The sequence below is a fragment of the Thamnophis elegans genome, chromosome 16, assembly GCF_009769535.1.
Source record: "Thamnophis elegans isolate rThaEle1 chromosome 16, rThaEle1.pri, whole genome shotgun sequence".
In the NCBI taxonomy this organism is placed as follows: domain Eukaryota; kingdom Metazoa; phylum Chordata; class Lepidosauria; order Squamata; family Colubridae; genus Thamnophis; species Thamnophis elegans.
Genome location: NC_045556.1, coordinates 14865348 through 14937436, shown reverse-complemented (window position 1 = coordinate 14937436; position 72089 = coordinate 14865348).

Here is a 72089-nt window from a genome sequence, read left to right as displayed (position 1 = left end):
ACAGACACACACACACACACATACAAAAACATACACAAACACACACACACTGCCATGCTTCACCTTAGAGAATCTCCAAGAATCTCTGCAAATCTCTTCTCTTCTGAAAAACTTTCAAAAATCAATTCTCTTTCATCACAACGAATAAGAACCGGCAGAAAAAGGAAAACTGTACTACTTCAGTTAAAAAAAAAAGAGATTTTATTTAGTGACATTGAGCTGTTGAGAGTGTTGTACGGGTTAATCCTTTACAGAAGCTGTTGGGAAATGGACTCCCACAGTTCTGTTCCTCCGCTTGAAGGCAGGAAAGTTTATTTAATCAATATAATTAATTCATAATTAATTTAATTTTGGCTTGCATTTTTTGCCTTGGTCTTTAGCCAGGAAGACTCCCAGAGCAAATTCCGGAATGTGTTAAAAGGCAATACTGTTCCCATTTTAAGGCTAGGAAGATGTAGCATACAAGGGAAAGAGGTGAGTGGGCATAGAACAAGAATGAGATGAAAAATGGTTAGGAGACACTTTTCCAAATTTTTCATGGACCGTAGTGGTAGCATATAGCAACTCCCCCCCCCATGTTTTATTTATTTTATTTATATTACTTTTCACTTCCACCGAACAGTGTGAGATCTGGGTTTTAAACAATCAAAATCCACATATTTGTTATATTATTCATCACACTACTATTAATAATACCACTATATCAATACAATTACAATAGTGCATAACATCTTCGTCATCAAATTCTCTCCACATTAACATTTCCTCTTTTTTATACCTCCTCTTTTCTAACTTCTGTTTCTATTGTCTAGCCCAGTGGTAGTCAACCTGGTCCCTACTGGCCACTAGTGGGCATTCCAGTTTTCATGGTGGGCGGTAGGGGTTTTGTCCGATACTGAAGCACTTTCCTTTTTAAAAAAATTTAATTGACTTTTTAAAAAAATGTCATAGCATTATTTAAAAATTTTCATTAGGTTTTCATAAAATCACCATTACTGTGGAACCGGTGGGCGATTAGAAAATTTTACTACTAACAGAGATACAAAAGTGGGTGGTAGGTATAAAAAGGTTGACTACCCCTGGTCTAGCCATTGGTAGAATACATTCCACGCCAAGAAATATACAGCATATTTTTGGGGTCTTGTTTCATTTTGCCCTCTTGACAACCTTGATTGGTGTTTTGCCTCTTTCATACAACTACCACCAAGAGCTGTGATGGCACAGTGGTTAGAATGCAGGATTGCAGGCTAACTCTGCTTACTGCCAAAAGTTCGATTCCTTTGATTCTGACCGGCTCAAGAATGACTCAATGTTCAACCATCAGCAAAAGGAGACCCCAGATTGTTGGGGGCAATATGCTGACTCTGTAAACTGATTAAAGAGGACTGTAAAACACTATGAAGCGGTGTATAAGTCTAAGGGCTATTGCTATTGCTATTACCATTTTGTAGCCTTGGATCTGGGTGTGCATGGCAGTCATTAGATGAAAAAAGATGTTTCCATAAGAAATGGCAACTAACTGATTCTTCTTCGTCCATGTCTAGATGAAAATTTAGACTGAGAACGAAGCCATCTTCTTGACTTTATTGTTAACCAAAAATAAGTCATTTTTGGTTCATGTTTCTGGTTATTGTTAGTTGCAAAGTTGTGTCCCACCCATCGCGACCCCATGGACAACTTTCCTCCAGGCCTTCCTGTCCTCTACCATCCTCTGGAGTCCATTGAAGCTCACACTAACTGCTTCGGTGACATCCAGCCACCTCAATCTCTGTCGTCCTCTTCTTCTTTTGCCCTCAATCATTCCCAGCATTATGCTCTTCTCCAGTGAGTCCTTCCTTGTCATTAGGTGGCCAAAGTACTTGAGTTTCACTTTCAGGATCTGGCCTTCTAAAGAGCAGTCAGGGTTGATCTCCTCTAGGACTGACCAGTTTGATCGCCTTGCAGTCCAAGGGACTCGCAGGAGTCTTCTCCAGCACCAGAGTTCAAAGGCCAAGGTTCACATGTTTATGGTAGTAGTCATCTTAGCAGATGGGGTGGGCTCTGTGTCTCTCCACATTCACACAGCGTGTTGTTATCCCTAATAGCCTCCACTTGAGCATATCGGTTTTACACTTAAGCACGCCAACTCTCAACCTACTCAGAATCCTCCAAAAAGGACTTAAAACTAGTTGATCCCAAAAGAACACATTGAACAGTGTTCAAGCAATCTGTGAATTGATTGATCTTAACAACAGTATCAACAAAAAGCACTAGTAAAACCAGTAGCAAGATCATATTACTAGATGTATCTGATATTTGCAACACGGATTGCATTCATGTCCTATCCTCCTTCTTCTTTTGTTGGCTTTGTACGGCTGGTACAAATGGCCAAGATTCAATTCACACATGGTGCTCTAATTAGACAATGTCTTTGTACAATAATGTAAGAGTCAAGATGACCTCAAAGGCCATTTCTCTATTACTGGAACATATTGGATCTGTTCTTCAGCAACTGTGGAGGAGCATTTGTTATTTAATGGACCTTTATAAATTACCACAGCCATCTAAAGAATCTTCCCATTATTCTGGGAACTTTTCTTTATCTTTTTTATTTTATGGGGAGTGGGTGGATGAATATGTATTTCTTTCAAGTTGCCGAAAAAGGTTACTTTTGAAACATTCTTCACTCAGTGATGACAGCAGATTGAGGACACAACTGTCATCACTTATATTTTAGGGTTAGAATCAACCTCTTTGCTTATTTTTCTTCTTTCTGGGATCAACAAATCTTGTCTTCCCATTATGCTCAGAACAATTGTCTCCCTGGAGACACAGAAATACAAGTACTAGAACCTATGAATTCTCCGGATTGTTAGTAGCTCAGATTTTTGTAGAGAGCTTTAAGTTTGCAATAAATCTTTATACTTATTTGACCTGCCTGAACCTCCTGATTTTACTGGTGCTTGACAAGGGTGACTAATTTGTCTATAAACATGCAGAAATTGTTCAGTTAATATATTAGTCTCAGCCATACGACGTGGTCCAGATAGGAAGAACACCCAAATGATCTAATTCTCATTCTATTGCAATGTTAAATTAACAGAATCTTGCAAGTTTGAAAGTACATTTCTCCCCTGTTGCTTTTAACAGCCCAAAAAACTAGGGACAGTCCCTTTTGAAACTTTGACATACCCACATTCCTGCTATGGGCTAAGTTACCTCTTATTTTACCATTTCCATGGGTGCAACTCTTTCCCCCACTTCAGCTTATTCAGACATAACAACTGATCACAATCAGAATTTAGGAATTTAAGAACAGCTTCAAAGTAATGAGAAAATGTCAGTAATGACAAAATGTCAATAATGGTGTGATTTTTGCTTCAGAACTGAATATTCTTACAATAGTCACCAGATATCTCCCCACCATTATTTATTTCTTTTTTCTCCCTATTTCATTGGAAATAGGAAAGAGCATGACTGAAACAGTTGGGATAATTCATAAAACTGTTTGGTCAACAATAGTAACCACAGACGGGGAGCTGAACGGAAGGAGGTGATAAGTTTGTGGAACTTGTGAACCATTCAGAGTTGCTTAACATGAGGGGGGGGGCTTGTATAAATATTTTAAATATTTAAATTGGTATGAAAGAATCCAGAGTAAATGCCTGAAACCCTACTTTTCATGAGATGGAAAAGCAAATTTCACTAGAAAACAAATATTTCAGAAAAGCAACTAAATGCACATGCTGTACAAATCTTGGCTCTTCGGCAAAGTTTCAGAATGTTGCAATTCTGAAACAGATGAAATTCTGATTATTAAAGGAAAGTACCAAATATAATGTCTATTAGCTCAGTGGGATAGATTAGAATGTATTAAATCTCAGCAGTTAATAACCCGACTCTCTTCATCTTGCTGTTTTCATTTCAAAGACTTATAATGATTACAAATGACACCCCAGATATATCAGCGACTGCTTCTTTGATGAACAATATGTTAGTAAGGCTAGTCCATGCCTTCACACCTCACTTAATAGAGGCTTAATAAAATTATGAATCATGTGGAATGGGCGGGGGGGGGGAAGAAAGATTTTTCTCATCCCCATCATTAACAATAAAACTAGGCAGCCTGAAAAGTTTAATAAAGAGGAGGCACATAAAGAAAAACAAACAAATCATATCTGCAATTGTTTTTTTTTAACCTGCTGGATGTATTTGGGAGAATGGGTGTGCTTCAGTTCCCCTAAATTACACATTGTCATTTTGTTGGACTAAGGGAACAGGCCTTCTCTGTCACTACCCCACCTTCTGGAACAGCTGCCTCTCAGAAATACTGTATGTGTCAAGCACAGGAAATCAGGAATCCAGGTAGTACAAATGAATATAGGTTTATTGTCTGCTAATGTTCTCTACAAGAATTTGAACTACAAAGGTTTAAAGGAAATTGGGGGTAGATAAGAGTCAACAGAATTCAAGGTGGACTGGACTTAGATCTCCTCTGGGCGCAAAGGGACTCGAGACTGATGATGTGTTTGACTCCTCCCTTATACTCACTCTGGTCAACTTCTAAAATAAGGATGGTGACCATTCTTGTGGCAAAAGATCTTGGCAGAGTTTGTTGCAGAAAATCACTTCCAGAAAGCACACACAGATAACTGGTTCAGCTGGATTCATTAACTTCTTTATATACATAAGAATAGATGAATAAATGTATAATACCAACAGGTGGTTCTTCCAAGTAAACACAAGGCAGGAGAGTTACAGGCAAACACAAGCAGTTTCATTTAGTTAGTTGGTTTCATTTCAGCAGACAAGCCCAGACAGACTCTAGTTTACTTCTCAGAGCAGCAGACTGCTTAAGTTTCTGTTTCAATTCTCTGCACATTCAGATCTGTTTAAGCTCCCATTGGCTGACTTAGTTGCTATGCCTATTCATTAACTGACTTGTTCCCATGTCTCTCCCAGTCATGAATATTTTAACAAATCTGACTCTCTTTTCAGGCCTGGGCTTAATTTGTTTATGGAGCCCTTTGGGTATTTATAGTTATAGTTATTCTAGTCTGGGTTACTTTAGATTTCATGTTTTAAAGTGTTGTTTGAATTGTTTATTTGGATATTGCAAACCACCCACCAGCCAGTCTATTGGAGTCGACAGCCATAATAAATTTAATAGGAAAAATAAATAAATAAAATAATAATTTGCATAAATATAAATCAGTCGATTAACAGCAAACATGTTTATTATTGACAGAAGATGGCAAACTGGTAGCCTTCCAGATGTTCTGAAGTACAAATCTTAAGATCTCCCGATGCCAGGGACCATATGGATTGATCTCAGCATTTTGCTACATCTGCAGAGCCATAGAGTAACCCCCATACCTTGATAACAAAAGACCGGAGGTTGATCTCATAATATTCATGATCTGCACTGATGGATTCATTGATTATGTGCCATCAATTCATTTTCAGCTTGTAGCAACCACATGGATTTTCTCCGTGGTGATCTATCCTTAGCCTTGCCTTTCAAGTCTTATAATAGTGCACTCATCACCACTTTAATTGAGTCTATCCACCTCTTAAGGCTTTCAATTGTTGAATGTAGCCATACAGGTTTCAACTATGCACTTGAGGGCTGAATCAGAGCGGTGGTACTCTGCTTTCCTTGGGAAAAGTATATTTCTGATAGCTTATTCAATGTTCGAAATACATTGAAGACCTTTTCTTAATCATTATGTCAAAAGTCTTTTGTCCCAGAATGCACCATACAAACAAAGAACTGTCTAAAACCCCAACTCAGATGTAATAATATCACAGTGCTTCTTCGGGGGTAGCTAGCAAAACTTATATTTCCTGACTTAATTGACTCCCAGGTGCTTCCATATCCACTTTCAACTAGAAAATATATGAAAAATGTTCCTTTGCAGCTTTAACTACATGTGTAGACCATGTGCCTTCAAGGCAGCCTTGACTTCTGGTTGCTGGATTGGAGAAGGGTCCTGTTCTGACCTAGGCTTCCCCAGCAGCACAAAGCTGGGCCCTCGTCCTTGTTATTTAATTTACAGTGAATTCCTCTCCAGCAAAGTCCCAGCCCACAGACTTTCAAGATAGTCCACAATGACCTGGCTTGGACAGTGGCCAGGCCGATATCTTTCAGGTGACACAATACTTGGCAAGAATGCAGGAAGGAACTAATTGTCTCCTGCAAACACTCCTCCCCTTTTGCTCCTCTTTTATTTCCTATGGGAGGGGCCATTCACCATCCACCTGTGGCTTTACTCCCAAGTCAACCCTTGCTCCTTAGCTGTTTCCTTCGTCTGACAACTCTGCACATGCGCACACTGGGAACAGGCTCCAGCTGTTCATCTGCCTCACTGATGTCTGACTCCAAAGGCAGCTGATAACTGTCAGGACGGTTCTGGCTCCATCTCTGCCTCCGAGCCCTCGTTAGAGCCTTCCCCAGACTCCAGGACTGCTCCATGTCCATCCCCCCACAAACCTCTTCACTGTCTGAATCTGCTACCAGTTCTGCTGGCCACTAGTGGGCAACAACAACTCGTGAGAATACCACAGACAGGCAAGAAAACTAACAAAGGATCAGAGAACAAATCAAGCCAGAATTCTCACTCCAGGCACAAATGACCAGGTTTAAATTATCTTACTTTTGAGCCCATTATGCATCATTCTCTCTTTTAAGAGACACAATTCTTACATTTCTGTAAATCTGTTTACAAATGTATGGAACTTGGCATCCCTTCTCTGTGGCTTGCCCAGTCATTAGCATTCTTGAGTTTAGTGTGATAAAACACATAAAATGATAATATAAATGCAAAAAGGTATAGATGTTAAGTCGCATGGATTTCCACTTAAAGAAATTTATATGTTTGATTAACTCACATTAAAATTAATGGGACTTTAAAATGTTTAGCTTTCTCTCTTTCCCACTGTCCCCAAAGAAAGGGTCTTGAGAAGGGGGAGGGGCACTTTGAAAGAAGTACAATTTAAAGTTAATATTCATTAGCAAAGCTGCTAGTTCTGGGTAATTGATTCTCAGCTCCAGATGTTCCCATTTTAACTAAACGCTATAGAGAAATGTTTAATTTATTGGTATCTTGATCATTTAAAAAATGTTTTGTCCTATGATCATAAAATCCAAAACAGACAAGCGGAAAGGATTTTCTCTGATTTCCATGCTAACTTTATTTTACTGCTCTTTTCAAAATAAATTTTAAAGAAGTCTACCTTCAGCAAAGGGGCATTCATGGGGAACTTTTAATTCTCTAATGTCGCTTTTTCACTACATGTAGGCGATATTTAAACAACGTTACAGTCATTGGCTAAAATACATGCTCCTACTTCTTGGACCCATTTAAAGGTATACGTCAAACGATTTAGCTGCTTAGGGAATATTCTTTGGAAAGATGAATCTATATACCAGAAGGATACAGGATGCAATTTAGAGCAGACTGGAATTCAACAAGTACCTTATTGCATGTCTGTAACTTCATTGAAGGGACTTGGTGGCTCAGTGGCTAAGACACTGAGCTTGTCAATCAGAAAGGTCAGCAGTTCAGCGGTTCGAATCCCTTGCGCTGCGTAACAGAGTGAGCTCCCATTACTTGTCCCAACCTAGCAGTTTAAAAGCATGCAAAAATGCAAGTAGAAAAATAGGGATCACCTTTGGTGGGAAGATAACAGTTTTCCATGAGCCTTCGGCTTTAATGTCATGCTGGCCACATGACCACTGAGATGTCTTCAGACAGCGCTGGCTCTTTGGCTTTGAAATGGAGATGAGCACCGTTCCCCAGAGTTGGAAACAACTAGCACATATGAGCAAGGGGAACTTTTATCTTTATCTTTAACTTCATTGTTTCTCACCATTTTCTAGTCAGTTCTTGTTGGAATATTTCAATTGTGGTCTGTATTTCTGGTCAATTTTTATCATTTAAAAAATTGAAATTAAGCTGTAGTCCAGGACAAAATTAGTTAAATTTGGATTTTAAGAGAATTGAACTGCAGATCCTTCTGGAAGACAAATTGAGATGTTTGTGGTTAAATCCATAGTAGGTGTGAATGATACCCAAGACTAAGGTCAGCTATTGTTTATGAGGAGATATTTGTGCTGGGAACAAAGGAAGATAGCCATCACATTGTAAAACAAATTGTGATAAAGCCAACTGATTTATTTTATCTTTCTTTAGATGTTTAGATCTGGGTACTTCTGACCATATCTTTCTGTTACTGTGCCCAAAGTATATCCCCCTTAGGAAAAGGATACGGCCAGTCTTGAAAACTGTCAAAATCTGGCCAGAGGGAGCACTCTGTCAGTTGCAGGACTGCTTTGAGACTACCGAGTGGAGTATATTTGAACATTTGGAGCTGCAAGAATTCACTGACACTGTACTCTCATACATTAAAACAAGCACAGACAATGTAACAATGAATAAGGACATCAGAGTTTACAGTAATTGTAAACCCTGGATGCCAGCAGAGGTACAATCACTTCTGAGAGCCCGAAACTCCACCTTCAGGGCAGGAAATGAAGACAAATACAATGAAGCCAGGGCAAACTTGAGAAGAGGCATTAAGGCAGCTAAACAGAAATACAAACAAAAGATCGAGAAGTACCCTGTTTCCCCGAAAATAAGACCTCCCCGGATAATAAGCCCAATCAGGCTTTTGAATGCATGCACTAAAGGAAGTCATCCCCCCCCAAAAAAAATAAGCCCTCCACTAAAATATTTAAATGCATGCACAGCCAGTCCCCACCATTTCTTGGGGGGAAAGGTGGGGACATACCCCATGCACCCTACATGCACCTGCCATCCACGCGGAATGGCCTTGCAGAGGCTGCTCCTGCAAACCCTAGCTACTGCATCCCTTCTCTTAGTGGCGGTCGCAAAAAGAGCAGCAGCTCAGCGACACTAAGGCTGGCAAGAGTGTGCCAGAAACAGAGACAGAACTTCCGCCCCTCTCTGGATCAGCTGATCTGTGGGCCACAGGCTGAGGTTAAGGGGCCTCCTGCACCTCAAAAATAATAAGACCTGCCTGAAAATAAAGCCAAGCGCTTATTTCAGGGGTCAAAAGAAAACAAGACCCTGTCTTATTTGGGGGGTAACATGGTATCTGGAAGATAATAACTCAAGACAGGTGTGGCAGGGGATACAACACCTAACCAACTATAAGGGCCATTTGGAAAAAATAGCCAATGCTAATGCCCTGCTAGTAGAGGAGCTAAATAGCTTCTTCACCCGCTTTGAGGTCAAAAGATCAGTCTTTGTGGCTCTAGCCCAAAGGCTCTCTAACCTCCAGCCACTCACCCTGGATGAACATCAAGTGAGAGCTGAGCTGAAGGCTGTAAATCCCAACAAAGCTGCAGGTCCAGATGGGATGCTGGGGAAAGTGGTTAAAAACCTGTGCTGACCAATTAACAAGGGTCCTGACAAGGATTTTTAACCTCTCCCTGCAACAGGCTAGAGTCCCATCATGCTTGAAAACAGCCACAATTATCCCAGTTCCGAAGAAAACAGCCATAAATAGCCTGAATGACTATAGACCCATTGCACTGACCTCTAGAGTAAGGAAGTGCTTTGAGAGACTGGTCCTACAACACCTCAGGTCCTGTCTTCCACCAAATTTTGATCACCACCAGTTTGCTTATAGAAGCAACAGATCGACAGGGAACGCCATCGCCACTGCTCTACATATTGCACTGAGCCACCTTGAGAAATCTGGGAATTATGTCAGAATGCTTTTTATAGACTATAGCTCGGCCTTTAACACCATCTTACCAGGCATTCTCATTGAAAAGTTGACTGACCTGAATTCCCACCCCCACTTGTTAATGGATCAAAGACTTCCTGATGGATCATCCACAAACAGTAATGGTTGGGTCCTTTACATCTTCCACGCTGAAGCTCAGCACAGGCTCCCCTCAAGGCTGTTGCTCAGCCCATACCTGTACTCTCTGTATACATACGACTGCATATCCTCTGATCCATCCAATATCAGAATAAAGTTTGCAGATGACACAACAGTGCTGGGTCTCATAAATGGAGGGGATGAATCAGCATACAGGGAAGAAGTCCAGAAGGTATCCGCATGGTGCTCAAGAAACAACTTATAACTAAATACTAGTAAAACAAAGGAGATGGTGCTAGATTTCTGGAAGCACAGAGGGGAGCCTGCCCCATTGTATATCGAGGGAGGCTGTGAGTGGGTTTCCTCTTTTAACTTCTTGGGAGTTCTTATTAGTCAAGATCTCCTGTGGAAAAACAACATGCCCCTGGTGATTGGAAAGGCCCAACAGAGGCTTCATTTCCTTAGAGTCCTGCGAAAAAATCAGGTGGAACAACGGCTGATGACCACTTTCTATTGGTCCACCATAGAAAGTGTCCTCACATATTGCATTACAGCATGGTATGCTGGTTTAACAGCTGCGGACAGGGAGGCCCTACAGAGAGTGATCAATTCGGCACAAGAAACCATTGGTTGCCCTCTGACACCACTGGATGACATCTCCAGATCTTGCTGCTTTAGCAGAGTAAGGAAGATACTCAGAGATGATTCACACCTTGGTCAGTGTCTCTTTGCACTTCTACAATCGGGCAGAAGACATCAAAGTATAGCCAGCCGAACAAATAGGTTTAAAGACAGTTTCTATCCTTGGGTTGTCAGACAGTTAAATACAACCACAATCACTCCATGCACAAGCTAGTTTCTTTTTCTTTTTCTTTCTTTTTTCGTTTCTGCTATAATTTTGCACCAGTGAGGTTAAAACCAATTTTGTTGTATTTAAGGACAATGACAATAAAGATTATACTTCTGTTATTTGGAGCATGCTGATTTTTTTAAAGGTTGGATTATTTTCCCAACATTTCTTGGAATAACTGAATGTGCTTGCATGGTCACATAATCATTTCAGGAAGTACTAAGAAAAAAAGTCTATAATCTTTTAAAAGCCCCAGTGGGGTGTAAGCTTGCTGAATCTCTTCAAAAAGTAAAGGTATAGAACAAATCTTCTTCCCTCTCTCCCTCCCTCCCTCCCTTCCTTCCTGTCCTCTCCTTCCTTCCTGACTTCTCCTTCCTTCCTGCACTCTCCTTCCTTCCTTCCTTCCTTCCTTCCTTCCTTCCCTCCCTCCCTCCCTCCCTCCCTCCCTCCCTCCCTCTCCTTCCTTCCTCCCCTTTCCTTCTTTACTTCCATCTCCTTCCTTCCTTCCTTCCCTCCTCTCTCCCTCTCTTCCTCATACACATCCTACAACAGGTTGATCATTCATGCTTGGGAAAATCAAAGAGATCTTCACTTAGTGTTGGAAGACTACGGCGTATATAGCAATAAGTCCCTCTAGGAAAAACATTCCTCAATTGGGTGAAGGCTACCACTGATGAAGCCCTTTCCTTGTCAGATCTCCATGGCCTCCTTTTGGAGACACACGTGGATAAGGTCCTTAGATGAAGCATTGAAGATCTGGAGCATGTAAATGTAGGGAAAGAAATTCCTTCATGAAAGACGAGCTCCGAGTTGTTTTAAAGGTTGATATTGTCGCTGCAGAAATGAACTAATGCTGGAAGACAAATCGTAGCATGCAATCACACTGGTTAATACCAATAAAGTCGTGCAGCTGTCTTATTTGCAATCACCCTGATATATCTTTGGGGCCTGAGCTGTTATAATCCTGCTTCAGACTTCTGTCATAAAACAAGGCTGGAGAAAAGCTCCGCTTTGCAGGGGAACAGCAATGTTCTGCTCCGATAAGCATTGACTGTAGCGAGGTAGAAGCTCCCTCCAGTGCGCATTCTTCATAGGTTCCAGGCAGTCCAAGAAGCATCATCTGCCGGCATATGTTCCAAGAATAACTAATTGTTCAATGTGACAGCAGGTTCCTTATTACAGAAATTGATTTCACAGTTTGGTTACGGTGCTGCGCGTGTGCGTATGCCCCCCACCAACATCCATGGAGATGTTTCATCTTTGTTTAACCAAACAGAAGCCTATTTAGTTTGCCTTGTCAAATGCTGGAACATAAGCTTGGAGGAGGAGGATGGGGGGGGGGGGGGGCTCGCCTGTGGCAAAACATTTTATTGTTCTGCAAATATATACAGGAGGAGCTGTTCCCGCTAGTCCTTGAAGAAATGTTGAGCTTGACGTGCCGGATTTCTAATTTCCTGGTTCAGAAGGAAATCACAGGTAGGCATAAGGGAGGGTTTTTTTTAAAAAAATTGAGTTCATTTTTTTTAAAGCTTAATTTGAACTTCCTGGAATAATACGTAGATGGGGGAAGAATTCATCTTTTGAAGGCCTCCCCCGCCCCCCATAACTTTGTGATATAACTGACAATGTAAAAATTGTATATAAAGAGAAACTTGCATGCAGAAACAATATAATAGAAGAAACTCTGTACAAAATATGTCTTAGGGAATGCAAAAATATTTGCGTGCATTTTGTAAAAAAAAAAAAAAGGCAGATTGATGTGGAAATTGCTCATGTCTCTTCATGTGAATATGAATACAGATCAAAGGGATACGGTGCCCTAGAAATAAATTCATTTATCCATTATTTTTGCTTTCTCCAGTCTACAACTAGATCTCCACATATTGGGCCAATTGACCAACCCTACATACTAAATACAAAGAAGAAGGAGTCAAGCTATTCTTCAAAGCACCTGAGGGCAAGAGAAAAAGCAATGGGTGGAAACTAATCAAGGAGAGAAGCAACTTAGAACTAAGGAGAAATTTCCTGACAGTTAGAACAATTAATCAGTGGAACAACTTGCCTCCATTTGTCTGAAATGGTGTAGGGTTTCCTGCCCAAGCAAGCAAGCAATGGTTAGACTTCTATACCGCTTCATAGGGCTTTCAACCCTCTCTAAGCGGTTTACAGAGTCAGCATATCGCCCCCAACAACAATCTGGGTCCTCATTTTACCCACCTCGGAAGGATGGAAGGCTGAGTCAACCTTGAGCCTAGTGGGATTTGAACAGCCGAACTGCTGAACTGCAGTCAGCTGAAGTAGCCTGCAGTGCTGCATTTAACCACTGCGCCACCTCGGCTCCTGCTCCAAGCAGGAGGTTGGACTAGAAGACCTTTAAGATCCCTTCCAACTCTGCTATTCTATTCTTTTCTATTCTACTTGGGATTTTCACTTGTGCTAACTTTCCCCCCAATTTAATTACATGTGTTTTGCTTCCTTCAACATCCATGTTTTTCTCACACAGGGCATGCTAACTTTGGACTCATCTTCAGTCAATTAAGCAGTGCCCGATCCAGTTAGTATTTAAAAGGGGCTCTCACAGTTGTGGTTTAGAATGAGAAGTTGGAAAAATATCCCAGAATGCAATCTTCTGACAACTTGACCTGAATGGTTGAGAATCTTCACCAACATATTGCGACACATATTGTGAAGAAACACCGGAGGTTGGTTTGGGAGGGATTGATATGTTCCAATGACTCCATACCTAACTAACTTGCTCTAACTGATGTAGCTGCTTGGATGAGCAGCAAAATGTCTCAAACTAATAAAGTCATGGTTAAGATTCCCCTCACACATTTGAGCTAGTCATCCCCAACTCTAGAGGGCAGTGCTCAGCTCCGTTTCAAAGCCAAAGAGCCAGCGCTGTCCGAAGATATCTCCGTGGTCATGTGGCCAGCATGACTAAATGCTGAAGGCACACGGAACGCTGTTACCTTCCCACCAAAGGCCCCTATTTTTCTACTTGCATTTTTATGTGCTTTTGAACTGCTAGGTTGGCAGAATCTGGGACAAGTAATGGGAGTTCACACTGTTACGCAGCGCTAGGGATTTGAACCACTGAACTGCCGACCTTTCTGGATGACAAGCTCAGCATCTTAGCCACTGAGCCACTGAGTCCCTCTAACTAACTAACCGCTTAGAGAGGGCTGAAAGCCCTATGAAGTGGTATATAAGTCTAACTGCTATTGCTATTGCTAACTAACTAACGAACAAGACCATAAGTCCCATTGCCATGACTCAACTTTCAGACAGCTTCCCTTGGTTGACTGAGAATCTTCATCTAATAACCCAGAGTGCAGTGACCTACCATGTTGATATCATTAATAGGAAAACACCATAGACAAATATGTCCATGTAGCCACTAGGTTTCAACTTGAGAGAGGCTGAAAATGGGATGCTGACCAGCAGTTAAACGTACAGCAGATTTCAGTATCATCATTATTTCCAGTAATGTATCCAGGCCCCCAAATAAATAATAGTAATAGAAGTGCCTGCAATGCTGGATTTTATTTAGAAATGTGAACTTCTGCAACTTCCATAGTATTGGACCAAAATGATGGAAGCACCACCATGCTCTGCCTCTTTCTGGCATGCATGCAATAACATGATGCATGTGGAAAAAAAGGGGTTGGACTTGTAATTTGATGCTGCGTTGGTCAGAGTCATCTATTTACAGAATAACAAGAGTTGGAAGGGACCTTGAAGGATTTCTAGGACTTCCTGCTCAGGCAGGAAACCCTATACCATTTCAGACAAATGGTTGTCCAATCTCTTCTTAAAAACCTCCAGTGTTGGAACATCCACAACTTCTGGAGGCAAATTGGTCCCATTGATTAATTTTTCTAATTTGACCTGCCCTGTGGATGCCACTCTTTGGAAGAGCATCCAAGGAAAAAGATAGTGGGAAGATGAGGTAGATGAGAGCATCCTGTTGGTAGCCACATTAGTTTGGTCTTCTCATACAAGGCAACATTGGAGTAGCCAGGGACTGCCGAAGAGGTAAGCTTTACCCAAGACAAGCATTGCTTCCATCTTGCCCACAAGGATTAACTCTCCCTTGTACACAAGATTTGATGAATTAGAACGGAGGTGCCTGAATAATGGCAAGGAATAGTGTGATTTCCCTGCCAAGAAAAGAAGCAAACCCAAAATCTGGGCTGAAATGTCGCACTTTTGGAATGCAAACAAGGTCTCTGTGATGCCTCATGCAAACCAAGTGGCTTTCTCTTTCTGTTATGGCTGGTTGTTTGTATTTATTGAGCAGTATTTTAATGAGAAGACAACATCTGAGCAAGATGCTGATAGCTTTTTCCCCCCCTCTCCCGCCTCCCCTTTTTCTCCCTTCCCTCCCCCTGAGGTCTTGCTTTGCAGAACACAGCTTGGCATTATTTACATCATTGTGGAGGCCGATTAAATTTCATCACCTTTACAAAAAAAAAATTTAAAAAAGATGCAGATGGTGAACACTTTAGATTATCATTGAAGCGGCCCTTAATTATGCTGAGATAGTCCATCGTCTGCCTCCATTAAGGCTAATGGGATATGAATCAAGTTGAAGACATTGTGCACTGCTATAGCACATGAGATGCCAAAAGCCACACGTCTATGCACAGGGAGGTGTGTGTGTGTGTGTGTGTGTGTGTTGTGTGGTGCGTTGACGAAAAAGAGGAATGTATAAACGTTCTCGTCCTTCCAGGCTCCAGATTTTCAGTGTTTTGCTCTGCTGTTAGGTGGAGGCTTGGGGGATGTGAATGATGTGCGTTTTGGCAACAACCTAGGAGGGCTGAGGCCAAAAGATTTTCCAGGGACATCTTGGAGTTTTTTTCTCCTTCTTGTTGTTTTAATTCAGAAAATGCATCAAGTGGCCTTCTACTCTAATGATATCATCACTGGAGAAGAGTTGCATTCATTATAAGCAGGCGTGGTGCTTGCCAGCCATCTATCTTGGGGTCTGTAAACTGAAGATTTTATGGGGTGAATATGCAGCCATCTGCTCTAAAAGGCACACTGAACTATAGTGCCTTTACAAAGCTGGTACCTGGGCAGTCTAGCTGTGTCCAGAAGACAATTTTCTTGATTAGCTTAGCCTGATTTTTCTTAGCCTGGAATTGGGTTTGGCTAATGTAGGACTAGGGGTAACATGATAGCAGTGTTCAGTGGTGGGTTTCAAAAAAATTTAGAATCTACTCTGTGGGTGTGGCCTCCTTTGTGGGAGTGGCTTGCCAGCCATGTGACCTGGTGGGAGTGGCTTGCCGGCCATGTGTTTCTCTCTCTCTCTCTCTCTCTCTCTCTCTCTCTCTCTCTCTCTCTCTCTCTCTCTCTCTCTCTCTCCTTCCTTTTGTCTCTCTGTCCCTTTTTCCTTTCTTTCTTTCATCTCTCTCTTACTTTTTCTTTCTTTTTTCTTTCTTTTTTCTTTCTTTCTTTCTTTCTTTCTTCCTTTCTTTCTCTTTTTCTCTCTGTGTGAGTGTATGTGTGTGTGTGTGTGTGTGTGTGTGAGTGAGTGAGTGGTAGGTTTCAAAAAATTTTGGAACCTCTTCTGTAGGTGTGGCCTGCTTTCCGGGTCCACTGGTGGAACCTCTTCTAACCGGTTCGGTAGATTTGACAAACCGGTTCTACCGAATAGGTGCGAACTGGCAGGAACCCACCTCTGGCAGTGTTCCAGTATTTGAGAGGCTGCCACAAAAATGAGGTCCCTTCCAGCTCTATTTTGATTGATTGATTGATTGATTGATTGATACCAAATCTATTCTTTAAATCAAATCTCACCAGGCTCAAGGTTGACTCAGTCTTCCATCCTTCCGAGGTGGGTAAAATGAGGACCCAGATTGTTGGGGGGCAAGATGTTGACTCTGTAAGAGAGGGCTGCAAAAGCATTGTAAAGTGATATATAAATCTAAGTGCTATTGCTATTATGTACAAAATAATGTATGACAGATTTAGAAAGAAATCCCACCGGGGTGATATTACTGAATTCTGAGGTGGAACATTATCTACATAAATCAACAGTTTTGATTGATTGATTATGTCCTTAATAGAAGAAGCTACACCCTGTTTTTTTTCTCTCCTACCATGCTCCAGCACTGGTGGTTTTAGAATGAACAACCATAGTGCCATCATTTCATAGTTCATGTCCTCTATATGCTCCTTAGATTATGCAATTATATTTTTCCAGCACAAAGATGTACACTATATGGAAATATGAACACTCACTAATCTTGTAGGATGTAGACAATCGTGTACAGGAGTCTATTCTGAATTCTTGGAAAGACACTATTATTGTCAGGTAGTTTAATGGCAAAAAAAGCCCATTTGGAAGGGTGGATGTGGACTTATGACCGTGTGATTCATTTAACAACTGCCATAAAATGGTCAAAAAGGTTGGGTCTGGTCATGTGGTGCTTTGACTTATGACAGCAATGATTCATGGGTAGAATTCTGGACACAACTCTGGTTGTAAATTGAAGATTGCCTGCAATGTCAATAGCTTACCTGAGCTGCTCTCTTACCTTTAACTTAGAAGGCACAGAGAGAGAGAGAGAGAGAGAGAAAGAGAGAGAGAGAGAGGGAATGCTTTCAAAAAGAAGGATGATGGAGTTTGCTCTTCCCCACAGAGCTCAGCTTGTCCTCAAGATGAAATGCTCTGCAAGAGGCACCAGCATGAATTGTTACTGAGTCATCCACCTTGTGGAGAGAAACACTCTACTTCACTGTGATTTATTTTATAAGCATTATTTAAACTGCCCCCCCTCCCGATCCTCTTCCTTCAATATCATCACCTTTATTTCCATGAAAGCAGTGATTTGATACAGATAGGGAAAAAGAAAAAAAGGGGAGGGGATAAAGACCTCCATAAAACAGATTAGAAAAATAAGAGCCTTTCCTGTGTATGATCACTCCCGTTACGAAGAAATATGGATGCATTTTCTTCCCCTTGAAAAAAAACATCTCTGTTTTTTAAAAAAAAAAAAGTTTTGTGGAGTTGTTGCATGAGTTCTGTGGATGATATATAGCAATAGCAGTAGACTTATATACCGCTTCATTAGGCCTTCAGGCCTCTCTAAGCGGGTTTACAGAGAGTCAGCATATTGCCCCCAACAATCTGGGTCCTCATTTTAACCCCCTCGGGAAGGATGGAGGCTGAGTCAACCCTGAGCCGGTGAGATTGAACCGCTGACCTGCTGATCTAGCAGTAGCCTGCAGTGCTGCATTGTAACCCTGCGCCCCTTGGCTCTCCATGGTATATATTAACCATTTATTGTTATAGGTTGTTCTCAGCTGCTTTCTGTTGCATTTTACCAAGATATCAGTCACATTTCACACCCTGCAAGAGTGTAAGACTTTGATGAAATAAACAAGGAGAAAAATTCTTGTCACTCAGTTGTCACTGCCGTTTAACATAGGGAGAAGAATGCTGTACACTTCCACCAATCTGAGACCATGAAAAATATTATTTGGGAATGTGGCTTGTACAAACTACAGACCTTTCCACTTCGTTCGTTGCTTCAATTCACAGCCATGGTCTTCAATCCAAAGAAGAGGTAAGTCCATCATTGCTTGACTCAATGTTTAATGGATGATGTAAAGGATAGAAAGATAGAAGAAGAGAGAGAGAAAAATGACAGATAGAGGGAGGGAGGGAGGGAGAGGGAGAGGGAGGGAGAGGGGAGGGATAGGGGAGAGGGGGGGAGAGGAAGGGAGGGGAGGGAGAGAGGATGACATAGATTTAGGTAGAAGATAGATAGATAAATAGATAGATAGGATAGATTATAGAAAGAAGAAAGAAGTTGAAAGAAAGAAAGAAAGAAAGAAAGAAAGAAGAAAGAAAGAAAGAAAAGAAGAAAGAAGATGGGTGGGTGGGTGGGTGGGTGGGTGGGTAGGGTGGGTAGGTAGTAGGTAGGTAGGTAGGTAGTAGAGTAGAGTTTTCTATTATTCGTTAGAAACCATGCCTATTTAGATCAAAGCTCTGTACCCAATTGTTCCTTATTGAAATATTGACCAGTCCTCATTTGACCAGCTGATGGGAAGCGGTGATTACACAGTGATAATAGGTCTCTAGCCCTAACATCTCACTTGCTAAAAGAAGCAAAGTCATATTTAGTAAAAATGGCAGTTTGAAGCCTAATCAATGGCTCACATTCCCTCTGGCCCTCAGACAGAATACATTTAAAACGGAACGAGAGAAATGCATGTGGTAATTTATGACGGTGACTTGAGAATGTTGCTCTTTATCTAACATTCAATCCACAGTTAAAGAAATGAATTCTTGTGTGCTTGAAGGACGCTCCTTGTTATAATGAAAATGGTTCAGGAAGTCCCAAATACTCTGTGACCATGTTATGGATAAGCTTTATTGGTTTAAACCCCATTCCGTAAGTGAATTATTTTATCCATCACTGCCCCCTACCACAGAAAATGCTCTTTGTGACCAAAATAAATCACCAGAGGCCATTCTATTTGGGTGACAGCTGTCCCAAATTTAATGTAACTATGACTCATACACAGTGGCTCAGTGACTAAGACAATGAGCTTGTCGATCAGAAAGGTCAGCAATTCAGCAGTTCGAATCCGTAGCGCTGTGTAATGGAGCGAGCTCCAGTTACTTGTCCCAGCTTCTGCCAAGACAATGAGCTTGTCAATCAGAAAGGTCAGCAATTCAGCAGTTCAAATCCCTAGTGCCATGTAATGGAGTGAGCTCCAGTAACTTGTCCCAGCTTCTGCCAACCTAGCAGTTCGAAAGCATGTAAAAATGTAAGTAGAAAAATAGGAGCCACCTTCGGTGGGAAGGTAACAGCGTTCCGTGCACCTTCCACATTTAGTCATGCTGGCCACATGACCACAGAGACGGTCTTCGAACAGCGCTGGGTCTTCAGCTTTGAAATGGAGATGAGCACCGCCCCCTAGAATCGAGAATGACTAGCACATATGTGCGAGGGCAACCTTTACCTTTACTTATGACTCAATGCCCCAAACTAAACTATAGTGGTGACATTCAGAAGAAACTAAAATGGCACTTGGGTCACTGATTAGAATTCTTGCTTGGGGTATTTCTCCAAGGGCAAGAATGGTAGATCTCATCAAAGCAAGAAGAAATAGAAATTCTAGGTTGCTTCTCTCCTTGATTAATTTCCATCCATTGCTTCTTGTGCTACCGTTCAGCAGAGTGGTGCAGTGACCAATAGGTGGAGCTCCCACCTCACAATCAAGAGGTGTGAGTTCGATCCTAGGTAGAGGCAGATATTTATCTCTCTGGGCACAGTGGAAATATATCTGCTGAACAAAAGCTCTGCACCCAGAAGTCCTCACCTTTACAATCCAAGAACAGAAAAGGATAACAGAATTGGATTGTGGACATTGGGAGTCTTCTAATCCAACCCCTCTGTTTAGGGCAGGAAGTCCTTTACCAGAAGTTGTAAATGCTCCAGCACTGCAAGTTTTTAAGAAGTAATTGGATAACCATCTGTCTGAAGTGGTATAGGGTTTCCTGCCTGACCAGGAGGTTGGACTAGAAGACCTCCAAGATCCCTTCCAATTCTGTTATTCTGTTCTGTCATTCACACTTTTAGAGGCGAGTTGTTCTGCTGATTAAATGTTATAACTGTCAGCAAGTTTCCCCTTCATTCTAGGTTGCTTCTCTCCTTGATTAGTTTCCATCCATTGCTTCTGTGCTACCTCCAGCAGAGTGGTGGGGTGACCAAGAGGTGGAGCTCTCACCTCACAATCAAGAGGTGTGAGTTCGATCCTAGGTAAAGGCAGATATTTATCTCTCTGGGCACAGTGGGAATATATCTGCTGACAAAGCTCTGCATTGGCAATAGGAAGGGCATCTGGCCATTAAACGCTCTGCTAGCTCCATTTGGTTGCCCAACTCCACCCCGGGGTCGTTAAATGATGATGTTGATGACTTGTGCTACCTTCAGGTGCTTTGGCTATAGGCTGACCTCAGTGGCGGGATTCAATTATTTTTACTACCGTTTCTGTGGGCATGGCTTGGTGGGCATGGCAGGGGAAGGATACTGTAAATCCCCATTTCCTTCCCAATCAGCTGGAACTCAGGAGGCAGAGAATAGATGGAGACGGGACCAGTCAGAGGTTGTATTTTCCAGTTCTCCAGACTACTCAAAAATTTCTGCTACCGGTCCTCCAGAACTAGTCAGAACCTGCTAAATACCACCTCTGGCGACCTCCTCTTCTTTGTGCAATCCCTTAACCCAGGGAGAGTCTCTTCTGACATGTTACCATACCCCTCTTCCTTTTTGTGAGCTCAGCTGTCTCTTATCTGGCTGTTGCTTGGTCTGTTGACTCCTTCTTCTGTTTCCCAAAGCCATTCCACATACCATTGCAATATGCTTGTAGATATTAGCAGATCAATGTTCTTCTATATGCTATTTAAGCAGTATGCCAACACACATACATATGCACACCTGGAGAGTGCTATGAAAGAAGAATCCATGTGTCTCTGTGTGTTTGTATTAGCTTCTCTTTTCTATTTACTCTATCGGTCTCCCTTTTATTTGATAACATCTTTTATTATTAGGCTTATTCTTCGAGTCTGATGGGGGGAAAAAACATGTCTTTGAAGATTTTGAACGTCCACTCAATACTTCTAATCCAATTTCTTGCAGTTCTGTGCTGCTCTTGAAGATGTTTTCTTATTGCTGAAATGGTATAATATTTTCCCCTGCTTTATAGCAAGCTGAACTGCGAATGAATTGAAAATGTGTCCATATGACACTCGGCTGATCCAGACCTACCTCGGCCTTGAACGAAATGTTTTCACTCTAGATTATAATGTACTTCGCGAAAACCACTTAAGATTTCAAATAATGCTTTTTATGTTATTATGTACCATAAAGATTGTTCTGGTCCTCTTTTTTTCCTTTGTGTTTGCATTTAGCTGACTTTATGTACAATTTGCCCAAATATATGTACTTATATGCCCACATATGTATGTACTTGGTAGATAATGATAGATTAGATGATAGATAGGTGATATAGGGAGGGAGGAAGGAGAGAGAGAGAGAGATGGATGGATGGATGATAGGTAGGAAGTGATAGATAGATAGATAGATAGATAGATAGATAGATAGATAGATGGATGGATGATGGATGGATGGATGGATGGATGGATGGATGGATGGATGGGATGGATGGATGGATGGATGGGACAGATAGATAGATAGATAGATAGATAGATAGATGGATGGATGGATGGATGGATGGATGGATGGATGGATGGATGGATGGATGGATGGATGGATGGGACAGATAGATAGATAGATAGATAGATAGATAGATAGATAGATAGATAGATAGATAGATAGATGAGATAGATGAGAGATAGATGAGAGAGAGATATGATGGATGGATGGATGGATGGATGGGTGGGTGGGTGGGTGGGTGGGTGGGCGGCGGGCGGGCGGGCGGGCAGGCAGGCAGGCAGGCAGGCAGACAGACAGACAGACAGATAGATAGATAGATGAGATAGATGAGAGATAGAGATATGATGGATGGGTGGGTGGGTAGTAGGGTAGGTAGGGTAGGGGTAGGGTAGGTAGGTAGGTAGATGATAGATAGATAGAGATGATGATGATAGATAGATAGATAGATGATAGATAGATAGATAGATAGATAGATAGAATAATAGACGATACGGAGTGGGGGAAGTTACACAATATCTTTGGGAGCACAACAAAAAACAAAACAAAAAAAAGGTTAGAAAAAAGAACTCAGGAGCGTTTATATAAGAAATGTGCAGAAAAGACCTATAGGTGCTTGAGTTTGGAAGAATTGAATGGATGACAATTCTATTCTTCTCTCCATCTGTCATAATGCAGTTCTGATTGTGAGCTTTTGAAGGAACTGTGGTGGTTCTCTCTGCAAATGGAAGAGATTGTCTTCACAAAACATGTTTTCATCAGGATTGGTTAAAATGGCTGGGTTTGCACAAAATGTTTGCCTTGGTTAGGGTTGTTTCTCTGTTTGCTTTTGGTGCTTATTGTGCTGTGTGAATCTATGATGCTAAGATGCTTTGGTTACTTGATGTGTTTGTACCGCATGGTGCTAAACAAGAACCAGTTTGGTCTAATGATTGAGGTGTTGGAGGAAAGGGAGCCAACCTCTGATCCTCCCACACAGACAGAAGCCAGCTCAATGACACTGGACCAATCACTCCCTCTCAGTTTACCCCAGAATTAGGCTGTGCAACAAACTGGTTCAAAAAACAAATCTTCCTTGCATCATCATACTGATTAACTTTTGCTAAAAGAATTAGACAAACACAAGGCAGAATCAGCAGATTAATAAGCAAGTAAACAAATAATAAGACAAGTGCATTGTGCAACCACAACCATTGAATTAAGCAAGACAAATGCTAAAAGAACTTGATTGCACAACCACAACCATAGAACTGTGGACTTGGGAGAGTCTATAAGGAAATATATCACAACCTTTGCAATGTACACTAAACTAATTCAGCTATTCATGAAAGTTGGCTATTTAGGCTCCTCTTCAAAATGTTCAGAGATGGAAAACTTCCATTGTCAGACTATTTCACTTGAGCCGAGGTGGCGCAGTGGTTAGGGTGTAGTACTGCAGGCCACTTCAGCTGACTGTTAACTGCATTTCAGCGGTTCTAATCTCACCAGCTCAAGGTTGACCTTAGCCTTCCGTCCTTCCGAGGTGGGTGAAATGAGGACCCAGACTGTGGGGGCGATATGCTGACTCTGTAAACCGCTTAGAGAGGGCTGAAAGCCCTATGAAGCGATATATTAGTCTAACTGCTATTGCTACTTCGAACAGGTCTTACCATAAGAAACTTTTCTTGATATTTAGAATAGAATAGAAAGGAATAGGAATAAGGTAGGGCAGGGCGGGGCAGGGCAGGACAGAACAAAACAGAACAGAACAGACAGAATAGAATTCGTTATTGGCCAAATGTGATGGACACCCAAGAATTGTCCTTGGTACATATGCTTTTAGTGTACATAAAAATACATTCGCCAGAATCATAAGATAGAGCACTTAGTGATATCCACAGAATAATAAATAAGCAAATGAATAGATTTAATAGATTTAAATGAAATCTATAGAACTGCAAACTATCCCCATTATTTCTCATCATAGTTTTTTGTAAAAAGCTGAGGAACCAACCTGAAAAATCCATTTTCAGGAAAAGATTCTGCAAAGTTTTCACTCCCCCCCTCCTCTCCATAGGAAACCAGGCCAAATTTGTTATATAGCAATAGCAATAGCAGTAGACTTATATACCGCTCATAGGGCTTTCAGCCCTCTCTAAGCGGTTTACAGAGTCAGCATATCGCCCCCAACAACAATCCGGGTCCTCATTTTACCCACCTCAGAAGGATGGAAGGCTGAGTCAACCCTGAGGTGGTGAGATTTGAACAGCCGACCTGCAGAACTGCAGTCAGCTGAAGTAGCCTGCAGTGCTGCATTTAACCACTGCGCCACCTCGGCTCTCGATTGTATGAACCTACAATCCCCCTTCCATGTGGAAGATAAAGCTTAATACATGAAATTTACTCACTTTTGTATAAGATTGTTCTAGAAAAACTCTGCTAAAAAGCTTTGTCCAAAATACAATAAATGACACTGAAATGATTTTACATGTTAAAAAGATAACAAATCTTGAACTGGGCCAAGGAATGGGTACTTATTATCTTAAATTGCTGAACAGTTACATAAAGTTTCAAAAAATTGAGTTCCCACAAAGAAGTTGGTGGTGATTCACTTGATTATGTCTTTTGCATTGTTGTCTTTTTTTAAAAAAAATACAATATTCTCTGCATTTTGTAAGTTATAGAGCAAGGAGTGAAATGATAGTATAAAATTCAATATGTTGGCTTTCCATGTATGGATTTTTTAAAATACAGAACTACAAACCACTACACTACAAAACATAGTGTAGAACAATGTCCTAAATGATCATTCGTCTTTTGGAGAAATGAATTGAGATGAGCTTTCATGGTGGATCTTTCATTAGCATCTCTAGGAATAAAACAGCCCGATCTCCAGTAAAGAAGCAATTCGTTCAGTTCTCTTTTCCATTATCATTGGATATCATCATAACAACCCTAGAAAATAGGTTAGCAAGACCCATATCCCACTGTCTTCTGTATCTTAAGTAAAGATAGAGGTTTCCCTCACACATATGTGCTAGTCTTTCCCAACTCTAGGAGGCAGTACTCATCTCTGTTTCAAAGCCGAAGAGCAAGTGCTGTCCAAAGATATCTCTGTGGTCATGTGGCCAGCATGACATCAATGCCAAAGGAGCATGGAACACTGTTACCTTCCCACCAAAGGTAGTTCCTATTTTTCCTACTTGCATTTTTACATGTAGGTTGGCAGAAGATTGGGACAAGTAATGGGAGCTCACTCCATTACGCAACGCTAAGGATTCGAACCGTTGAACTGTCGACCTTTCTGATCAACAAGCTCAGCGTCTTAGCCACTGAGCCACTGCATCCCTTCTTCTGTATCTTAACCCTAACCGTACTCCATCAGAGAACATCTGAGAAGCACAGAAGTTAACAAATAGTTCATTTCTATTCTCGGCATTATTTTTAGGAAGAGAAGATGAACTCCGTTTGCATCTGAATGGTCAAAGCTGAATTCCTCAAGCATCCATGAATTTATTTTTATTTTTTAAAAAAACAACAAGAAGAAGAAGAAGAAGAATGAAGACAGCTGGGAAGGATTTTACGAGGAGTCTCAGATACTGTGATAGAAATAACATGAAGGCTCCAGCTGATAGCTTTTCAAAATCCATGTGGATCAGGGCTAACTGGAGGTCATCACTCAATTAATTTTGCCCTTTAGAAAGCAACCATCTCTGTGAAATCAGGCTTATAGAGCTCATGTCTAACTCCTGCGGAAGCTTTGGGGGGATGAAACCATGGGGAGTGGTCCCCCCCCCGTCTCCTTCTCAGGCTGGCTAAGATTGTAAAATATTTCTAGCCTACAATTGTGTCCGCCCCCCCCCCCCCCCCCGTCAAAAAAAGAACATATTCAGCATCTTCCTGCCTGCATCTCCCTGGGCACCATCACAGCTGCTGTTGCAATGCATTGTTTCTTCTAATCCTACATCTTTTGCACATAGTAACTTGTTCCTGATGTAATTACCATGATAAAGCTCTGTGGCATGACAGATCTTCCTGAACCGTGCGGGTTGCCACGAATGGGAGACAAGAGGATGTTTCATGCAATGCCTCTCTGGGAGGGCAGCAATAAACAAATTTGAGGAGTGGCAAATGAATGAATGAATTCTCCTTTTGTACCTCCCTTTGGCTTGCAAAAACCCATCCTATGCTTGCTGGTCAGCCCATCTTTTCCTAGAGAAGGTTCTCCTGAGCATTCTAGGACTGATCATCCAGGATCCAGGGTTAGGGCAGGATCACCTACCTTATAGCAAAGCACAGCTTTGTCCCAGTCGGGGATTCGTTGAAGTGATGTGCTCTATAGCAGGGGTCCCTAACCTTTTGGACCTCAGAGACCACTGAATTCATAATTTTAAATCCCGTGGACCACTAATATCATTGCCTAATGACTGGCTGGGTGGGTGTGGCGAGGTGGTTATGTGGCTGGTGTGGGCGTGGCCAACTCAATGTCACTCACATTGTGGGGAGCCTCACTGGCCTCTACTTGCCTCTCCCCTCCCAACCACTCCTTGCCTGCTAACCTGGGCTCCTTAGGAAGCCCAGGAAGCGTTGTTGGAGCTAAGCAGCCACCATTCATTTCATTTTCATTTTCATTTATTTGTATGCTGCCCTTTTCCCTAAAGGGACTCAGGGCGGCTCACAACTCAAAGGGAGGGAAAAAACAAACAAAGTTACAAAAAACATAAAACCATACATGGTTAAAAAACACAACAATCATACCATTCGAAGGGGGCAGCGAGTTTTTTAGCCCCAGGCCTGTTGGAACAGCCAGGTTTTAAGGGCTGTGCGGAAGGCCTGGAGGGTGGTGAGGGTACGAATCTCCACAGGGAGTTCGTTCCAGAGGGTCGGAGCAGCCACAGAGAAGGCCCTCCTCCGGGTAGTTGCCAGTTGACACTGGCCGGCTGATGGAATTCGGAGGAATCCACCATGAGAAAAAGTTGGCAAAACAGCTCAGTTCAAATTGGATCTGACCGAGAAGGAGGCTCAGCAGAAGCACCTCACAGAGGACATCAAGCATAGGCTTTCCAAGCAGAGGGAAGACCTGTGGGAGTGCAAGGCCAGGTACCAGCGCCTGGAGGCTCAGTGGCCTGAGATGGCAAGTGAGTTCCAGGCCATGATGCAGTCCCACTGGAATGAGGTCTTCTGGTTCTTTGCCACCAGCGGCGCTTCCCTTAAGCCTTTGCCCAAAGCCCCTCACCAAGAGGTTGAAGCAGACCCTAAGTCAGAGTTTCTGCCCCCCTCCAACCCACAACAAAAAGACACTGAAGGGGGAGACTCTCTGCAGCAGCAAAATGGCAATTGCACGTATCCATCCCAGAGGGCATAGTTTGAGGACCTCTGATTTAGTGTAATATAAAAATGCAAATAATTTTTCTGTGGACCATCACAATTTTCTCACAGACCACCAGTTGTTGACCGCTGCTCTACAGTGTGTAAGACAGGACATCAAAGGAGGAGGAGGAGGAGGAGGAGAGAGGAAGATAAGCATTGATTTTCTTCTTGACTTTATGACTTTTATGTGAGAGGGTCCAATGTTGACTCCTGATGACTGCCTGGGTATGTCCCTGCGGCTTTCTTGGTAATATTTCAGAACTGGTTTTTCTATTGCTTCCTTCCTAGGGATGAGAGAGAAGGACTAGTCCAAAGTCACCCATTTGGCTTCATATGTAAAGTGAGACTAGAACTCGTAGTCTCCTGGTTTCTAGTTTGGTATCAGGTGTGAAGAATCAGGATCATACATTAAGTTCCAGTTAAGATTATTTATTCATCATGCCTATTCACAAGAATCTAGTCAACTGATGGTCAGCACTAAACTGGTGCTAAATAACAGTCTAGCTATTTAAAGAGGGGTTGGATTTAGCTCATTTATGGGAATGTAATAACTCTAGACTGATTACTCACTTGACTCCACCCCCTACGCTCTGCATGCTCTTTTATATCTAGTGCCTTAACCACTACATCAAACAGCCTCTTTGTTATAGCTTTTACTTTAACTAACTGATTATACTCAAAAAAGTTATTCACTACAACATTTAATATTTGTTCTGATCATATTGCAATGTATATTTTAAGAAGAGATTGGATAAATATTTGCCTGAAATGGTATAGGGTTTCCTGCCTAAGCAGGGGGTTGGACTAGAAGACTTCCCAGATCCCTTCCAATTCTATTATTATATTATATTCTATATGTACTATGGTGATAGTTTAGGGAGGGGCTGTAAGGACTCCCCTTCCTGGTATAAGCTCGGGGATTGTAGATTATGTCCCTTTTCTTTCATTAAAGGATGAATATTTCAGAGGGAATTTTGAATGTCAATGAGTGATTGAAATACTAAGGTCTAGATTGATTGAATCCCTCCTACTCTCTGACTCCTTACAAACTTCAATTTCTCCAATAAAATCTAAGAGTCAAATAGATCCAAGCATAATATTTGGTAGAAGGAGGTCCAAAGGTTTATCTGAATTCTAGGTCCAAAATTCCCATTTAAAACGTGTTTTAATCTTGGGGGGGGGGGGGGAGAAAAATAGTTTTGCTAAGACTAGTTGCATTTCTCTAATGCAGAGGTCAACTGTTGACTTGTGGTTTACCTGCCTGAAATGCTTTCCATCAATCCTCCAAAACTATTTGTTACCAGAAATAGGAGGAGAAAGGATAAAAGAGGGCACAAATGAGGTACAGGAAGATAAGGTGGAAAAAAGAAGAATTGGAAATAAATGCAGATAGAAGATTTCACTGGGGTTTACAGTCACAAAGAAAAGCAGACAAAGGGGGAGATCCTCCAAAAAAGGATAGTAGGAAAGGAGGAGAACAGGGAAAACCTTGGGGAAAATTAACTAGAATAATAAAATAAGTACTCCGAAGAAAAGATGCAATAACCACAAAAATAGGAAAAAGAAAAAGAAGAAGTTAGGGGAAAGGGGGAGAAGAAGAAAAGAATTAAAACTGGAATTTTAAGAGCCCAAGAGAAAATGGTTAAAAGAGGAAGAAAGGAAAAAAGAGTTACATTAGTAGACTAAAAAGAATAGTAGTTAGATTCTTATTGTTATGTAACTAATTAAGAAATTATAGTATATTGTTAATTGTAGAAAAATTGAAAGAAATGCTGTCTGTGTTTAAATTGAATCAGAGGATATATATGCTGGTTTATAGCAAAATATACCAATGGAGAAAATAAGAAATGAACATTGGGTGTAACTTTGAAGGGGCAATTGAAGATATTGTTATGTATTAAGGAAAAAATAATTATAAAGATGAAAAGTAATGGAAGAGAAGAATTTGACTAAAAGTGAAACAAAACTATGATATAAACTAGACTATGTAAATGAAGGATGTAAAAGAAAAGACCCAGGCAATGCTTTGTTCCTATAATATGTATAATTTGTATTAAAAAATAAACCTTGAATTGAAAAAAAAAACCTATTTGTTACCTCCCCAAATCAAATTCCTGATCTGATTAGTGTAATGCATAGACTGTGCTTATTCTGCAGGATTTTGTGCAAGAAACAGGGTTTAGACTAGGGACAAATACAAAGCAGCCTCTTTCTGTACCAATGGTTTGACACTCTGTGAAACCTGGCTGGTAATTTCCCAAGCGGCCATATTTGTTTCAAGGGTTTTGCCATTTTTAATCTCCAGCTGAGTCTCCTTGGCAGAGAGCAGAAGACCTGGGGAGGAAGAGAAGAATGGATGCATTGAACAAAACATTTCTGCATAATGATAACAAGGTTTGCATACTGACTGGCTGGCCTTAGGGAGAATACTAATGTGTTTGGGTGACTCTGTGCTGATATTCTGATGATTGAATCAGTGGTAGCATCTGAATGGACTATGAGTCCATATGAATGATTCGAGGAGAGAAGCAACCTAGAACTAAGGAGGTATTTCTTGACAGTTAGAACAATTAATTGGTGGACCAACTTGCTTCCAGAAGTTGTCAGTGCTCCAACACTGGAGGTTTTAAGAAGAGGTTGGACAACCATTTCTCTGAAATTGTATAGGGTTTCTTACCTGAGCAAAGGTTGGACTAGAAGACCTCCAATATCCCTTCTGTTATTCTGTTATTCAATATGATTGAATAGAGATGTGAGCTTGAGTCTATCCAGTAACTATTATATCATGTAGGGCAGTGGTGGGATTCAAATAATTTAACAACCAGTTCTCTGCCCTAATGACCAGTTGGGTAGGCGGGGCCCAGTGGCCATGTGACTGGGTGGGCGTGGCCAACTCAACACCACTCATATCAATGGGCGCTTCCTGTTACAATGTAACAAGGGTTAAATGGAGAGGCAGTTTCTGTAAGCCGGGCAATCAAGATTAGGCTAGAAACATTACCAGAATGTTTCCTTCCTGCCTCCTTTATAGGATTAGCCCTGTAAAGTGGGGGGGAAAAACAAAAGGAGATTTCTTCCAACAACCGGTTCTCTGAACTGCTTAGAAACTTAACAACCGGTTCTCCTGAATAGGTGCAAAGTGGCTGAATCCCATCACTGTTTAATATGCCCACAATACGTTTTCAGAGAGAAACAGTGGTTGAAAAAGAATCTGGAATAGAGAGACTAATTGTTTCCTCTGCTTTGCCCGCACTTCTTATGCTCTTCCCACTAGGGACTTCCCCAAAAGGAGGAAATAAACAATGCTTTCACCAGAGCATTTGACCATTTCAAAAATATTTGCAAGTGTCTGTAGAACTCAGGGCATCGTTCTCTTGCTTCTGAGTTGACTTTTGTCCTGTTCTCTCTGCCGTTTGACCTGTGATGATGGGGGAAAGCAAGGGTGGCAGCTGAGAAAGCTTCTCTGAAAAGGACTTTAGTTATATTCTGGAGCAAATTTTCCTATCTGAAGCTAGGGATTTCTTCTGTGTATTCATTCCAGCATTCTTTAATCAAATGTCTTTTCTCATCAGAGTTTTCAGCTTTCTTCACACCCATTCATTTATACCCAATTGCTGGAATGCTTGAAGAATACATGTTTTTGAAATTCTGCTACAGTAGAATTGAATTACCCATTGATATGCAGGCCATAAAGGATCGCGGTGGCTCAGCGGCTAAGACGCTGAGCTTGTCAATCAGAAAGGTCGGCAGTTTGGTGGTTCGAATCCCTAGCACTGCGTAACAGAGTGAGCTCCTGTTACGCAGGACAGGAGCCGAGGTGGCGCAGTGGGTAGAGTGCAGTACTGCAGGCCACTTCAGCTGACTGCTAGATCAGCAGTTCAGCGGTTCAAATCTCACCGGCTCAGGGTTGACTCAGCCTTCCATCCTTCCGAGGTGGGTAAAATGAGGACCCGGATGTTGTTGGGGGCAATATGCTGACTCTGTAAACCGCTTAGAGAGGGCTGAAAGCCCTATGAAGCGGTATATAAAAATCTGCTATTGCTATTATTGCTATTGCTACTTGTCCCAGCTTCTGCCAACATAGCAGTTCGAAAGGACGTAAAACGCAAGTACAAAAATAGAACCACTTTGGTGGGAAGGTAACAGCGTTCCATATTTAGTCATACTAGCCACATGACTACAGAAATATCTTTGGACAGCGCTGGCTCTTCTGCTTAGAAACAGAGATGAGCACCATCGCTTAGAGTCAGGAACGATTAGCATATATGTGCGAGGGGAACCTTTACCTATGCAGGCCATAGATTGAAGACCCTTAAAGAGTCAAGGCAATGTTTGTCCTCCCTTTTGGTTTCTGCATTGTTTGGGTCCCAGCTTGGCTGAGATGGAAGACTGTTCTGACCCCCCCGCCCTTTCTCCGTCCAGGAACGAAAGCCGAAACCAACGTAAATGAGAATGTTTTTTAATCAGTCCAGACTCTCGTTGGCTGCAAGCCACATAAACAAGAGATAAGCACTCTGGCAGCAAGTCCTACAAAACTTGGCAGCAATGCAAACAAACTCTGGCAGCAATCCAGCCTGACAAGTTTGTTTCTTGTTAGTCCTTAACGTTGACTTCTGCAGAAGGGCGTGGCACAAGCAGTCTCTTTTATAATCAGGAGAGGATCTTAATGAGCATCAGCTGAGCATAATCACCTTCTGTAATTACGCAGTTGTTCTTGATGCCGAGTAGCGTGCATCCTGAAACAACTCACAGGTGTTTTCTGGATCACTCACTCTTGTGTCCTCCCCACTGATCCAAGGCTCAGGTGCCACCTGGTGGCCAACCAGTCTCTCCACTCCCTTCTCAGAGTCAGAACCCTGTCCAGGATCCTCCACCTCCTCCAGGGCCGACTCATAAGCCCCCTTGCTTTCGGAGTCTGGCGGCAGCTCCAACGGCTCCTGCCGGGCCACAACAGAAGACTAGCCAAAACATTCTTGATGGCTCTTTCAGAGGATGAGAGATCTTCTGAAGGAAAGGAAAATAATTGGATATGCGGGCCAAAAGAAGGAATCATTCTATAAATCCCAAAACACTGAACAGGAAATTTCAGAAGCAAGAGCCACCTTAACGAGAACAGCCTCAGTTAATCTTATCTTTCCCAGACAGTTACTGTGTTCCTGATGTAATTATAGTGATAAAACAATGTGACAAAACTGCTGCTTCTATCACAGTATCATTGCTGTTGACTTAGTTGACAGGGTAATCATTTTCTAAGAGACCTTTTATTTTCTTCCCCCCACCTTCCTTGTGAGCCAGTACATGTGTTTAAACACAGGGATATCTCCGTGATAAATTGCAGAATACGCTTCCTTGCACCCCTAACATTTTATCAGTCTTAGGCATGAGCTGCTCTTCAGGTAGGGATTTTCATTGCCCATCTCTGGTGGAAATGACATACTGGGTAGGGATGCAAAGGGAGGGGGGTGCGTAAAGACACCCATCCGTTTTAAGGATGTGGTCTCACGCTACCAGATCTGCTCTAGAAACCTGGGTATAGGTAGCAGCTGGGAAAAAAATGAAATCTGATGTTATTCATAGAGTGAGCTGCCAGAAGAGATAAGGAAACACTCGGAGCTTGAAATATGAGTGTTGTGAAATAAGATGTAAAGAATTCCTCTTTGGAGGAGGTCTTTACATATTGATTTCTGAAATATTTTATAATACTCTGCTCTATCTCCCCATCCTATATATTGCCTTGTTCAGAAAGGATGCCTGACAGTTAGCAATGTCAACGTAAAAATAAAATAATAAAAATAACCACAACATAAATACAAAACAGAATAGCTGAGGCAGAAGGGACCCCAGAGGTCTTCTAGTCCAACCCCCTATTAGAGCAGGACACCCTGTATCATTTCAGATGAACGGCTGTCCAGTCTTTTTTTTTAACCCTCCAGTGATGGAGCATCTATGTCTACGACTTCTGAAGGCAAGCCTGCTAATTTGTTCTCACCATTAGGAAATGTATCCTTAGCTTTAGATTGCTTCTTTCTTGGTTTAATTTCCCTCCATTGTTTCTTGTTTTGCTTTCCGGTGCTTTGAAAAATAGGTTGAAAAATAACCATTTTTGTTGTATTTATTTTGTACAATGACAATAAAGACTATACTATTTAGGTTGACCCTCTCTTTTGAAGCAGCCCCTCATCCCCTCAAATATTGAAACACTGCTATCATGTCTCCCCTAGTCCTTCTTTTTCATAGACTAGCCAATTCTTGCAACTGTTCTTCCTATGTTTTAGTCCCCAGTCCCCTAACCGTTTTTGTTGCTCTTCTCTGCATTCTTCCCAGTATCTCAACATCCTTTTTTATATTGTGGTAGCCAAATGTTGGATGCAATGTTCCAAGTGTAATCGTACTAAAGTGGTATTAATACTTCACGGCAGTGGTGAAATTCAAAATGTTCCCTACCGGTTCTGTAGACATGGCTTGGTGGGTGTGGCTTGGTAGTCATGTGACTGGGTGTGCGTGGCTTGGTGGCCATATGACTAGGTGGGTGTGGCTTGGTGGTCATATGACTGGGTAGCCATGGCTTAGTGGCCATATGACCAGGTGGGAGTGGGTTGGTGGTCATGTGACTGGGGGGCATGGCTTGGTGGCCATATGACCAGGTGGGAGTGGCTTGGTGGCCATGTGACCGGGTGGCCATGGCTGTACAACGACTCACACACAATGTAAAAAGAGCTGGACTTCACACAAAATGTTCCCATTTTCCTGCAACAAGCAGGAACCTCACAGAGTCACAGAGAGCTCAAAAACCTGACATCACACTGACATCACACTTTACACAAAAATAACACAAAATCTACGGAACTGACTCACACACAATTCAAAAGCAGCTGGACTTCACACAACAAGCAGGAACCTCACAGACAATCAGCAATAGCAATAGCAATAGCAGTAGACTTATATACCGCTTCATAGGCCTTTCAGGCCTCTCTAAGCGGTTTACAGAGAGTCAGCATATTGCCCCCAAACATCTGGGTCCTCATTTTACCCACCTCGGAAGGATGGAAGGCTGAGTCAACCCTGAGCCGGTGAGATTTGAACCGCTGACCTGCTGATCTAGCAGTAGCCTGCAGTGCTGCATTTAACCACTGCGCCACCTTGGCTCTACAGCCTATTGTTGCACAGCTGATCCTAGTAAAAAAAAATGCTAAAAAAAAAGTTCCCACGATTGCCCGGCACAACTGATTGTTGCACAGTTGATCTTCGGAACTTTTAAAAAAAAAATAAGCATTTTTTTACTACTGGTTCGGATTGGTTCGCATTTCACCCCTGCTTCATGTGATCTTGATTCTAGTCCTCTATTAATGCAACCTAGGATTATGGAGAAACAATGCTTATGGACTCCTTTCCCCAAGAAACTATCCACTTTTCCCATGAGGAAACAGAATAGGTCAATTCTTTTGGCAAGAGATGGTTCTGAAGGTACCTGGGAACCAAATCATATAAGGCATGAAAGGTTAAAACTAGCACATTGAACTGTACCCAGAAACCAGCTGCAAGCTAGTTTGTCTTTAAATTGTTCGAATCTCTTACTGTATCCCAAAGGTTCAAGCAAGATGGTTTTGATTTCTGGAGCCCATTCAAAGTGCTAACATAATCCATATAATTTGGAGAACTATCTTTCCAAATCAAACTTTCTAGATTCTTTTTCTTTCCTCCAAAGAAAGAGCATGGGCAATAAGGCTATCTCAGTATCTGACTTGTGATTTATTGCGGGGTGTCAACAATGTCTCCATGCCAGAAATGAAATGAATCATTTTTAAGGACTGCTATTTTTCCACTAACTTAACTTTTGTTTACTATCTGCCACTTTCAATTTTATATTCAGCTGACACCTTGTGACAGGAGAACCTGCTGATATCTTCTTTATTGGTACAATACTCTAGAAGACCAGCTGGAGAGCATTTTACAATGTATTTAGGAATTGTAGGGTCTTCTCCTAACTAGTACAATATTTATAAACTGTTTATTTCCTGGCTGAAGATAGGTAGTGTAATATTTCTTTTCTGGTAGGGAGGACCTAAGTCTAAATGAAGAAAGCATAATTTCCTACTATCTTTATTAGCAGTTTAGGATCTTTTTGGCCATGTCCCTTGTATATTTCAGTTTTAGCTTTGATGCTTCTGATGAATGACAGTCAGTGTAGGGTTATGGAAAAAGCCAGCTGGGTGATCTTGGGCCAGTCACTTTCTCTCAGCCCTGGGAAGGAAGCAATGGCAAACCATTTTTGAAAAACTTTGCCAAGAAAACTCAGGGACTTGCCCAGGCAGTCTCTGAGAATCAGACACAATAGATTAGATTAGATTAGATTAGATTAGATTGATGGATGGATGGATGGATGGATGGATGATAGATGATAGATAGATAGATAGATAGATAGATAGATAGATGATAGATAGATGATAGATAGATAGATAGATAGATAGATAGATAGATAGATAGATAGATAGGATAGATAGGGGATGGAGAGGGAAGGGAGGAAAGAAGGAAGAAGAGAGAGGAGGGAGTGAAAGGAAGGGGAAAAAAGAAAGAAGAAAGAAAGAAAAAGAAAGAGAAAGAAAATGAAGAAGGAAAGAAAAAGGAAGGAGGAAGGCAGAAAGGAAAGGAAAGAAAGAAAGAGAAAGAAAGAAAGAAAGAAAGAAAGAAAGAAAGAAAGAAAGAAAGAAAAGAAAGAAAGAAGAAAGAAAGAAAGAAACCCTAATGGTGACTTTTTAAAATGTGTTTACTTTGAGTACATAGATTTTTCATTCTTCAAAGTCCATTCTTTCCCCAAGGGAAATTTATGACTCTTTGAGGGTAAACAGATGCAATTTAAACAGAGTTCTACATTTGTATCTCACCTTTCCAGGAAATATCTCATTCAATAGAAGAATGTTGCTGCCAGTCTCATATTCTTCAGGATTCACATATTTTATATTTTAAATTATTTCCATCCTATTTGTGAAGAGCTTTTATTTCTTCACTTTTAACAGATGTTTCAGTTGTTGCTGTGTTACTGCATAAACATCCAAGGAAAATGTTTATGTTCAATACCTTTGTCCTTGAATTGTTCCTGACTGTTTGTGGAGACATGAGGTTGATTTCAAAGCTACATTTTTTTTGTCAAAATGCTATTTGCATGCATTATTTTATGTTCCCTTCTGCTTGTGTTTCTTTTTGAGATCCAACAAAGTGCTGAGAACTTTATAAAGCATATAGTTGGTTAGAGATAGATCTGTTAGATCAGTTAGATCTGTTTTTTAAGTGTGAGATAACTATATAATTATGCTTTCTTGTTAGCAGAGGTAAACAATAGATTGGATTTGTTTTTACTAGATGCATTGCTGGTAAAAGTATTTTACAAGCATGATGGGCTCGTGAAAAAAAAAAAACACCTAACAGGCATTTGAACATATTGGTTTGTGTAGTGCAGTGCGGAATGTGTCTTCTTTAAACAATCAACCAGCCGAGCATTTCCAACATAGGCTTAAATAGCAGACCAATTAAGCAAGCCATTAGTTTGTTTTAAATTAACTATGCATTCTTTTTATTGCTGTTGATTTTGAATCTTCCCTTGCCATGTCTTTTTTTTAAAATCTCTTCACCCTTTCTTAAGATCATTCTTTTCTTCTTTCAGTGGATGCTCCTGGGTCATAGATTTCTTTCTTGCATATATGTTTTTGAATACTTGTTTGTTTTAAAATGTGATATCACCTTTTTTCTTTAAAAGAGGGGGAGGGATCATACTAATAAATCAGAATTCAACACGCATCAAAACATTGAACTTTGCTAAGAAGGAAACTACATATATCATTTAAGATAACGCCTACCAAGCCACGCCCACAAAACAGGTAGTAACAATTTTTGAATCCCACCATTGCTGGGCACCCTTTATTTTTTTCAACAATTACCATCTGGCAGATGGTACAGGACAATAAAAAGAAGGACAAATAGGCTGAAAAACAGCTTCTATCCCAGAGCGGTAGCTATATTGAATTCTACTGTATAGTGTAATATTAATACAATATCAGATGTTTTCAATTAATTGTATAGAATGTGAAGGATGAGTGTTTTTGTTTATTTTTTTATAGTTTTATTATATATAATGTACACTGAAGATGGCATTTAATTTCGTTGTACAAGGTGCAATGACAATAAACTAAACTAACTAACTAACTAACTAACAACTAATTAGTTGCAGTTCTTTTTTAGAATAGAAACACAGTTGGAAGGGACCTTGGAGATCTTCTAGTTCAACCTTCTGCTTGGGCAGGAAACTACTTCAGACAATGGTTATCCAACATCTTCTTAAAGACTTCCAGTGTTGGAGCATTCACAACTTCTGGAGGCAAGTTATTCCATTGATTAATTGTTCTAGCTGTCAGGAAATTCTCCTTAGTTCTAGGTTGCTTCTCTCCTTGATTAGTTTCCACCCATTGCTTCTTGTCCTGCCCTCAGGTGCTTTGGAGAATAGCTTGACTCCCTCTTCTTTGTGGCAGCTCCTAAGATATTGGAAGACTGCTATCAAGTCTCTCCTACTTCTTTTCATCAAACTAGACATACCCAGTTCCTGCAACCGTTTCATATGCTTTAGCCTCCAGTCCCCTAATCATCTTCTTGTTCTAGTCTCAGTCATTTTGGAGAAGTCTTCCCACCACATGCTGTTTGTCAAAAGATGGTGGGAGCCCTGATCTTGAAAATAATGATGAGCCTCTAGTCCATATGAAGAACAGTTCCTCTAGTCCAGGGAAAGTCAAGAGAGAAGGGACAATTCAAATCTTATTGTTACCGAAATAAAGAGCTAAGCAGAGCCATAAAGCGAATAGTTCTAAATCCCAAAGTTCTTTGCCACAGAAAAGGGCAAGCATCTTGAACAAGCCTCATTTTTAAATCAGTTCTTCTAATTTGCATTTCCCAAATTAATATGCTGATCAGAACAGAGTTACCCTTTGGATTGTGACTTCAGAACTTTTTTGTGCAGTTGGGATTTCTGGATAGGTTTTTGCCCAGAAAAGCAATATATAAGCGGGTGCTGTATGAATATTAAAGGACATTTTGAAACCCAGGTAATTGTAAATTTCTTTTTCTTTTTATCAAATAAAAAGTCTAATTCACAAATGGAAAGGGGTGGATTTAAGGCTGAAGATGCATAAAATTGATTTGGAGTAGACGCAAGCAGATTTGTTTTATCGGAAGAATAGAGAAAGTTGTTTTACAGCAAGACTGACCAATAGTTCATCTTGTTTAATATTATTCTCCAGACTGGTAAAAGGTAACGGTTCCCCTCCCACATATGTGCTAGTCATTCCCGACTCTAGGGGGTGGTGCTCATCTCCATTTCAAAGCCGAAGAGCTAGTGCTATCCAAAGATGTCTCCGTGGTCATGTGGCCAGCATGACTAAATGCCGAAGGCATTTACCTTCCCACCAAAGATGGTTCCTATTTTTCTACTTGCATTTTTACATGCTTTCAAACTGCAAGGTTGGCAGAAGCTGGGACAAGTCACGGGAGCTCTCTCCGCTACGTGGCGCTAGGGATTCGAACCGCTGAACTGCCGACCTTTCTGATCGACAAGCTCAGCATCTTAGCCACTGAGCCACCACATCCCTACCAGACTGGGAGCACTTTGCATGCAAAACAAAAAGCCCAAAGACCCTAATTGGAGATGCTGGAGGTTGAATCTATAAGATTGCATCAAAATGCTTTCCCCCCTCCCCCTTCCACACATACACACACACACACTTCGCCCCTCGGGTTTATTTCTGTGATACAATGGAAAAAGAAACCTTAAATAAATGTATGAGATTGAACATACCAGTGATTAATGAGCGGTGTTCTATATGAATTTCACAGACAAAAAATTAGCAAGGCATTCCTTTGTAAAACATTGGCTCCCCTCAGGAGCATTAGATTAAATAAAGACAAGGTTGAATGGATGTTTCAGTCTAACCTCCTCAGAGCATCATTACGTAGGTGTTTGAATTAAGGCTTTAACCAAAACCTGCCTTGTAATTTCACTACAGATTTCCTTCCCTGTGAAGGGGGGTTCTGTTTTTCTACCTTATGTTCAGGAGGTGGGTGGGCTTCTGAAATTGTTGGGGATTTCCCTTGATGGTGTTTTGAGCTTACTTGGCAATTAGACATGAGCATGGGTGCTCCTTGTTGTTTTCCATAAGTATCTTATCATCACAAAAGAGTGCAGAGAAGAGCAACCAAGATGATTAGGGGACTGGAGGCTAAAACATATGAAGAACAGTTGCAGGAACTGGGTATATCCAGTTTAATGAAAAGAAGGACTAGGGGTGACAAGATAGCTGTGTTCTGGTATCTCAGGGGTTGCCACAAAAAAGGGGGAGTCAAGCTATTCTCCAAAGCACCTGAGGGCAGGACAAGAAGCCATGGGTGGAAACTAATCAAGGAGAGAAGCAACTTAGAACTAAGGAGAAATTTCCTGACAATTAGAACAATTATTCAGTGGAACAACTTGCCTTCAGAAGTTGTGAATGCCCCAACACTGGAAGTTTTTAAGAAGATGTTGGATAACCATTTGTCTGAAGTGGTGTAGGGTTTCCTGCCTATGCAGGGGGTTGGACTAGAAGACCTCCAAGGTCCCTTCCAACTCTGTTATTCTATTCTATTCTATTCCATTCTACTCTATTCTATTCTGCCCCATTCTATCCTATCCTATTCTATTATCATTCAGTACCTTCCATGGCTGCTCATGTTTCCCTGTCTCAAAAAGCTTTGTCCACCTTCCCAGGTAAACCAGACAGGAATTGCAACCAGATGAGCTAATTGTACTTTATTATAAAGCTGCATTGAGAGAATCTTGCATGTCTGAAGGTACAAACCTCCATAAAGAGTTTAGGAGAACTCTCCCCAGGACACGAGTTGGGCTAATATAGAAGAAAAGTTGAAACAGAATCATTGATAAAAGAATGCCAAAGGAAGGACAAAGAGAAATGTGAAAAAATAATAATTAATTAATTAATATTTGATTTTAATTATTTTAAGGAGCTGCTGTGGCACAGTGGTTAGAGTGCAGTACTGAAGGCTACTTCTGCTGACTGCTGGCTGGCTGCAATTTGGCAGTTTGAATGTTACCAGGCTCAAGGTTGACTCAGCCTTCCATCCTTCCGAGATTGGTAAAATGAGGACCCAGATTGTTGGGGGAAAGTGGCTGACTCTGTAACCACTTAGAGAGCACTGTAAAGCGGTATATAAGTCTAAATGCTCTTGCTATTAAATAATTGAATTGTTGAATTGCCCCGTATTGAATGGTCTTGTGGCAAGTTAGCATGGCGAGTTGACTGTGATGGGTTGTCCTGTTTTATCCCTGAACCACCTAATCCATTAGCCTCATCCTGCAGGAGTTTCTTCCTCTAACTATTAAGCCAATAAGGGGAGGAGTTTCCTGCCTCTCTTGTCTGATTGTTTCCTAGGCAGCATCCCTTCCCCTCATCCTCCAAGGTCACCCGCCCATTCCATGACAAGCTCCTTGGGAGAAGTTGTTTTCTGAGCTTTTTCTTGGGTCCTGAATGGAAACATTAAGAAGCTAAGGACTCTGCAGACCGTGGCATCTCTACAGTCACAAGCACCTCTTCTTAGATACTTCAGTTGTAAATATGTGCAAGGACATTCTACTGTACCCAAGAAAAACTTCCCTGAAATTCTTTTCTCTGTTGGAATTACAAGTAGCAAACTTCATTCCCAACAATCCCAGTTCGAAGAAAATGTAGAGGAATTCGGCTCTCCATCACTTACCTACAATAACTTCAGAGCAAGCATTTTACTCTGCAGGAAGTGGTCCAGGTTTATGAACTTCCATGCCATGGTGATAAGCATGTTTTTTATATAACAGATTAACATATAACCTAAAGTTTCCATGGCCTCCATCCAAATGTTCCAGGTTTGAGGAACAAACATATGAAATCGGAATGAAAGAAGAAACTCTGAAAGGCAACACCTAAGGCAGATTGGACCAGGAGCTATTAGTTTCTTGCCTTGCTGGAGATGTTTAAGCTAAGTCAGGGAGCTGTCTGTAGATCGTGCCTTGGGCAGGGAGTTAGACTAGATGTCCTCCCAGTTCATTTCCAACTGGTGATTCTGTGGTTTATGCAGAAACCAATTGTGTGGTACTTCAAAGAAAAATGTAGCTTCAGAATAATATTCAAGATGAAGGATGGAGTGGAGAACATTACCATGCAGAGCATCAAGGCATGCTGTCTTTAGCATGGCCTGTAATCCCATTAGTAGGATTAGTCTGTTGTCCTAGGCCATCTGATTGTGTTAAGTGCTCATTTAGGTCAGCAGTTAGGAAATTCTCTCTCATTCCCAATCTTCCATTCTCTCTCTCTCTCTTTCTCTCCTCTCTTCTCCCCCTCTCTCTTTTCTTCCCTTCTCTCTCTCTCCTCTCTTCTCCCCCTCTCTTTCTCTTTTCTTCTCCCTTTCTCTCTATGTGAGTGTGAGAGAGACAGGGAGGGAGTGGGAAAGAGAGAGGGAGCAAGAGAGGAAGAAAGAGAAAGAGAGACACACAGAGAGAAATGGGGAAAGAGGCAGAGAAAGAGAAATAGGAAAGAGAGACAGAGAGAGAGGGGGAGAGAGAGATAGGGAAAGAGAAATGGAAAGAGGGGGATAGAGAAAGAGAAACAGAGAGAGATAGGGAAAGAAACAGAGAGAGAGAGGGAAAGAGAAACAGAGGGAGAGAGAAAGAGAGAGAGATAAGGAAAGAGAAATGGAAAGAGGGGGATAGAGAAAGAGAAACAGAGAGAGGGGGGTGAAATAGAGGGGGAAGAGAGCTAGATAGGGAAAGAGGGGAAATAGAGGGAAAGAGAGGAGATAGAGACAGAGGGAGGGGAAAAGAGAGACAGGGAAAGAGAGAGAGAAATAGGGGAGAGGGGGGAAGAGAGAGGGGTTAAAGAGAGGGAACTAGAGAGAGACAGAGAGAGATAGGGAAAGAGGGTGGGAAGAGAGAGAGAGAGGAGAGAGAGAGAGAGAGAGAGAATATGAATGAATGAATGAATGAATGAATGCATAATGAAATGAATGAATGAATGAATGAATGGGGGTGGGGACTCTTAAGCCCATGGAAGAATAAGCTATTTGCTGCATTTCAGAAGGAGGGAGGATCTCTTTTCCGGCAGCCTGTAATCTGCATTCATGAAGCTGAACCCTCATGAAAAGTGGCTCACTTCTCTTCCCCCCTCCCCCCTCCCCCACCCCTTTTGAAAACTGCAGATGTTTGAGAGCCAAAACTGGAACGCCACCCTGAGTGTTTCCGGACCTTGAAAGCCTCAGAATTTCAAACGACATTGAAATGCATGGCTTTGATTTTGACTGACCGGGGTGGAGGGGGAGGAAGGGAGGGGGGTTGCAGGAAGGGAAGGCTGGGAACACTGGCGGGGTGAGGGGAGGAAGACGAGAAGGACTCCATCCTTGGGAAAGACGAGGTGGTGGTTAAGCACGTAATGAAAACTCAAGCAGGCCTGGCAGAACCCCAATCAGTTTAATCTCTCGGTCTGTTGATTATCAGCAACGTTGTAATTTAATTTGAAGCTGTTTGTACTTCGAAGGTCATTGGAATGCACAGGGAAAGGATCTGTTCAAAGATAGCCAATCCATTGCTTGGGTTAGGATGGCTGATTCCTTTAGACAGGAACTTGGTTAAAAACAGATTTCTTTGGTTCTCTACACCACACCCCCACTATTTAATTATGTTTTAGTTCATGCTGTGAACGAGAACACTTTTGGTTGCCATGATGTAAAGAAAAAGATGTGGAGACTCTAGAAAGAGTGCAGAGAAGAGCAACCAAGAGGATTAGGGAACTGGAGCAGTGGTGGGTTTCAAAAAAATTTGGAACCTACTCTGTGGGTGTGGCCTCATTTGTGGGAGTGGCTTGCTGGCCATGTGACCTGGTGGGAGTGCCTTGCCGGCCATGTTCTCTCTCTCTCTCTCTCTCTCTCTCTCTCTCTCTCTCTCTCTCTCTCTCTCTCTCTCTCTCTCTTTCCTTCCTTTTGTCTCTCTGTCCCTTTTTTCTTTTTTTCTTTCATCTCTCTTTTTCTTTCTTTTTTCTTTTTTAATTTATTTATTTCTTCCTTTCACCATCCACTTCTGGCTTTACTCCCAAGTCAACCCTTGTTCCTTAGTCTGACAATTCTCCGCATGCACACACTGGGATCAGGCTCCAGCTGTTTGTCTGCCTCACCGATGTCTGACTCCGAAGGCAGCTGATAACTGTCAGACGGCCCTGGCCCTGTCTCTGCTTTCGACACAGAGCCCTCATCAGAGCCTTCCCCAGACTCCAGGACTGGCCCATGTTCCTCCCCAACCTCCTCACTGTCCGAATTTGCTGACAGTTCCACTGGCTGCTGGCGGACTCAACAGTGATGCTTTGCACAACATGCCTTTCTGATCCTGATTCCTCCCTGTCCTCAAGTCTTAGTCTACAAAACCCCCATGGAAGCAAATGCCTCATGAGATTGAATTGCTCTGTTGAAAGCCAAGGTGGCTGGAGGCTGCTGTAGAGAAGACTGGGCAATGAAAGATGGGAGTTTCCCCCAATGACGTTGCAAAGCTTCCATTTGGAATTGTGATCTGAAGGTAACTCAATTGACTTTTCTGAACCGATGTGATGATTTTTTTAAAGGAATCAATTGAAATGACTTTTCAAATGGAACTGACCCGAGTCTATTGTCTAATTGGAAGGGCTAAAACAAATCAATTTGATTTTCTGAACCACATCAATGTGAAATCTGATCAAAGCCAATTCATGCGCTCCTAATGCACATGGACGCTCTGAATGCCATTGTGAGAAGTTCATCAACGTTTTCTTCTACTTTGAAATAAATTGCCATGAAAATGTGATACATATTTTTTCCTGCAAGGCATTATCTAGTTCTTATGGGCAGATGTTCCAAGAACTGCATAACTCCTTGGATATGTTCAGTTTTCTGAAGAGCAAATTTTTACCTCCACCCTTTACTAACCTAAACATAATCATTTTGTTGGGCTTATTAGTAAAGTCTATTCAACAACCTGCTTTAAGGAATGGAAACTTTTAACTACTTGATACCAGCAGGCAATTGGTCAAGCTCTCAAGAATGTGGAGTTTTTAAAATGTGTGTGCGTGCGTGTGCATTTTGGGGATGGGGATATGCATTCTAATGGAATATATTGAGGGGGAAAAGACCAAGATATACGATTTACAAGTGGGCTGAATTCATACAACGTGCCTCTCCAAATCTTGATGTTGAGTCTGCATTCAATGCTCCTCCTGTGATGTAACATATTTTACAAAGCTGCTTGAGTTTTATTTTATTTTATCTATTTGGTCAAGCATGAATTAGATTACAATTATAATACGATACGATACAATAGCGGAAGGGACCTTGGAGGTCTTCTAGTCCAACCCCCTGCCTAGGCAGGAAATCCTATATTTTTCAGCAAATGGCTATCCAACATCTTCTTAAAGACTTCCAGTGTTGGCATTCACAACTTCTGGAGGCAAGCTGTTCCACAGCTTAATTGTTCTAACTGTCAGGACATTTCTCTTCAGTTCTAAGTTGTTTCTCTCCTTGATTAGTTTCTACCCATTGCTTCTTGTTCTACACTCAGGTCCCTTGGAAAATAGTTTGACTCCCACTTCTTTGTGGAAACCCCTGAGATATTGGAATACTGCTATCATGTCTCCCCTAGTCCTTCTTCTCCTTAAACTAGACATACCCAGTTCCTGCAACCATTCATATATTTTAGTCTCCAGTCCCCTAATCCTCTTTGTTGCTCTTCTCTGTACTCTTTCTAGAGTCTCCACATCTTTTTACATCATGGTGACCAAAATTGAATGCAGCATTCCAAGTATGGCCTTACCAAGGCATTATAAAGTGGTATTAACACATCACGTGATTCTTGATTCTATCTCTCTGTTTGTGTAGCCTAGAACTGTGTTGGCTTTTTTGGCAGCTACTGCACACTGCTGGCTCATATTTAAATGGTTGTCCACTAGGACTCCAAGATCCCTCTCACAGTTACTACTATTGAGCAAGGTACCACCTATATTGTACCTGTGCATTTGTTTTTCTTGCTTAAATGTATAAGTATAAACATGATTATGTATACATGAAATGAATACGAATACAAGGGAATATTAGGACAGGGACAGTAGGCATGCTGATGTGATTATGCACGCCTCTTAAAGACCTCTTAGGAATGAGGTGAGGTCAACAGTAGACAATCTAAAGTTAAAATTTGGTGGTTTGGGGAAGAAACCACAGTATCGGGTAGTGCATTCCAGGAATTGTCAACTCTGTTACTGAAGTCGTATTTTCTGGAATCAAGTTTGGAGCAGTTTACCATAAGTTTGTATATATTGTGTGCTCTATATGCTTTATATGTGAATTTGTGGCTTCATTCATTAACCAAGTTAAGGCTACTATGTGACTACAACTGTTGAGAAAACTGTTGGGGGCCAAATTTCTAAGGATTGCAATTTTAAAAGCCGTTCTTGCTTTGCAAGTTTTGATTGGCATCTTATATTGGGTAGAAATGAATGTTGGCATTCTTCATTCCACTTCTGAGAAAACAATTGTTGTGTTTTGTGGATTAAATTGGATGAAACTCCATTTACTGATTTTAGTTACTTCAACACACACACACACACACACACACACACACACACACACACACACACAAACAAACAAACACACACACTACATTGGGAAGACTTATCTCCTAATGTTGTCTGTTGGGATTGAATGGAAGACTAGAAAGCTAAGTATTGATTGTAAAACAGAGACTGCTGGCTATTGGATTAGTAAAGCAAAAGGTAGGATTTTTATACCTACTCCTCAGCCATCTCTTAACTATGATGCATACAAGAACAAAACCTGAGACTTCCATTGAAATTCTTTCCTTCTGTGAAAGACCTTTTTAACCCAAAATGTCTTTTATCAGATTGAACGAGAACTGATGGAGGGGGGGGGGGGCAATGCTTTCTTTCTAGCATTGTGGATATCTTAGTCAAACAAGGAGAGACACCACCAGTTTCCTTAAAAACTATAGTTCCTGCTAGTGAAAAGTCAACCAGTCATTCTGGATGATTGATAAGTCAGGAAAAAGCTGTAGCAAGTTCCGTACACTGAACTTAATCTACTTTATCCTCACAGACTACATGTGATACCTTCAAAAATATTCTGTTAATACTCAGCCTGCACACCCAGGGATTAAAAGGTTGTTGGGGTGGGGTGAGGGCACCTAAAACCCCGAGCTTATTTACCAAGCTTCTCCAAAAACAAAAATGTGCATTGATACAACAGAGTTCTTAACCACAGGGACATTTCCAATAGCCTTCAGCCAAATAGAAATACAACTTCTATTGTACTTTTATTATTTAGGGTCTTAATTGTTCCAAACCGAAGAAGCTTCTTGGATAGCAATAGCAATAGCAGTTATACTTATATACCGCTTCATAGGGCTTTCAGCCCTCTCTAAGCGGTTTACAGAGTCAGCATATTGCCCCCAACAACAATCCGGGTCCTCATTTTACCCACCTCAGAAGGATGGAAGGCTGAGTCAACCCTGAGCCGGTGAGATTTGAACAGCCGAACTGCAGAACTGCAGTCAGCTGAAGTAGCCTGCAGTGCTGCATTTAACCACTGCGCCACCTCGGCATCATGAGAGGTGAAACATCTTCAAGGGAAAACAAAATCTAGTTGTTGTTGTTTTTCTTTTTTTAAAAAGCACCTTTGGGACAACCATGATTTGGATGACTGAGAATCTCCATAGACATCTCTCAACTAATGCCACCATTATTTGGCTTTGACATCATAATGACATTTGTTTGCCTGACCCAAATAGAAGACATGCAATTTTAGCTCCACAGTACAAAATGAAACAAGATATTGTGCACGCACATGCTCCATTTATCGAGCAATTATAATTGTGTGAATGGTATGGGGACTAGAAATGCTTAAAGGTAAAGGTTCCCCTCACACATGTGTGCTAGTTTTCCCGACTCTAAGGGGCGGTGCTCATCTCCGTTTGTAAGCCAAAGAGCCAGCGCTGTCCAAAGACGTCTCCGTGGTCATGTGGTCAGCATGACTAAATGCCAAAGCACACGGAATGCTGTTACGTTCCCACCAAAGGTGGTTCCTATTTTTCTACTTGTATTTTTACGTGCTTTTGAACTGCTCGTTTGGCAGAAGCTGGGACAAGTAACAGGAGCTCACTCCATTACACGGTGCTAGGGATTCAAACCGCTAAACTGTTGACCTTCTGATCGACAAGCTCAGCATCTTAGCCATTGAGCCACTACATCCCTTATAAACACTTAGACTAAATGCTTAGGCTACTATAAATTAAATAAATTAGATTACTATAAATGCTTAGACTACTATAAATGATTCCTTCTTGCCTTATCTGACCTTATTAGGATCCAGTTGTTTTTATTAATTCTTAGTGAGCTGTGCAGAGTTTTTAACCACTTATATTCTCCTCAGTCGCTCACTAATTGTCAGAAAAGCTGTGCAAGTAAAAAACGTGAATTGAAAGTTGCCTTTTGATTAAAAAGTTACAAGACTTTAGTGAACTTTCTTGTTGTCTTTTGAATATCTGAAGTGCTTGCATCTTTGTGTGTTTCCTGCCAGTAGAAGACAACTGGTTGGGGTTTTGTATGGTAATATGCAGGTGTCACATGGGTCTATCGACTTTACATAGCTGTTTCCATGATTTATATAGCTGTTTATAAAATTGGTACAATCCCAAATTACATAATTTCTACAGCCTAGATTTGAGAGTGGCGGGAAGCTCTCTCTGTCAGCAATTTGGGAATATAGGCAGCCAAAGCTAGTTTAAAGCAGTAAAGTTTAGACTGATTTGCTCAAAACTCGAAAACAGAAACTTAGGACTGTTTCTTTCTTATGAAACATTAACTTGCACCCTGCCCTGAGAACATCTGGGCTGCTGGCACTGTAATTTGTCCTGCGTTTGCACTCACATTTTCAAAAAAAATCTATGACCATAAGCCTCTCCGGGGGTGTATCTTTGTGCTTTCCTGAGGTAAAAATGGCTCAAAATGTTAGCCTTTCTTCATTGCTCTGATCTCCTGATAGGTTTTCTTTTTTGGCATTTTTCTGCAATTTTCTCAATGCCGTGACATCCTTTGTGAGATAGATGCAAGCGACAGACCAAACTTAATCTAATTTCGCCCTCATTTCATCTCCCCAAATCAACAAACTGTGGGTGACTTTTGTGCACTTGGCTCTAGATAGAGATTGATGCAAGAGTGTTAGAGAACATTTCCATGGATATTTTTTTTCTCTTTTCAGACCAAATACGTATTTTTCAAGGGCCTTTTCTTCTTTCTTCAGAAACTTAACATTTCTCACTAGGGTTATGTTAGCTAGATAGATTAACAGAGTTGGAAGGGACCTTGTAGGCCATCTAGTCCAACCCCCCTGCCCACGCAGGAGACCCTGCACCATCCCGAACAAATGGCAATCCAATCTCCCCTTGAAAGCCTCCAGTGATGAAGCTCCCACAACTTCCGAAGGCAACTTCTGTTCCATTGGTTGATTTTTCTTGCTGTCAGAAAATTTCTCCTTATTTCCAGGTTGAATCTCTCCTTGATCAGTTTCCATCCATTACTCTTTGTCTGGCCTTCCGGGTGCTTTGGAAAATAGTCAAGCTCCTCTCTGTGGCAGCCCCTCAAATATTGGAAGACTGCTATCATGTCCCCCCTGCTCCTTTCTTCACTAGATTAGCTATGCCCAGTTCCTCTTAAGGAAGTGTATGTCTCTTCGCAATGTAGGGATATACACAGAGAGATATAAATATAAAAACTAAAGGATCCTTTCTGGAACATACCATCCCTCCTCCCAGTTTCTGCTTGCAAAGTGGAGCACAATGACTTCTGAAGAACCTGGCAGATGGGGAGGAGACCCAAGGCCTGTGGGACCCTGTAGGCCCTGTGGCCAGCTGAAGATATCTCTGGACCTTCCCCACACGTTAAGAATCCTGCACTCTGCTTAACAACTACAGTTGGAAGCTCCATGATGGTGGTCATTGAGCAAGGCAGTCACATGGGTACCTTGCTTAATGACTGCAATGATTGATGACCAAAATTCCAGGTTCAGTTGTGGTTGTAAATCAAGGGTCTATTGTACATAAGCAGCCTGATTTATATAGATTATATATACAACATCCCAACTGACAACTAAAAAGCCACATAAAACCAGGCACCACATAAATACCATGCACAGAGCAGCCCAAAGCACATACTCTGCTAGAGAGGAATTCCCTGAGGATGGGCTCCAGCATGTCCAAAAGACTAAACCTCTGGTCCCAGTGACCGACCAAGATTGGATCCTGCAACATTATCCTGGGACATGTATATTCTCCCTGGATTGATACGATGGCCTAGTAATGGAGCTCTCACCTCACAATCAAGAGGCTGTGATTTCGATCCCAGGTACAGGCAGGTATTTCTCTCTCTGGGCACAATGAGAATATATCTGCTGAACAAACCTCTGTATTGGTGACAGGGCGGGCATCCGGTCAGTAAAACATTCAGCTGCATTCAGTTGCCCAGACTCCAACCTGCAAAGGATTATGGGGGCATTCAAAGAAGATGTATATTCCCCTTTGTTTGCATGTTCATTAGCTCAAGTTTGTGATTTGCCAAGAAGAATGAAACTCCATCAGCTGGATAGTGCAGTCCACGCTGTCTTTTTTTCTCTATCAGCTCATTTCAAAATGGAGGACTCTGCTCTCCAAAGAGGAGATCTGCTTTTCTTTCCAAGCCACCAGATCATGGCTGCTGGGGGTTCACAGAGGTTCAGGAGAACCTCTTGCTAAGATTCTATGCAGTTTGGAGAACTCCCAAATCTCACTCCTGGCTGGCCATGCCCACTCCACCCTCCCTCTCCCAGGAGTCCCCATGTGGCCCGTTTTGGGTGCAGGAAAATGGGCCTACTGGAAGTTCAGGAAGGCCAGAAACATGCCCATTTCCAGCCTCCGGGGGCATCCAGAGCCTGGGGAAGCCATCCAGAGGCTCAAGGAAAGGCTCCGGAATCTGGGGAGGGCAAAAATGCTCCCCAGTCATGGTGCAGGAGGCCAACTAGGCCCCGCCCAGCAAGCAACTGTTTAGAGAACCCTTTGCCAAATTTTTTGAAGCCCACCGGATGAACAGAAAAAGATGCTTGCTTCATCCCTGTACATCACCCCTTTTAATTACCTAAGCCAGCACATGTCTTTCCAAGCGAACCGTTCATTTTGCTTTGCACAGGCTGGTTATAAGTGGTGGTAAATGAAAGGAGGAAGAAAGCATCTCATAAACAATTCAGGGCCAACATAAAAAGACTCAATCAAACTAAATAAAGCTGAGTGAAATGGCTAAGGGGAAACAATTTTGTGTTGCTGCAGATTTGGAAACCAAAGACTTATTTTAAATTAAACCAAAGCCTGCCCAAGGGCAGAGAGTAGAATAAGGTTAACATCCTTTTGTTGCAAAGGTTCACCCTTGCTATGAAGAAGGCAGTTTCAGCTGTTCTGGTAGAAATGCCCCAGGTCTTAGTAGAACAAAGGCTTCATTTAAGAATGAGTTACTAAAGACGTAGATGTTTTGGCATGCAATTCTTTATTATTTCAATAGGTCTTTGTAGTGTAGAAAAGTGCCTTGTCTTATCATACTTCCCTCGCTGACATGAATATGTAATGTAAGTTTATACTGAGCCGGACTTTTCATACATTGGGGAAAATGTGCACGGAAATTTACATATGCATTTTTATGGCTAGGCTTTCAAGAGCAGATTTGGAAATGAATGCAGGGAGGATGGAAGTTGGGGGCGCTGGGAAAGGAAATTATAATAGTTAGATTTGGCTAGCAGGTTTATCAATCGTGGTTACTGTTTGAGATGGGGATGTGCTATAATTAACTTACTATCGCTATCTATCTATCAAATATCTTCTGTCTGTCTTCTGTCTGTCTTCTGTCTGTCTGTCTGTCTCTGTCTCTCTTGCTCCATCCACACACATCCACACACATCCACACATCCACACATGGATGGATGGATATATATCCTCCCATATTTGGGCATACCGGGGGTTGTGACTCTAAATAGATACCTTTCACCCTGGCTTGGCTGATAAGGAGTCGAACTCTGTAGCTTAGTGGTTAACACATCTGCCTAAGAAGCAATACAGCACAGGTTCGATTCCCAGTAAGAGTATGGCTAGCTGATGAGAGCTAAATAGCTTGAAATAGATCTATACTAGTCTCCCTTTATTTATTTATCAACACACACACACACACACACACACACATATGTATATGTATATGTATATGTATATGTATATGTATATGTATATGTATATGTATATATGTTTATCCATGTCTGCCTACCTGCCTGCCTATCATCTCTCCCCACCTCTCTCCATCCACACACAAATTCACACATAAACACACACAGATATTGATAGACGGATATAGATATATAATCTATCTATATCTATATTTTTTATCCATGCCTGTCTGCCTGCCTATCATGTCTCCCTCCCTCCCTCCCTCTCTCTCCCTCCTCTCTCTCATCTATCTATACTACCTACCTACCTACCTACCTACCTACCTACCTATTTATCTATCCTCTCTCTTCTATCTATCTATCTATCTATCTATCTATCTATCTATCTATCTATCTATCTATCTATCTATCTATCTATCTATCTATCTATCTATCTATCTATCATCATTTATATCTATGGAGCAAATACATTATCTGGATTTTTCCCCTGTCAGTTTTCTTCCTGTTTGATTAAAGAACATTTGTTTCATTTTAATATACTTTTTTTCAAGTTTTAAAAAGATGAAGATAAAAAGTAATGCGAACTAATACAAAATAGCAAAAAGAAAAGAACAGGAAGGGAGGGAAGAAAGGAAGGAAGGAAAGGGAGGGAGGAAGGGAGGGAGGAAGGAAGGAAGGAAGGAAGGAGGGAGGGAGGGATGGAAGGGGAAGGAAGGAAGGGAGAGAGAATTCACCTCTTCCAAAGTCAGAAAACCAGAGGAGATGGTGGCCCATACTGGATCTCCACCAGAAAAGCATTCAGGAGATGTCAGAAGCTTATATAAGAATCAGCCTGGTTTCTTTTATTTTATTCATTTGATTTCTAGTCTGTCTTAAGTCTTCAGAGGGCATCCAAGGCGACGTCCCCGAGAGAAAGGAATGAATTGGATCCTTTAATCTAAGCCATCTCTTTTCGAAGCTCCAATGCTGAGTCACTTCTGAACTGGAGAAAGGGCACTCATGTGAATGGAACCATGGCATCATTTCAAGTTAAAAGGATACAGAAAGTCCTAAGTTTCAGGAGGCATATTTTTTCTCTCCTTCAGACACCATAGTTCTTATTTATTCATGGGTCTTTGCAGTTTTGTAAGCTTCAGCATCCAGTTAACAGAGGCTGCCAGATCACCAGAGAGCATACTTCATCCAAATTAATGCAGTGTTGCTCTCGAGGTCCCCAAGCTCATTTAACTTTCTAAGTCTTTCTGTCTAGGGGATAGTTGTTGGTGTTGGAGAATTGTAACCATCCGGACAGTGAGTAGATGAGAGAGGAGGGTGGGGGAAAACCACACACTGTTTGCAAAAGAGAAGATGATCCTGCCCCCAAATTATTGTCCTTCCCAATTATTTTTGGCAACTTTATATGCCTGCATAAATTCTTCCCTTAAAAAAAGAAAAAGGGGAAAAGTTGTTGGGCTTTGATTGTTATGCAACGATTGTTATGCATGCATAAAGACTTCCTGGCTTGGGCATGAAATGTCTAGACAGAGTGAACAGGAGTGTAAAATAAAATGTACAGATTATCATTTTTTATCTACTTATTTGTTTAGGAGCAAAATGTCCTCGGTGGCTTCATTTCCTAAACCTATAATACTAGAATAGCAGAGTTGGGAGGGTCCTTGGAGGTCTTCTAGTCCAAACCTCCGCTCAGGCAGGAAACCCTACACCACTTCAGACAAATGGATATTCAACATCTTCTTAAAAACTTCCAGTGTTGGAGCATTCACAACTTCCACTTGCTTGGAAGTTGTTCCACTGATTAATTGTTCTAACTGTCAGGAAATTTCTCCTTAGTTCTAAGTTGCTTCTCTCCTTGATTCATTTCCACCAGTTGCTTCTTATTCTGCCTTCGGGTGCTTTGGAAAATAGCTTGACTCCAAGGTCCCTTCCAACTCTACTCTACTCTACTCTACTCTACTCTACTCTACTCTACTCTACTCTACTCTTCTATTCTATTCTATTCTATTCTATTCTATTCTATTCTATTCTATTCTATTCTATTATTTTAATGCCATTGTAACTTTGAACCACCACTGGACTGTTGTTAATTTGAGGACTACCTGTATATTCTTGGATTATCAATAGAAATAGCATATCTTCAGAGCTTACATTTCTGGCATGAGTAGCCCCAGATTAGTGGGCAGATTCAGTGATTCCCCCCTCCTCTTGATCATCTGCAAGCACACAAGTGAGAGAGCTTGCAGAAAAAAAATCCCTTGCAAGGTTGGAGTAACAATCCTTCCCAGCTGGCGCAATTCCTGGCTCACGTCCAATGACTCAGCCTTGTTTGCATAATCGTTTGATTGAGCTCGATGTTTTGCCCATTGACCTTTCTGGATATTTTCCTGTTTCTCCTCCTGTGGGGGTACTTCAGCGTTAAAGTGGCATCTTTGGCTGCACAACGCTGGCAATATGTCAAGTGCATGTATTTGGGGACATATTTACGCTCATCAACTCTAGTCCTCTACAAGCATTGGTGCTGGCTTCTGGTCTAGGTGAAAAATATTGTGTAGTGGGCTTCAGTAGGCAAGAACAGACCAGCATAGATACAACAGCATTTATTGACTCAAAATTGGAAATGAGGAACAGCAGGCAAATCCCTTAATTTATATTCTGGGCCAGGGATGGGCTGCTATGAGTTTGCCTGGGTTAAGGAGAACCCGTAGCTAACGTTATGGCCAGTTCGGAGAACCTCCAAATCCCACCCCTGGCTGGCCCTGCCCACTATGCCCCTCCCATCTCAACTTGCCCCTCCCTCTCATGTCTCCCCTGGTCCTTCTCTTCACTAGCCTAGCCACGCCCAGTTCCTTTAACTGTTCTTCATATATTTTAGTCTCCAGTCCCCTCATCATCCTGGTTGCTCTTCTCTGCACTTTTTCTAGAGTCTCGACATCTTTTTTATAGCGTGGTGACCAAAGTCTGTGCATGGAGTCCTTGGCCCTTTTGAAAGACCAAATGGCCAAGCAGTGTTTCTTGTGTTCCCTGAAGAATCTGTAGCCTCTCTGGCTTCTCATGTTTCCATCTCGTCTCAAGGCGAAACCTCCAAAAAAGCCTTTTTCCAAGGAGGCTTTGTTGGAAGTGGTGGCTCTGGTCCCCTTTAGCAAACGATACCTTTGAGAAATGACTAAAGGGCTTTGTTGTATGCTGGAAGAATGGTTCACCCAGGTCTTCTGCTGATGAATTTGTTGGAGAACAAGTCATTTGTGTATGTGTGTGTGTGTGTATGTATGTTGCATCTGAGTGAAAGCTCTAAACAATATAATTGACAATGACTATTCGTTTCATTAAGAAAACTTTAATTATGACATCAAGATCACACAAGAGCATTACATTTCTATTTCCACTGATAATTCCTTCTTGGCTAGGAGGGACTTGATTGATTTGTGGGTGGTTTGAAGCCTGCTAGATGCGAGAGAAAAATGCGAGGGCAATGTGGAATTAAAGAATGGAAAGCTTTAGAAGCATCTGAAAGATCATCTAGTCCAGTATTGGTGAATCTGTTCGGCACTGAGTGCCAAAACAGGAGTGTGTGTGTGCATGCATGCCAGAAACCAGAAGAGTTTGATCTTCCGGTTTCTCGTGCAGTCATGTTCACCAGCCACATGGTCTTCCAGTTTCTGGCATGCATGCAGACATGAAGAACAGCTGGCCAGTGCACATGTGCATACTGGAAGCTAGAAGATCATCTTCCCGGCGTGTGCATGCATACCAGGCAGCTGCTCTTCCAAGTTCTGGCACTCCCACGCATATGAAGACCAGCTGGCTGGTGCACCGGAGCCCAGAAGAGCAACAGGAAATGGCTCACATGCCCAGAGAGATGGCTCTATCTGAGTGTCACTTCTGGCACGCGTGCCATAGGCTCTCCATCACGGTTCTAGTCTCTTAACCAGTAATGGAAATGACAACTATGTCATGATAACGGTATCTGAAGGGTAACTCAGAGAGCACCAGAAACTTAGAGTTCAACCTTGAGCTACAGGTTCTCTTCTGTACAAAGAGGGGGAAACCTTTTTTTTTCCAAAGCGCTAGAAGGCAAGACAAGGTGGAAAATAACGAAGGAGAGAAGCAACTTAGAACTAAGGAGAAATTTCTTGACTGTTAGAACAATTAACCAGTGGAACAACTTGCCTTCAGAGATTGTGGGTACTCCAACACTGAAAGTTTTAAAGAAGAGACTGGGCAACCATTTGTCTGGAATGATATAGAGTCTCCTGTTTGTGAGCGGGGGTTGGACTAGAGGCTCCTTTCAACTCTGTTATTCCATTCTGTTCTAATGGAGCAGGGATGAAATTCAGCAGGTTCTGACAGGTTCTGGAGAACTGGTAGTGAAAATTTTGAGTAATTTGGAGAACAAGCAAATACCCCCACCAGCTGGCCCCAGAGTGGGATAGAAAGTAGATTTTGCAATATCCTTCCCCCAAGAGTAGGGATAGAATGTAGATTTTGCAATATCCTTCCCCCAAGAGTAGGGAGGGAATGTAGATTTTGCAGTATCCTTCCCTCAGGAGTTTGGAGGGAATGTAGACTTTGCAGTATCTTTCCCCCAGGAGTGGGATAGAATCTAGACTTTGCAATATCCTTCCCCAGGAGTGGGGAGGGAATGTAGATTTTGCAGTATCTTTCCCCGAAGAATGGGATGGAATGTAGATTTTGCAATATCCTTCCCCCAGGAATGTAGATTTTGCAGTATCCTTCCCCCAGGAGTGGGGAGGGAAAGTAGATTTTGCAGTAACTTTCCCCCAGGAGTGGGATGGAATGTAGAGTTTGCAGTGTCCTTCCCCTGCCATGCCCATCAAACCATATCCACAGAACCGGCAGTGAAAAGAAATGAATTTTACCACTGCAATGGAGTATGAGTTACATCAAATCTAATTTCATCTCAAGGGCTATGTCTTTCCATCTATGATCATTTTCATCAGGAAGTCATGTGTCCTCCAGAACATTTCATTCTACCCCAGCTTCCTTGTTTTCATTTCCTTTCCCCATATCTTTCATAATGTTATTTAAGTAAAACGTGGACTTCTCTGACAGCTACAGTCAGCTTTGGTGTTCAGCTATGTATGGACCAAGCCTAAGGAGCCCATCTGAGGCATGCGTTCATTAGATCTTGCAACATCTGAACTGGCTTCATGCCTACTACGTTGCATTGTCTTTCTACTCCAATATCTATGTTCTGCTCTCCCTTCATTTATATTGCATTACAGCCTTGAGGTCTACCACTGGGAGAGTAGAAATACAATTTTCGTATGGCACAAGCTTTCCATTCCTGGATGCTGTATTACATTTATTCCTATTTGAAGTGGTTTCTGCCAGTATAAATCATTTAAGTTGGCATGTTTGCTGCACCTGTTGCTGTGGCAACTGTTCGGCTAATTGAATTCCAAAGCATCTCCCTTGATTTTGGAGCAGTGATAAAGGGCAGATCCATCCTACCATGGCAAGAATCACGATGGAAACATTTGTACAGTGTATTTGCAGAAATATATTAAAGGGATGACTTCTCTTTCCAGTGATCTCTTGAAAAGAAGATCTGTCATCCTTTGCACCCTCTTGGGGCCTTCCAGAACTCTTTACTGATGCCACTTTCTGCTCTTTTGATGGCCAAGCTTGTGTGTGAGGCCTGCACCATCTTTCATGGTTGAACCATTTCTCCGGTAGCTGAGGTTTCAGCTTGTTTTCAGAACGCCCTATGGAATACTACAAATAAGCCACTTTCTCAGGAAAGAAAACTTCAGAGAAATTGCAGACAGATGTCGATGTAGCACAGGTTACAGCACTTAGTTGACCTTGACTGATCTTGGAAACAACAACAACAACAGAGGAATCAGACTTGGCTAGTCCTTGAATCGGACATCACCAAGAAATCCCAGGGTTGGAGCAAAGTTGAAGGAGGAAAAAACCAGAAATGAATAACAAACCATTTCCATATTGCATGGAGTCAAGTTGGAGTCAGAGAATGAACAAAGTGAAAAGGTACACTATGGAACCTATTCTGTGGGTGTGGCCTCTTTGTGGGAGTGGCTTGCCAGCCATGTGACCTGGTGAGAGTGGCTTGCCGTTTTCTTTCTCTCTCTCTCTCTCTCTCTCTCTCTCTCTCTCTCTCTCTCTCTCTCTCTCTCTCTCTTTCCTTCCTTTTGTCTTTCTGGAGTACTGCAGGCTACTTTTGCTGACTCTCATCTACCAACCATTTGGCAGTTCGAATCTCACCAGCTCAAGGTTGACTCAGCCTTCCATCCTTCCAAGGTGGATAAAATGAGGACCCAGATTGTTGGGGGCAATAGGTTGACACTGTAAATCATTTAGAGAGGTCTGTAAAGCACTGCAAAGTGGTATATAAGTCTAAGTGCTATTCCTTCCTTCCTTCCTTCCTTCCTTCCTTCCTTCCTGTGTGCCTGCCTGCCTGCCTGCCTGCACAGTGATTACAATGCAGTATTGCAGCCTAACTCTGCTCACATTGTCAAGGGTTTCATTGCTGACTAGCTCAAGGTTCTCATAATATGCTGCACCCTAATGTATCGACCATATTGTGGTTTTATTTAATAGAGCCTTGGTGGCTCAATGGTTAGAATGCAATATTGTATGCTAATTCTGCCGACTGCCAGCAGTTCGAACCTGGCAGGCTCAAAGTTGACTCAGCCTTCCATCCTTCCGAGGTTGGTGAAATGAGGACCCAGATTATTGGGGACAATATACTGATGCTGTAAAACCACTTAGAGAGGGCTGTGAAGCACTGTGAAGCGGTATACAAGCCTGAGTCCTGTGGCTATTATATGTATTTTTGTAATAAAAACCCCTCTGCATTTCAAGATGAACGGGCAAAACTATACTGGCAGACTCTGTTTGTTGCATTGATGCTCAGTTGACATTTCTTGAATGTAGAAAATACATTCAGTTGGACTCTTGTTTAGTGTACAAAAAAAAAACCCAACAGGAAGTTGATATCAGTCATTTTTCAAGCTATAATTCAGAGAAGGTCACGCAGGTGCACACACCCATGTTTGAAAGGATCAATCAGAAGTTAACAGGCTATGGTTGGATCATTTAGGCTCAGAGGATCCATTTTTGTTCCCCCTGAACCTCCTGGCTATGGTTTATTTCTTGGCACTTCAAGGACCAGCCTCATTGCTCCTTCAACTGCTGACTCATCTGTTGCTGGCAAAGTGAAATATCAAGGCGATGAAAAGCGAGCCTGAAGGCAGATGACAAAATCATCCAACAGAACTGTGCTTTCTGTGTTGCACATCCAAAGGGCTTTGTTTATTTTTACTTGAAACAAGGCTTTCGGGTTAAGAACACAGTTATAAGATCCAAACAGCAATTATTTTAAGAAAGGCAGCATTGAAAATGATCTCTTTAAGAGAGAGAGAAAGTGTGAAGCAAAACAAAACCTCTCATTAATATAATAATAATTATCATCATCATCATAGAAAAGAATTGAAACACGCATGTTTGTTCTGAAGTTAAACTTAGAAATGTCTCAAAAGATGTAACAGGCCTGTACTTTTCTCATCTCAATGTTCATTATTCACAAAGTCCTTTGTCGGAGTTAATAATAGCTATCTTTAGACTATTGTCCTTGGATTAAAAATGTTGTGTATTTAGATCAATATATAATCGCTTCTAGTTGATTTCGCCTGCATTTGTATAAAACCATTTTCTTACACACAGGTTCTGCTTGGATTTTTGGAGCCTCTTGATGTCTAGATATTTTGGGCTGGATCTTCCCACATTGGAAGTCAGGTTGGTCTAGTAGTTATGTAGTGGTGGGTTTCAAAAATTTTTCGAACCTACTCTGTGGGTGTGGCCTCCTTTGTGGGAGTGGCTTGCCGGCCATGTGTTTTCTTTCTTTCTCTCTCTCCTCACTCACTCTCTCACTCTCTTTCCTTTCTTTTGTCTCTCTGTCCCTTTTCCTTTTTTTCTTTCATCTCTCTCTCACTTTTTTCTTTCTTTTTTCTTTTTTTATATATTTATTTCTTCCTTTCTCTTTCTCTCTCTGTGTGAGTCTGTGTGTGTGTGTGTGTGTTGTGTGTGTTGTTGTGTGTGTGTGTGTCAGTGGTGGGTTTCAAAAAATTTTGGAACCTTTTCTGTAGGTGTGGCCTGCTTTCCGGGTCCACTGGTGGAACCTCTTCTAACCGGTTTGGTAGATTTGACGAACCGGTTCTACCGAATAGGTGCGAACCAGTAGGAACCCACCTCTGGAGTGACCTCTCTGTCAAGGTTCTAGAGCAGACTAGAAATGCTTTTGTGAGTTGACACTGTCACTTTCACCCAAAGTCACCTCACAGGGGTATATTTTTGTGGGGAAAATACAAGGAGGAAAGTGTGTTGGTTATGTTTGCCACTTTTGAGTTATGACAATAGATAGATAGATAGATAGATAGATAGATAGATAGATAGATAGATAGATAGATAGATAGATAGATAGGTAGGTAGGTAGGTAGGTAGGTAGGTAGGTAGGTAGGTAGGTAGGTAGGTAGATGATAGACAGAAAGACCGACTGGCCTTCATTGTGGGCTATATTGGAGCAGATTTGAACTGCAGTCTAAAATATCAGGAGAGGACCAGGATGGAAATGATTGTTTGCAATGTTTTACCCAATTTCTAAGGCCATGGAAGATAAAAGAGTCATTCTGATGTCTTAAAAAACAACTACGCCTTATTGTGTAACGGTGTCCTGTACACTGGACGTAGACCAATGCTGATCTGCAAAGATAATAAAGTACACAAAATGCCTTTATGTTTTCCATCACATGATCATTTGATGACACAAAAGTAGAGAGAGTGCTCATTTATAGAAGTTCACTTGCCTTCATGAAAGAATTGAAGTATTTTTGGATTCTGTAATTTCTAAGTTTTGTTGGAAAGAATAGCTTGTTGTCCAGCTTCTACAATCATGCATGAAAACAATAGAACATCCCCACTGATTTTTGAACATCCTTTTCTAAACATGACTATTTGGTTTTTTTATTCCCTATAATCTATACATCTTTCCCTGATGCATGCATGCATAAGACTGCCAATAATAAACATTGATCATGGTGTTGCTTTTCTTAATTTAAGCATCTTTTAATGCAATTTTTCCACACAATGCAACATTTTTTTTTTGGGGGGGGGTTGTAGGATTTGTTCCTTTAAGTGAAAATTTCAACCCAATAGAAATGTGCAGTCTACAGCATAATTGTGTTCTGATCATCAAATAAGCCTAGGCCAGAGATGGCTAACCTGCCCAAAGCGTGTGCATGCATACGTAAATGCGTGTGGGCATGCCTGAACCCCCAAAATCCAATGCATGCATGGCCACTGCATGTTTCCCTAGTGCATGCATGTGTGCCGCCACACACCCCTGTGCATGCACGCAGCCTCTGCATACGCCTTCCCACATGCGTGACAGAGACCCAAAGGCCAGCTGGCGGGCGGGAGGCATGTGTGCATGCGCAGCAGAGCTGAACTGGGCTGAAAGCTCACATGCCATAAGAGAGGGGGCTGTGTGCCATCTCTGGCATATGTGTCATAGGTTTTGCCATCATGGGTCTAGGCAAGTAAATGCGAGTAAATTGGTTAACTTACAAATGCAGGCTTTCTCCCCACCCATGCACATCCCTCTCCAAAAAATAAAACAGATCATTCCTCATTTCTGAACTGAGGAGCCCTACTCGGTGCAATTCAAAATGAGAATGAACCAAAGGGAAGAACTGATGAAGACTGTGCAAAACATTCAAAGGGTCTCGGCTCTTTGAAGTTTCATTTGAAGCGTCTCTTCAAAGCTGGCTTGCAAACTAACACGCCTGTACTTCTAAAAGTGAAGCAAAGTGACTACATTGCTTCGTTGCATACTACCCTGAGGCCTCATCCAGCACTTCCAGTCACCAAAAGAGTCTTCTGGCAAGAGTCTTCTGAGGACTGGAATGACACCTATGCATACATGCATGCATGTGTACATAGCAATACCAATAGCACTTAGAATTATATACTGCGTTGCAGTGCTTTACAGCCCTCGCTATGCGGTTTACAGAGTCAGCATCTTGCCCCCAACAATCTGGGTCCTTATTTTACTGAAGGATAGAAAGCTGAGTCAACCTTGAGATGGTCAGAATCAAACTGCTGGCAGTCAGCAGAATTAGCCTGCAGTACTACCTTCTAACAGGAAGGAAGGAAGGGAGGGAGGGAGGGAGGGAGGGAGGGGAGGGAGGGAAGGAAGGAAAGAAGGAAGGAAGGAAGGAAGGAAGGAAGGAAGGAAGGAAGGGGGACTTAGACTTATATACTACTTTACAGTGCTTTACAGCCCTCTCTAAGCAGTTTACCTATTGCCCCCAACAATCTGGGCCCTCATATAACCACCTCGGATGATAGAAGGCTGAGTAAAGGCTTGAGCCTGGTGAAATTCGAACTGCCCAATTGCAGCCAGCCAGCAGTTAGCAGAAGTAGCCTGCAGTACTGCACTCTAACCACTGTGCCACCACAGCTCTTGGTGGTGCAGATGCATGCTTTATTACATCCAAAGGTCAAAACCTGGGTTTCAATTCTAATCCAGGACCTTCGTCACTACAACAAAGTGAGTTTTGGACTGAATGAGAAACATTGGTCCAAAGTCAGTGTGAGATGAGAAGGGACTTGAACCTGCGTCTGAACACCTTGACTGATACAACCTATTTTGTTTTCTAGCCAGGGGAAAGAATCAACTTGTCCTCTTTTGCAACTCAGGTCCAGCAGACTCAAACATGGCACGCCAGGGGCCTGTTAAGGACATTCATGGGTTCTAGTTCTCTTTCTTTTGGCTTCTGGAGGTTTGCCCCCCTTATTTTATGATCAATAAATATCCAAGCAAGAGCAGTAAAATCCCAATCCAAAGAATTTATACCATTAAGCCTGCTCTTATCTAGGCTGATATAAATAAGAAGGAGGTTGTCAGTCAAATTCTTGGCAGCTGGAGTCTGGCACTGAGAGTAATGTATTCATGTTACTTCACAAATCACCTTTATAGCTTTGCGTGGAAAGTAAAATGGCGCCTGGTTGCCGTAGAAATCCACGGTAAATAATATGATAGGTCCCGCTGAATCCATTTTAAGAGAGTGCTATTGCGCAATTATGCTAGGCAATAGATATTGATTAGTAGAACAATTGTTACTTTGAAGAAGAGGAGCAGCTGTTATTTTCAATAGCAGCAAGAATAGGTGCATTTAACAGCTGCTAAAATCCAGGATATGCCAAACTCAGCTATTTTTTATTTATTTGTTTATTTCATCAAGCATGTATTAGATAACATATATAAGAATGCAGCCGCGCGAGCGATTGTGGGTGCACCCAGGTACACCCACGTTACACCTATCCTCCGTGAGCTGCACTGGCTACCCATTAGTCTCTGGACCTGCTTCAAGGTGCTGGTCGTTACCTATAAAGCTCTACATGGCATCGGACCTGGGTACCTGAGAGACCGCCTCCTGCCGATTATCTCCCAAAGACCAATTAGATCTCACAGGTTAGGTCTCCTCCGGATTCCATCTGGCAGCCAATGCCGGCTGGCGACTCCCCGGGGGAGAGCCTTCTCTGTTGCATCTCCAGCCCTCTGGAATGACCTCCCCATGGATATCCGGACCCTCACTACCCTCCCGGCCTTCCGCAAAGCCACCAAGTCCTGGCTGCTCCAGCAGGCCGGGGGCTTGTGAAATATCCAGCCCCACGGAAATTGTGAATGTTGCGTTTTTTTAAAGTGTTGTCTTTGTCTATTTATCCCCCTTCCCTTCTCTGTTGTGAGCCACCCGGAGTCCTCCGGGAGTGGGCGGCATACAAGACAAATAAAATGAAAAATGAAATGAAATGAAATAAGTATAAACATGATTTCAATGCATGAAATGGATATGAATCCATGAAACATTAGGATAGGGATGGTTCCGGATCCTGTTCCAACCGGTACGGTTGGAACAAGCCCGGCGTCGGGCACATGGACACACGTGGCATGCACATGCATCGTACCTGCCTGTGACGCCTCCACAAGCCTCCGCAATGCTCCAGCTTCCATGCGCATGCGTGGAAGCTCCAAAGGCTTAAAGGACAGATAAGGAGCTCGGGTGGGCAGGTGGCCCTCTGGAGCACCGTACTGGAATGATACCTGGTGCTCCGGGCAGGCTCCGGTACGCCCGCACTGGGGCGTACTGCCTGCAACCCACCACTGGATGGTAGGGACGCTGATGCGCTTATATACGCCCCTTAAAGACCTTTTAGGAATGAAGTGAGGTTGACAGTAAGCAATCTAAAGTTAAAGTTTTGGGGATTTGGGGAAGAAACCACAAAATCAGGTAGAGCATTCCAGACTTTGACCACTCTGTTGCTGAAGTCATATTTTCTGCAATCAAGTTTGATACGGTTTACCTTAAATTTGTATCTATTGTGTGTTCGTGTATTGTTGCAGTTGAAGCTGAAGTTGTCATATTTATTTTATATTTATATTATATTTATATTATAAATATAATCAGATTTATTAATCATATACCAGATTAACTTTGGGAGTGAGGAGTTGCGCCAGTCACTTTTCAGAATTAGAATCTCAGATTGCACAACAAACTCTCGTTAGTCCTTGATGTACAAACACAATTGAGCCCAAAATGTCCGTTGCTAAGCCAGACCGTGGTTTTGCCCCATTGGATGACCTTCCTTGTCACAGTTGTTAAGTGAAACACCACAGTGGTTAGGTTAGTGATGTCGTTAAGTGAATCTGGCTTCTCCATTGATTTTGTTGGTCAAAAGCTCACAAAAAGATGATGACATGACCGAGGGACACCGCCACTGTCATAAATATGAGTCAGTTGCCAAACGTCTGAACTTTGATCATGCAACGATGGGGATGTTGCAATGTTTGTTAAATGTGAAATACAGCCATAAGTCCCTTTTTTCAGTGCTATTTTTGTTTCAAACAGTCATTAAATAAATGGTTGTAAATCAAGGACTAGCTGTGCACTAAGACCTTGAGAAATCACTTTAGACCTAGTGGAAAGCAGATGAAATACAAAATTCAGAAAAAGAATTTATATGCTATATAACTAGAAACAATATTTTGATCTTTCTCCCTGTTGGATCTCTATTTTTGGACAGGCAGGGATCAATAAAATAAAACCATTTTGGCTTTGTTTGCTTTCTATAACTGGTATTGAAAAAGTATCTCTGAATGATTTCAAACTTAAGGTAATTATCTGAAACCTGACCCTGAATAAAAACAGCACTCAAATTTTCTCCAGGTTGCATAGAAACTGATCTCTAGCAGAGGTGTTTATGTGTGCATTATTGGGGGAGGTTTCCACCCACTATTGTAAAGTAAGGATTTCCTTCTTAAAAATCTAGAGGACTGGAGTTGAAAAGGTTCCCCTTGAAAGTTTCAATAGATTGGTGGGTTTAAACAGTTTTTTCCAGCTGCTTTATTAGGGAAAAAATATAGGAGGTGATATATGGAACTCAAGGTTGAATTGGGGGAGTCCTTGTTGCTCACTGAAAAGGGGACACGGTGGCTCAACGGCTAAGACACTGAGCTTGTCGATCAGAAAGGTAAGCAGTTCTATAGTTCAATATCTAGTGCCACGTAGCGGAGTGAGCTTCCGTTACTTGTCCCAGCTTCTGCCAACCTAGCAGTTTGAAAGCACATGAAATGTTTTGTTTTAAAGCAAAACATTTTCAAAGGTATAGTCCTTTAATCTATGAGACAAACCATAACATAACTTAGATTTACCTCCTCCTGCATCATATTGCGAAGAGGAATATAATTTCAGATTCCTCTAAAGTCCCTGTTGGGTGAGGAGGAGGTGGAGGAGGAGGAGGGGGGGGGGGGAGGAATAATTATCTCTGACTTTAAAAGCCCATTAGAAAGGAAGAGTTGGGTCATACGAGATGAGCCACAATGAAAATACAAATAAAATTTAGGTCAGCTGAAGAGCTGGTGGAAATGAATTCCTTTTCATGTGTTCTTTTCATGCCTTTTTTTTTTTAAAGGCAACATGACTAAGAAGTGAAAGTGACTGTTCCTTCTCATTTCCACTGTGACGATCTGCAGCTGACAAGAGTTAGAAAATATTGCAGGAAATGATGAACCTTCTCTTAATATAACTCTATCCTAATCTCCAAAGGTTTCTAAAGAAGATCCTTATTTCCACTTGTGAAGCATTATTTTAGCTGTACCCTTTGTAGATAAAAAGGGGGGGGGCACTAATTTCAGTTATCACCCCTCAATGTGAAATTTGTCACTGGAGCCTACTCAGCAGAACAGTTTGCCCCAGCTTTCCCTTCTGACATTTTTTTAAACCATTCCAATATCGTGCCTTTAGTAAGCTTTTCATCTCTCTTGACATGAGTTGGCTTTGAAATCTACTTCCTTTTCTTCTATAACTTTCTCTCTATTTATAAGTTCTAGTTTGATCTTCTTCCTCCTTCCTGGCCCAGGTTAGAATATAGGCATGCAATGCATTTCAGCAATAGCAATAGCACTTAGACTTATGTACCGCTTTACAGTGCTTTTATAGCCCTCTCTAAGCGGTTTACAGAGTCCGCCTCTTGCCCCCAACTATCTGGGTCCTCATTTGACCCACCTCGGAAGGATGGAAGGCTGAGTCAACCTTGAGCCTGGTGAAATTTGAACTGCCAAATTGCAGGCAGCCAGCAGCCAGCAGAAGTAGCCTGCAGTATTGCACTTTAACCACTAAGCCACTGTGGCTCATACAACGAGGATCCAGAAGAAAATGGTTCAGTAGGTCATCTGTGGGTTACAATTCAAGGGGTGGTGGATCTTCCCTTCTTACATCTCAGATCTACATCTTAGACCTAACCCTAACTCTAACCCTAAGCCTAGAAAACAGAAGCCAAAACAGGAAATAGAGAATGTAAATACAATGGTGATATGAACAATTAAAATTAATATTATTGCAAGTGTTAGTACTACTGTTATATTATTAGACAAGGTAAAATCAATAGGAAGGCAATGCAGAATGGAGAACCATTTCCATCTTATTCATTCCCACCTTTGCAACATTTGTGTCAGGCCTGAAAGCCATCTTTTCCTTTTCGGACTTTAGGCCTGCCACACTTTCTATTATTCTATTATGCATTTCTCTATTGTGGGAAAATGGGAGAGCGGATTATATGGAGTTGGGTGATACGTAGCCATAACAAAATTCTTTCTAGGAAGCTAAGGTCATCCTTTGTCTGTACACCTGGCCGGAACTAGGTGGGTGGAAGCTGCCAGCATGGCAGGAGATGATTGGACCATGTGATGGACTTGTGGGTGTGGGGGCCGGATCTTGAACTTTCAACTGGGTGGGAAAACCTGGAAGCTTTCAGATGTGCCAACATGGCTCTCTTAATAAATTAGAACTTTGAGGAATTCTTTGCCTCAGACTCTGATTTACTTTTGGATGCTATTTGGAACCCTGACAGTGTGAAGTAATAATTTGACATTCTACATAATGGAATCAGAAGTTCCCCCCACGCATACCGTAGAGTAGGACAATGTAGGCAGCAGACTTCTTATTGAATTTTTGGTAATTATCTTCATTAGTTCATTTCAGCACCATAGAGGGGGACAGCTACCTCATTGATGTTCTGAAGTTCCAAAGCAAGGAGGCAGAAAAAAGAAATAATTCTGGTGATATATCAGCTCTTAAGACCGTGTCCATTGCTCCTTGAACTTTCCCTTTGTTCTTCTGCTTTCTTATTCTTCTGTAAGGCTTGTTGTCTTTCAAATTAGAATGAGTCTATTATTAGTAGCAATTCAAACATGCAGAAGGAAGAGAAATACTACTTGGTGGTGTTTGCACAAAGCAAAATAGCAAAAAATGATATGATGGTTAAATATTCTGTGAATGTTCTTCTAGTGGCTGAAGAAATGTGATTCATCATTGAGGATACAGCATTTGAGCCAATGGACTTCTCTACAGAATTGAAACACTGAGTGGAAGAATCTTACCTGGGCATAGAAATGTATCTCCACCCCATAAATATAAAGTCTAATTCATTAATGGAATAATTACATCCAAGAATTGTTCTACATTATTGGGCAAGTGTTTGTAAATAAGGTAAAGGTAAAGGTTCCTCTTGCACATATGTGCTAGTCATTCCCGACTCTAGGGGGTGGTGCTCAGCTCTGTTTCAAAGCTGAAGAGCCAGCACTAACCGAAGACATCTCCTTGGTCATGTGGCCAGCATAACTAAATGCCAAAGGAACACAGAATGCTGTTTACCTTCCCACCCAAGGTGGTTCCTATTTTCTACTTACATTTTTACATGCTTTCGACTGCTAGTTTGGCAGAAGCTGGGACAAGTAACGGGAGCTCACTCCATTATGTGGCACTAGGGATTCGAACTGCCGAACCGGCAACCTTTCTGATTGACAGCTCAGTGTCTTAGCAGCGTCCCTCTGTTTCTAAATAGAACAACATAATATCACTAATGGCAACCTATTTAGTATTCCTTCTTACATCATAAGGTTGTAGAGAAGAGGTCATTGGATCTGTGATGCAAGCTTTGATAGAAATAGAGGGTCCCGGTATATATTCATATGTGTTTGGACTGTTTCATTTATAATATTTCTCCTCCCTGCGTGTATTGTATTAGCAACTATGAAAGAAAGCTGCATATTTGCATGGATTATTACACCAGTAATTTATACTTGGTGCATTTTGTATATGCTTGCATTTTTAAAATATCACAATTGAGAGAAAGGAGCTTCCATAATTTTTTAAAAAAGGGATCTTTGATGTGAGGAATTATTTCAAGTATAAATGATGATGACTCTATTATTAGTAGCAATTCAAATGCACAGAAGGAAGAGAAATACTGTTTGGATGGTGTTTGTTCGAAGAAAAATAACAAAGGATGTTTTGTTCGCTTAGCAAAAGTGGGCCTGTCTTAACATTAGAGACACAACTTGAAGACTGATTTGGGAAGGCCACTTTTGGGGGCCTATCAATCCCCCATGATAGCACCGCTTGTAAGATTCGCATGATGTGTCAAGCATGGAAGCCATCTTTTGCATTGGGCTTTCCAGCCTGCCACATTCAATGTTGTGGCGAAATGGCAGGTGGGATTACATGGAGTACGGGAGATATATAGTGATGATAACATTCCTTTGGAGAGAGTCAAGGAGATCTTGCTCTGCCCCTGGAGTGGGGTGACTGAGAGACATCTCCAGTTGAGACAGTGCCTGATTGGGCTACGTAATGGATACACGGGTGCTGGGCAGGGGCTTGGACTTTCATTTGGGTGGGGAAACCTGGAAGCTTCCAGGGGTGCCAATAGGACATCTGTAATAAAATCTCAATATCACAATTGAGAGAAAGGAGCTTCCATAATTTTTTTAAAAAGCGATCTCAGATGTGAGGAATTATTTCAAGCATAAATGATGATGACTCTATTATTAGTAGCAATTCAAATGCACAGAAGGAAGAGAAACTTTGAGGAACTTCAAGCCTCGGAGTCTTCCTTCATTGGGGATGTTACTTGGAATTCTGATGCTCTTTTGCCATGTTTTAATTTGCTTTCAGACAGAGGTTGGCGAATGAACATCAAGTCGACAAAAGATCAATGTTTTTTGAACTTTATTTGAGAATAGGGACCTACATAAACTACACCAGGAGCTTACAGTTTTACACATAGGTTTTATCAATCAATAGATGACACTGTTAAACATAACAATAAGGATATGATACTATGAGAAGACGTGAGACACATGACCAAGAATTATTTACAGCGCTAACATACAATATATTTATACTTGAGAGAGATATATGTGCATCAGTGGATGGTGGACAGTAAACACAAGGATCAAATGACATACATTTTGGCCCATGTACAAAACATACATATATATATATATATGTAGAAAAGGCTTTAAAAAAAATGTCCCGGAATGAGTTTGCCTTACAAGGGCAGCAGTCACTTCTTTTTTAAAAGGAGGGATCTTTGTTTGGTATTGGCAGCAGTGAGTGTGACAGCCTTCAATCTTTGTCCTTTGAAGTCAGGTCTTATCCCTGTTTTCCTCCTCCCTTGTTTGTGATGCCTTTCCTTAGCAGTGAACTCAGGTATGCAGGTGGATAAGGAGGTCATCTGTGAGCACAAACCAGGGATGATGCTAATGGTGGGGGGGGAATGACCTTTGGTGATGCCATTAAATTGTTCTTTATACTAAACATAAATTATTATTCGTTTTAAAAAATACTTTTCTCTTTTTGTTCTGGGGGGGAGGGGCTGTCGAGGGAGGGGAAAGGGTTGGGAGAGCAGAGGGTTAAAAGAAACCAATAAAAGTCAGCTTTCAAAATTATGTTCAAAACACTGAAGGATAATGTTCCCCCTTCTTTAGAAGAGAAAGAAGCGTCTCTGAGACAGGCTAACAATATAAACAACTTTTCTCTCACATGATAACCTCAGGGCAGAGCGAGGAGGGAGAGAGCTGACAGCAAAGCAGAGACTTGGTCTACTCAGAGGACAAGTGGTAAATATACCAAGTAAGCTAGTCACCTGTATTGCCATGCTAAGTGGTGGGAGAAAGTTTAATGATTAAAAAAACCTTCTTATTTCTGTATTTCTTGGATCCTTCAAGGAACTCAGGCATACATAGTCCTCCCTCCTCCCATTTTCCCCACAACAAACACAATCCTGTCGGGTAGGTTGGGTGGAGACAGAACCAATAAGCCCAAATCGCTCAGAGAGCTTCCATGGCTGAAATGTGAAGTTATTATAGGTCCCCTGGTTCTACTCCATCTCTTTAACCACTCCATATTGTCTCTTAAGTATCTGTCTTATATAAGTTGATTGTTGACTAACTCAACTGTTGCCTGTTAAGACCTACTGCAACTTCTCATACTTGGAAAATTCCGGCATTGAACCTCTCACCAAAACTGGTAGTTTGTTCGCAACTTATCTGAAGTCTAGACAAACACCTGGGAATGTTAAGATTGTCATCACCCTCAGTATGAATAACCAGCAAGTCTCTTTCTCTCTCACACACACACACACAAACACACATGTACACACATATTAAGGCTGTGCAGAGACTTGATTCAAAGGCAATTTGATTGAATCTCTAAATCAACTGACTTTCCAAATTAAATCTGAAAATCAAATCTAATAATATGCCTCCAGTTAGATTAGATGTTTCCGTGGGCATGCAGGAAGGGTCTCCTCCACCAGCCCAACAGTTCATATAGAAATGTGGATTTATTTGATTACATGATTTGAATGTGTAGATTTGACCACCTCTCCATATTCATTTGAATCATTAAAATAGATCCAGTTACTGAATCAACCATTTCAATTCAGTTTTGTCCCGATTAGCTGCATTTAAGGATTTGCTGTCTGGTCATTGCCATTTGTCAGAATTTTCAAGCCACAGATCAATGGTTTGATCTGTGGTAGATACAAATTGCATTGTTCAAGAAAGGCAAAAGGTCCCAATCTAGAAGAAAAGTTGCTTTTGCCAAGGAGAGTGAGTATTTCCATGGACCATAAAGAAAATCCAAATGAAGATTATTTGCTTGGCCCTAAGGTGAGCCAAATAGATTAACATAACACTCTTTCCTTGAAGTCATCCTTCTTATTTGATAAAGGCAGAAAAATCTGTTGCAACTTGGACTGTTTTTTCCCTCCCTAGGGTGGAATCAGAACATTTTTTTTCATACTAAAAAAAAAAAACCCTAATCCATTTCGTATAGGGAAGAGAAATGAAGCTATGCAATAAAGCCAATATATGGAATAAAGCAAAATATATGGAGTCATGAACCATATATGACCAGAGGTGGGGTTTGGAAGAAAAAACAACAGTATGCAAACCAGTTGTCTTAGAAAGATGTGCAACGTCTTTCATCAGAGAGACTTAAACCATTTCATTACCTTCCCAAAATATTGTATCAAAAGTGTTAAAAAACTGCTTATTCTAGTCCCAATCCAGAGTGAGTTCATTCTGTCTACTGAAAATCCTGTTGAAATTTAAAAAAGCCTTTATTGGATGACAATGATTTTGTCTCACTGACTTCTCCAAAGTTTTAGTTTAAGCAACTCTTTCTGTATTGGAGTCTTGGGATGGTCTCCATTCAGGCTGGAATTCCACTTAAGTTGATCTTCTTGTCTTGAAAGTAAAGCAGTCCTTCCACATGTCTTTTGTTTAAAGCCAGCATGACTTTCTTTCATGCCCTGGCATAATCAAGAAACAGAACCCAACATAGGTTTAAAAAAAACCCAGAAATGTTATTATTCAGACAACTGCTAAATTAATCTTCAACAGGAAACATTGGCTGTAATTTTCACCTAGGTCCTCCCTTTTGAAATAAGAATTGAACCAAACCATGGTCCCCAATTCATCCATTATCCAAAGGATAATTTACAGTTTATAAATTGGGTGATTGTTTTGGTTGTCTCTTCCTATTGGGGACTCGCATTTCTGACAACAGCAGTGCAGTGGCAATAATGGGAATAGTTGAAAACAGAAACTTATCTATAAAATTAAAGTTGCTATTTGTTTCCCAGGTGATAACATTGCACCA